The sequence below is a fragment of the Acanthochromis polyacanthus genome, chromosome 5 (genome assembly GCF_021347895.1).
Source record: "Acanthochromis polyacanthus isolate Apoly-LR-REF ecotype Palm Island chromosome 5, KAUST_Apoly_ChrSc, whole genome shotgun sequence".
NCBI classification, from domain to species: Eukaryota; Metazoa; Chordata; class Actinopteri; family Pomacentridae; genus Acanthochromis; species Acanthochromis polyacanthus.
In genome coordinates this window covers 24,894,040-24,966,128 of record NC_067117.1, presented here as the reverse complement: position 1 = coordinate 24,966,128, position 72,089 = coordinate 24,894,040, and the positions used below count along the sequence as shown (strand labels likewise).

The following is a 72,089-nucleotide window of genomic DNA, read 5'->3' as shown; positions in this document are numbered from 1 at the left end:
TCGCCCTCCCTCGCCGGGGCCTCTGCTCACACCACATTGTAATCAACAGATTGTTAGACATGCATTTTCTGGGCCGGTGACAAAGCCTGATCTATGGGGTCGAAGGGAGCGTTTGTAATCCATCCATTGCTGCAATTTATTATCTTATTTTAATTGTATACACAAACATTGAGGTGATTTAGGTGACACGGTGGAAAGATGAAATCCGTTTATATTAAAAGGGTTGCTCACCCCTGGAGCCCACTGCCAGCAACACCTTTCAATGACTGCTTTTAACAACACGGTTATTGTTTTATTGATCAGGGTTTTATTACAGATTTGACACCCATGTTATGTGTTAATCGAACCGCATATAATTTTTTGACACATATTTTACGAGATTATGACTGCAATTAATTTAATAACTATTATTTTTTCGGTGATTTCAGTCTTAACGAGGTTTGTGGGGAGAGTGCTCCATTCGTCTTGGCCGTGTTGTCACTCATGCACTCTCCAGCACGGTGGCGCAGTGCATGACCTTAATGGAAGCCACGGAAATGGCCAATCGAGCCGGCATCCGCACTCCCCAGCTCATTGCGGAGCCACCTTCTTTTGTTCTAGGAAGTGATATCACTATTAAGGAAGCCATTCATAGCCATATAATTCCTCCTTTCTACACTTAAACGCTCCCAGCTTATGGGAAAATTATACAACTCAGCCTTTGCTCAAAAGTACTTTGAGGATGTGTCATTTTTCAGGCAGTGTACATTTAACCTGGGAGGGGAAAAAATAACCATTTTGCACAAAGTGAAGAAGGATTAATATCTTTTCTTAAAACGCAAATTATGCAACATTGGCTTTACACACAGTAAATCAGGAAAACACGGACGGCTCCTGACGGTACGTGGGCAGTTAAAGCGGGATGGGAACATAACAACACGTCAGGCTGAGATAAAGCTCGCACATCCATAAGGACGGGCACAAAAAACGGGGCCACTGTTGGTCAATAGCCTCCATCTACGTCTCGTCTCATCTCTAAGAAGTGCACATCTGCTGAACACGGCACAATTTATCTATCAGAAGAATTATTAATTAATAGTTCATCTCATCCTGTATAATTGAGGACAGATCTGGAACGCCATTAGCAGTGATAATAAAGAGAGCGATACCTCCCGCCCACCTGAGCACACGGGAAAAGCCTCCTCTGCTCGGGCTCTTTGTGGCCTTGTCAGCAAATGTATTCTTTTGCACTGAGCAGTAGTTAACAACTTATAGGTTTGTCAAACCAATTTCATTCTTTTTAAATCTTCATAGCAATTATCTTTTTGCATAATCAGTTTCAAGACCTTGGGGGTCTACTGGGTCTTGTAACGTCTTTAAAATAATTGTTCAGATAGTAATTTGAAGTTTTGCGGAAATTGCTTAATAATCAGATCCCAAAGTCAATATTTGGCTGAGGAACTAAGTTGTAGATGGAAAAGACTTCATGGGGCTCCAACAGAAAAGAGGACCGGCTAAAAATAAAAAGACATCAGAAGTTGGAGCCAGCTCAACATAAAAGCATGCATGTGTGAGTGCTCGGATGTTCCAGGGGTGCATATGAGTGTGCGAGTGTGTGTGCTCAGGCTACAAAGTGTTCACATGCATACACATTATACAGTGGTTCCAGTTTGGCTGTACAGGTGCACTTCCAGGTTTCTGGAGACAATATGCAGATAAAGTAGACCCATTTGAACTCGTATTAATTTTCCATTTTTAATATGCCATCAAAAGAAACACAAAGTCAGGAAGATATCAGCAGGAATAAAGCTACATTATCATGAAATATGAACAGCTGTTGTGGACCTAACACGGTGGTTATCTACTTTGAGCATTTGAAAGATATCCAACTTAAAGGGAGGGGGCACGGATTTTATGTTTGTCCCAATTACCCTTGTAATGAGATGTATCTGAGTCTGTAGTAATGACAGTAATGAGAAAGATAAAATGACAATGTGCAAAAACAGAGCTGGCATATCAATGACTTGCCAGACAGAGCTCTCCGTCTGATGTATGCGAGGACAAAGGAAGCACAAGATCCATGATCCCCAACAGCAAGGACAAATAAAAGAAAATACAGGTCTAACACGGCGCACCCCTTGACTCCTAAAGTATATATGAATCACTACCCTTATTATCACTGTGACACAGCAAGGAGCTTTGCTTTATGAACGCTACTTAAGGAGCATCTCATAACGTGCACTGACCAAGCCCAATCATAATCTGTCTTGCCCAATAACAACAAGACAATGCTTTAGAGAAAACGTCTGATGTCATATCATCATTACACTAATAGCAAACGACCGGGCTTCTCTTAGCCCCACCCAATTAGTCATTTTAAACTGCTTATTGGTGAGAAAGCATCAATGATCAATTCAAGCATTTAGCCCATGGAGCAGGGCTTGAGTCGGTGCCAACATTGATTATCTGAAGGAGCAAATTGGTCCATAATAATGGGCATTCCTCATGATGCCTGTGTAACTCTGCAAAGACGGTTCATTTTATACATATGTAGCACTCTGCACGATTTCAGCACATACGTAAAACTCAGGCTTATCATTATTTATGCCGAATATTGTTCTTGCGACTCAAGTATTCTTTACTTGACAGCGTATCTATTATGGATACACAATATTGGACTTTTGCCAGTATCTAATATTTTCCAACTCATTTTGGCCAATTGTAGATGCAGATGTCGATATATGTATGTAATTTTTACTGCCTAATTGCAAAGAACATCAAGTTTCTCCTATAGTGGAATTGGCATTTTATTATAGTGCTCCTCTTATTGTGAAGGCCCACTGACAGATGCAGGCATACAAACACCCACATTCGCACACATTTTTACATTCTTAAACGTCCACATTCACAGGAAAAAGAAGAAAACCACATCAACTCACATATAAAACAAAAGAACATTTTTAAGCAAAATTGCAAACTTTTAGCCTGATTGGTGTTTTTCTGCAAGTTTGTGATGGGCTGATGCCAGTGTTTAATTTTAAAGTTTTATTGGTTGAAGATAACACCAAAATCATTGTGCATCTCAAGTATATTTAGGATGGCTTTTGAAAGTAATAATTTTCTTCACAGATGTGTTCCTAATTCCTACATTAGACACCCACATTATCCTATCACCCTACTCTGCAGGTAGCTTTAGCATCTTCAAGCTCATTGTTGGGATTTTAAATCCTGTCTCACTGCTCTGACTAGCCTCTTTTGTGCAGCAGACACTTTTCATTGTAAAAAAATAAAAATAAATAAAATAAAAAGGACGTAAATGCGAATAGATGGCATGGTAGCCTGAATAGCAGCTAAACAGCTGATTATTTCCTCTAAGACATTGAAAGAACTAAACGAAGAGCCTCATAAATGGCCAAAAGCACAAATTCAAAATAATGTCAATGTTGATTTGTGTTTGTTGGGTGTATCATGCAGTGGTTTGTGAGCACACACCATAAAAACTTTATTCTGAAATTATGTTTGTTCAAGTTGTTCTGCTTCTCCTTAAATGGCAGAACAATTAAATGACATATGACTGAATATTTATGGTTTGTCTACACACCTAAATCAAAATTTTGACACTTTTAGAACTGTATTGTTATATTTATTACTTGTTAAAAATACATTAGATTGGCCAAACACACTGCAAGTTCACCATTGTTAGAGTCATTGTTGATATCCAGCGTGATGAGAGCCAGACATTAAGCTATGCAAATTAAATACAGAATATTGACTGAGTAAAATGACAAAGATCGCCTGAAACCAGTATGGAAGCTCTGAAATCAGAGCAATACAGCCTAAATGTTAATAGAAAAAAAATCTATTTAGCCTTTTAGTGGGTTGAATAACTTCAAGGCTTTTCACGAACACCCCATGGATCATCAGGAGGTCCCAGGTGGGATTGTTGCCTTAGGAAATGCTCACTTCCTCCACTGTGCAGAGAATCCCCAGTTGGTTTAAGTCATATACTGTTAGACGCCAAAGAATCCAATTTACCCCGTTCCCATACTTCTTTGATTTCCTTTACTTTGTAAGGTCATTTATCTGAAATCTTAATTTGGAAACTGTGATTTCTTCCTTCTGTGACAAGCAGCAGGATCACCCCCATCCCCCCAGCTCCACTGTCATAAAGGTAGGCAGGTGTCCTTAAAGATGTAGAAAAGAATTTGATATAACGGACGTGTTCAATTAGAGCAAAACAATCTTGAAAATGAATTATTGTGCTCTTAATGGGCTGAGCGGAAAACACTCCCCAGAGCACACAAGGTGAGCTCTGCTTTAAGGTACAAGACTTTCAGTGGATCAGAACAAACTGCTTCATAGTAAAAATGTGTGGTGCTTAATGAGGAATGTGAATAACAGCAGAGCAGTCTTGAAGACGCCTCGGAAACGTGTCTCACCGATAGCTTAGCAATTGATCTGTCAGAACGGGATTCCTAGATTTCGGATTTCATCCTTTCTCAAGCATGGCTCAGCTTCTCAGAGGTGATTTTTTTTAGGATTATCACCTAATTATGTAGAGAAAAAACATTGGAGACAAGTATTCCCATCTCTTAACACAGAGGTTTTACAGGAAATTGACGTGAAAACAGATGGAAATTCACAAACCAAATTAGAATGGTGGCCATCTAAAACCAAATCTGGCTTTGTTAAGTCTTAAATACTGCTGTGTGATTAAAAAATGCCACATATCTACACACTTGGGTGATTAATATTAACTCTATGACGCATTTAATATTTTTTTGCAGTCTAGAGCATTTTATATATGTATTAATTTAATCAAAAGCCCACATTGTGTCATCACCTAACATGAACCATCTTCTACTCTTTGTTTTTCACCCGTCACATTTTATATTTCTATCTTTCATCTTTATAAGGACAGTGACATCTGCCTATAGAAGTATTCCCAGCATGCTAGAATTACCCATTTTTAAAATGAGAGAGTGAATATGACATCAAGTGTCGTCTTCCCTTTGTGTTAGCCGGCCTCAAGGTGACATGGGAGTCTGCTCTCATCAGCAGAGCCAACGATGACACTTACTCTCCATGGAACTCATTAAGGGGCAAAGGGGACCTCTGCACCAGCAGCATGTTCAACAAACTAAGACATTTTACTAAAACCAGAAAAAAAAAAAAAAAAAAGAGAGAGAAAAAATCCTGTCTTTCCATTCAGTTCCATGAAACACCTGCCAGGGCCACACACGTGCATGGAGGAAACTTTAAGTTGTCCTTCCAAGGTCAGTCTAAGAAACAGAGGAAAAATACTTTCACTAAGACTATTGCATGATTGAATTATGACTGGATGCTGCATTTAATATAAGATTTAATCTAAGCACCAGTCAGTCAGTGTTCAGGCAGCCAGTATTAGCTAAAGCAGCAGTTCTGAAGCTGGGAAGCATTAGATGGTTGTGGAGGAAATATAAAATAACATATTTTAGATTTGGGAATGGTTTTTACATAGCATTGCCTGTATTGGTTACATAATCTGCATTAGAATAGATTTAACTGAATGTGTTAATGATGTTATGGTTCTGGTTGGATTTTATGAGTCAAGCTTAACCAAGCAGCTATGTCTAGTTTTGGACTGACTATGGATCGATGGTTTCTTCGGAAAAAAAAAAATCCGCTTTTCCAGCCATTTGATTCCAGCAAGGACAACATGAGGTGTCTCAAAGTGAGCCATCTGAAAGTCCAACAGCAGCACCATGAAGGCACCAGTGTTTGTTCCGACAGAGCTCCCAACAAACCATAAAAATATCAGCCTGACTTTCTGTCATATGGATTTAAATGCAACGCCACAAACACTGTGGATTATCCACAATGTGTTGCTTATTTGGAAGGGCTCAGACATCCTACAGCTTAAAAATCTAAGAGATATTTAAAAATGAAACACACCACTCAGAACCTTCCAGTTCTTTAAACTGAAAGAGAGAAAACTTCAGAGTCAAAACCGAGTGTTGAGTAAGAAATGAAGTTTACTTCCTCTAACTTACTTGCTGCCAGTTAGTGTAGGGTCCGTGTATATTTTGGTAACTGGATTTTCCATTCTGAAACTGGTATTAAAAACAAAAAGCCAGCGGTTATTTGATTTTCATTTTAAAATGCAAAAACTAAAATTGAAATACAAGGCGTTTTTCCTTTTCATGATCAAAAGGGATATACGGAACTTTTAAAATGCTTTGATTTTAATTTCATATTTACAATAACAAGAAAATAAAATCAGTAAGAGAGAAATGAAAAAAAGGTCAGTTTTTTTCATTTTCTGACACCGGAAGTGGTCATCAGCAAGTGTGGAGCCAAACAGAGTACCATGCATAAACTGTATATAAATTTTTTTCCTGTTAGTTTTCATAGTCAGAGTGAGAGATCAGGTGACCGATCTTAAAATAAATCAATATTGATTTTTTTATAGAGCGTTAAAGTTTTGCAAAGCCAGGGGGCAGGGCTACTTGATTTACAGTCCGGTCTGGAATGATTGACAGGTCCTATGGAGGAGGCAGCAGAGACTCTGCTCTCCTCCTTTGGATTAGCTCTAATGTAATAACTGTTGGTTTATTTATCAGTGAAGCAGCAGAACATTTTCCACAGACAGTTTTCCTCCTTGTTGGCTTGTCTTAATCAGTTTTCTGCCTTCGGCTGATTCTACCAGGAGACACTAAAAGGACTCTGATAGTTCGGTAAGTGTTTATTTTCGTATCAGTGTCGCTTTTAATGCACTTTATATGCAACTTTAGTGTCTGATATAATATGTGCCATACGCTCCAGATGTTGGTGGAGTTTATTTCTGTGTGTGTTGACCAGAGAAGAGAGTTAACATCCGGTAAATATTAGTTTTAATGTTCGCGATGCTAACTAAGCTAGCTGCTCAGTCGTAGCCTGATTAGAGGTATCCACGGCTTTTAAAGTCACTCTTATCACAGACAAAAACTCCTGAACAGGTACTCTTTTGAGCTAACTGCATGCTCCATTTATTTATTTATTTATTTATTTATTTTCTTACACCCCTTCCTCTCAAGACTTCTCCTACTTCTGTCACACTCGCCCCCGAACTCTTACATGCGCCCCCCCTTACAGTAGAAAATGTCCCCATTTTCTCAGCACACAAACAACATACACAGGGAGGAAAAAGAAGTGCGCATGAAAACACAACACTCTCAGCCAACAGACCATGGTACAATCATTTAACAAACACAAAACTGTAAAACAGAACCCAGGCAACCCATAACAACAGGAGCACATACAAAAAAAAATACACACGCAACCCCCCTCAAACAAGGGAGTCAGAGAACATGAGCACGTATAAACAGTCACTCCATAGCATAGTCCAACAAATGGGTAGGGGGCCGCAAGGACCTACCAACCTGAGAAAACCTTTGTGGGGCAATAGCCTGTTCAGGGAAATCACCAGCACCAGAGCCCGTGCCTAGACCCCTGTCAAAAAGGGACTCGTCCGCAGGACCACCAGGCGTGGCAGCAACCCCTTGCAATGCAGTGGGCCCTCCACGGGAAAAACCGCTGGCAGATTGTAACGTCTCAGCCTGTCATAATGAACGGTCTGGAGAGGGGGATCCTCCCCGAATGGACTACATATCTGATAAGTGACACCCACTTCACCATCCTTGTCCATTCGTCGTTGCACCAAATAGGGCCCCTTCCAGTGTGGAGCCAGTTTACGGCGGCTCTCTGTGGGGTCATTTAACCATACGAGGTCCCCAACTTCGTAAGGGTCATGCCTCAACCTGGTGTCATACTGAGTCTTTTGTTTCTTGCTCGCCACGATGTTGTTGTCCTTCGCCTGACTAAAGGCAATGTCCAAACGCCTGAGGAGAGAACTAGTAAAGTCCTTCGGGGACCCATCCCCTGACCTGCTCTGCACTAGTGGCCCTAACACCACATCCACTGGTGTCCGGACCTCCCTGCCGTGTGTGAGGAAGTAAGGTGTGAACCTGGTGCTAGCATGTACACTGGTGTTATAAGCAAAAGCAACCTGTAACGGGAAAGAGTCCCACTCCCCTTCACATGACAAGAGTGTTTTAGCCAGCCGGTCAATAAGAGTTCTATAAAAGCTCTCTACCATACCATTCGACTTTGGATTGTATGGAGTTGTATGAGTTTTCTTAACACCCAACAACCTGCACAAATGTTTCACCACATCTGACTCAGACTGTCTCCCCATATCTGTGTCCAGAGTTTCCATCACCCCATGATCCAAAATGTAGCTCTGAAAAAGACACTCAGCAACCGTGGTAGCTTTTTGGTCAGCAATGGCATACAAATTGACAAACTTAGTGAAATAGTCCTCCACAACCAAAACATATCGGTTACCTTTAGAGGTAACCGGCAACTCCAGTATGTCAGCTGCGACGCGCTGGAAAGGCCTCTCTGCCTGTGTTGTTCTCATCGGAGCATGATGTTGGGGAACCAGGGACTTTCTCCTCTGGCAGGCATAACACTGATCACACCAAGCTTTAATGTCACTGTACATGGTGGGCCAATAACATACCCCTCTGGCACATGCCAAAACTTGTTCATATGCAAGGTGAGCTGTCAAAGGTGTGCCATGCAGATGTCCAAGGACCTCAGGGACTAAGACAGCAGGGACCACAACCTGTGTGTACGCCCCACATCCGACAGCCACACAACCCTGCACAACAGTCCATCAACGAAAGTCAGCCGTGGAAATTCATGCCACAGCCTCTTTAAACTCCAACCAGCATCCCTCAACCTCCATCTGGGAGGTCGTCGATCCTCCTCCAGCCAAGCCAACACCTGTTTGATGTTAAAGTCAGCCTGTTGAAGCTCCATGACATTAGAGCCATTGTGTGACAGAGTGTAGATCAAGTCCCGATCCACACAAACCTGGGGGTCAGCAGTTAACCGAGGGCTGGAATCGGCGCTGGGGTCTGCTGTAGGGGTGGGGGTGGATATCTCTGCAGCGCACACAGTGCTGGGGCCATCATCCATAACTGTCTGGGAACCCGTGTGCACGAGAACATCCATGGCAACACTGTCAGCCAGCTTTGCATTGGGGTCGGGTCTGCGTGAAAGAGCCTCTGCGTTTGTGTGTTGACTTCCACTCTTGTGCACAATCACCCAGTCATAAGGGTGCAATTTCAGGGCCCAGCGGCTGCGACGCCCCGTTCTGTCATTATCAATGGGAAGTCGTCGAAGACCCAACAATGGACGATGATCTGAAACAATGATGAATGGGTGAAGACCTAAATAGTGTCTGAAATGGCGAACCGCCCACACTATTGCCCACAGCTCTCTGTCGTACGTAGACCATCATCGTTCAGCTGTTGAGAGGGAGTGACTTGCATAGGCCACCACTTTCTCGAGACCGTCAACATCTTGAGCCAACACTGCCCCCACAGACAATTGGGAAGCATCCGTGTAAATAATGAAACGATGGTTGAAGTCTGGGTGACACGTTATAGGTTCAATACAGAGGGCATCCCGCAGGAACTCGAAAGCCTCCTGGTAATCTGCAGTCCACTGAAAGGGGACATCCTTTCCTGTGAGGTGACATAGAGGGGCAGCTCTCTGAGCAAAACTCCTTACAAACCATCTGTAGTAAGAGCAGAGCCCCAGGAAAGCACACACCTCCGTGGCAGACCTCGGCACAGGCCATGACTTCACCTTCTCTGTGTTTTTAGGATCGGGGCGAATCCTCTCAGCAGAGATGACGTGCCCAAGGAACACCACATGGTCCCTGGCTAGGTGACACTTCCTGGCATTGAGTTGTAGCCCAGCTGCTCCAATCCAGGTGAAGACCTCCTCCAGAGCAGAGAGGTGGTCCTCAAATGATCTGCTGTATATCAGTATGTCGTCAAGATATACCATACATATGTGCCACGGCAGCCCCTTTAACACCAGCTCCATAACTCGCTGGAACGTCGCTGGTGCGTTGGTGAGCCCCATGGGCATGGACTTGAACTGGTATAGCCCCTGGCCGGTGGTGAAGGCGGTCTTCTCAGGGTCCTCCTGGGCCACTTCGACCTGCCAGTAGCTGTCCGAAAAGTCCAGGGTGCTGAACCAGGTGGCCCCTGCAAGGGCATCCAGCGTGTCATCGACCCGCGGCAGCGGGTGGGAGTCCCTTATTGTCACAGCATTGAGGCCCCTATTCCTGACAAGAACCACAGGAGAGGACCAAGGGCTACAGCTCTCTTCAGTGATGCCATCCTCCAAAAGACACTGGACCTGTTTGTTTATTTCTCTCCGCTTATCAGGAGAAGTGCGGTAGGCTCGTTGCTTTATTGGAGGGTGATTACCCGTTTGAATGTGGTGTTTAATCATGTTGGGATTGCTTGTTCCACTTTGTACAGGGCTGAACATCCCCTGATGCTTCCCCAGCAGGGCCTACAACTGTTGCCTCTGGTCGTCGGACAGTGGACAATCAGCTATATCAGGCAGGGGAGCATCCACCTGTCGAGAACCGAAAACCTCTGCAAGGGTGAGTATGTCACAGTCATTAACATGGTGAAACACTCCGAGATGAGAAAGGTGGAACAATAACATCAGCAGACATAGAAATGTTACAACATGTGGGAATAAAGTCTGTAGCCTGCAAAAGAGGAATGTTAACATCTCCAATGCTGACAAGCCCACGACCCACATCCATAATTGCATGAGTCTGACGCATAAAATCAAAGCCCAGCAACACAGCCTGTGTAGCCCCCTGTACAACATGTACAGTCACTTCAAAGAACCTGCCCCCCAATTTTATTGGAAGGGCCACTGTGCCTAAAGTATCCAATAACTTTCCATTTACTGCACGTGCATACATGTACTGTGTATTCAACAAACGTTTACGTAAACCTGGAATGGACATCCTGAACTTCTTGGAAATCAAAGAAACATTTGAGCCAGAGTCAGTTAACACAGTCACATCAACACCCTCTACCAGTCCTTTAATGTAGGCTGTAGACTCAAACTCACCCACCGAACAAGAGTCCATCACGGGGTTCAGAGTCGCTGCGGCAGAGTTGTCCTTGTGACCCTGTGGTGGCGACACTGGCATCCGGGTCTCGATACCAGCTACTGGAAGTTTCCCTGCTTCTGGCGGTTGGGAGATGAAGATGGTGGTCGTCGAGCAGGAGACAGGAATCTCACTCCCCATCGCGGCTGACGTCCTTCTGCGTAGTATGACTCCCTCTGGTCCGCGCTGTCCAGTTGTCGCGGCGAGAAGCCAGCAGTAGTGTCTCGGGTTCCCCGGTCTCGTGGAGTCCAGTTCTTGGCTCTGTACTCTCCCTGAGGTCTGCGCTGCGGGGAACGACCTCGTGGGTGGTTGTCCATCTGGAATTCCCTGGAGGTGGATCTGCATCCAAACCCACCACAATCACAGTGACAGGCACGCTGTTGCTCCATGCATGCCCCTGGGCACCGCTCAGACCCACAGGCACGTGCTCTCAAATCTCTCACCTCTGTTTGTAACTTGTCCATCTTTGAGGTAAGTTGTTCCATGGCATGAATGAGCGTCTCTGTGGTGTTAGCATTACAATCCACCATACTTGGTGACGCTGGATTGAAACAAAACAGCAGGATATGGGTTGGAAATGGCCAATCCAGGGGTACTTGCCCTCAGAGCCTGCCTGGCCCGCTCGCAGCGGCATGCAACAGTTAGTGTCTCTTCTATATCTGTCGCCCCCTGTTAGTAGCACTTAGCTTGGAGGGCAGGGTCGAGCCCAGCAAGGAAACGCCTGAAAGTCTCACTGTCTCTTGCAGCTCTGTCATAGTCGGGAAAAGCTTCAGCCACGAGCCTGGAGACGTTGGCTGCATACACCTTCAAACTCTCGTTCTGCTGGCGGGGCCGTGCAGAAATGCACGTCTGAAAGTACAGGAGGAACTGTTTATGTCCAAAAGCTTCTTTTAACTTCTCCTTTATCTATTCATAATCACACTGAACATCCGGTGAAAGACTGTCCCACAGTAAGAAAGCTGCGCCGTCCAGCTGCGTAGGGAGGAGATTCACCAAAGCAGCGGTGTAACTCCCGCTCTTCGCCCCCCTCGTCGGGGCCCGGACCGCAGCTTCAAATTGCTTCACCCATGTAGCAAATGGTTTCTCACCGTCGCCACGAAACGACGGCGGGAGTTCAACTCTGACTCCACTCACGCCACCAGTCCATGTAGTAGAACCTCCGAAATAATCCTCATCCATGTCACAGTTCAAAACTTCGTGCTTTCTTCCTCTGAACATGCTGCTCCACAACACGAGTGCAGCTAGCCTGCGGCTAACCGCACCGACTAGAGAGTTCAGTAATTGTCGAAAGCCAGGACTCACTCTTATCCCACTGCTGCCACCAATGTAGCGTTCCGAGGTATCCACGGCTTTTAAAGTCACTCTTATCGCAGACAAAAACTCATGAACAGGTACTCTTTTGAGCTAACAGGATGCTCCATTTTATTAATTTTTTCCCACTCACTCTTCCTCTCCAGACTCCTCCTACTTCCGTCACACTCGCCCCCCAACTCTTACAATAATATAATATAATATAATATAATATAATATAATATAATTTTGAGCAATGTGTGATTTCTGCGTGGGTTTTGTCACTCTCAAAAAGAATGAAATTGGAAAAGCACTCCAGTACAGCCATTCTAGATGTGTTCACGAGCCAGACCAGCTTTAAACTGTTCTTAATCAGCGACTTCTGGTGTTGCAACAAATTAAAGCAACAGCTGTATTTTGTATTTCGGGTTAAAAAGCAAGAGCAAAAATCCAACACTGTAGTTTTTCCTTTAGTTAAATAATACGTTTCTACATTTAGTTTTTAAAAACCCAATAACAAAAAACAACGTGGTTTATTGGTTTTTAGATTTTATTTTGAAACGGAAAAACTAATGAGCAAACCATACACGGATTAATTCTCCTTGTATTTCAATTTAAATTTTTGTATTTTAAAATGAAAATCAAATAACCACTCGTTTTTTGTTTTTCAATACCCCTTTCAGAACGGAAAATCCAATTGCCAAAATATACACGGACCGCGTAGCCTTAACACTGAGAGAGCAGCTAATTTCCTTGTTTGTGGAAGCGGTTTGTGTTTCTTGTTCAGTTTTTGCAGTTTCTGCCTCAGACACATTTCTGAGGTCACAGAGTGAAGACAGGCAGAGAGAGGAGGCTGCATCAGAACCGAAGTAGCGAATTTAATTGATCAATAATTGGTCAGTGAAAATACCAATACAGAAAAAATGCAGAATCTAGGTGACGATTATCAGCCAGGCCTATCCCCAGTTGAAAGTCAAGGTTATCAGGACCTCACAAACCACATTTTATCCGCTAATTAAGACAAAATATATCCAGATGTCTAATAGCATAAAATAATGAACTGATCAGAGGTCCAAGGTCAGCTTTACTGTGAAGGTATGGCGTTCACTTTCTGGCCATTATTCAACATCATAACTCAGGAACAATGGAAAGATTGTGACCATATTTCACATTTGGTAAGATACTGGAGTGGTGACACAAATCCTGGTTGTCTATTTGAAACTGTGGTTATTGTATAGATTTATTGTGCTGCCAGGTTGAAGGTGTGTGTGACGCATTCACATCTGTAGTCTTGAAGTGAAGACAACATGTTTCTCACTAGAAATATTCACTGAAGTCACACAGGTCAACTTAGTGATGATTTCTTCTTTGTCAAAAACTTCATTTAACCCCATCTAGTCTTCGCTGCATCTATTATACATATGTTGTGACAACTGAGTTGACAGAGGCATAAAATTGTGAGGCACAAATTCTAGTTTTTGTAGCTATGTTTATATTTTCCACTAGAGGAGTTGTGATAGCCAATAGGAAATAAACATTTTTGGTGCTGTTGACAGTCTTTTTTTTAATGAAGTGATATGCAAATCCTTCTAATAAAGTGTGTTAAACTGGTGTCAAATTAGTCTTTACTAAGACTTTAAGATTAAAATTTGTGGCCACACTGCTTTTCATTTTTACTTACATTTTCATTTGGATAGCACGTGCAGAATCACAACACCAACAGAAATCTGACTTAGACATATGCATGCAGACTTAAAAACCTGGATGACCAAGCTAAGCTAATGGAGTTCTCAGACATTGTGTGATTATGATCTAATTGTTATTGTTTGTCATATGAAATCTTCCCTCTTGACAAGCAAGTTCCCCAAAATATAAATTTAGTAGAAGCTGAGGCAGTAAAGCCAGAGTAATGGACTCTTCCTCGGTCCAAAGCAACACATGGACACAGTAAGACCAACACTACAATGAGAAACAGGGCTGGACGTGTGTGAGAACTTGTTTACAACTGTAAATAATGGAGTGGACCTTAAGTGCAGTGGACGGGGTCAGAGAGCTGTCACTTAGACATAGTGTAATTTGTACCTGAACTTGATCTCAGACTGTCACTTTGCTCTGCATTAGGGAAAGCTCTAATGGGGTGGGGTGTCAGCCGCCGTGACTTCTCTGCAGATGCAGGCCGGCACAGCTCATTTCACAGAGAGCACATTTCCATGGGAGCCAAATTAACCACATAACCCACTGAACCTCTCTGACGGCGTGATTGACGCTGTCCAGTGAAACAAAACCTGCTGTGTCAGGAAGAAACAACAGGACCGGAGAGCGGGAATATGGCGTTGTCACATCGTCATTGTAGACCTTTTGAAGAACACCGGAGCCCAATATTGATCAGTCCTTCCTTCATCACATTGTATCATCATCAGAACACAAAGAAAAGACAAGAGGTGGAGGAAGAAACAAAGCACTAGAAAATCTCTTCAGGAGTTATATTTACACTGAGTGCAGCATAGTGGGAGCTCACTAGACAAATACTCTCACATCTTAATTTTTCAATTAGCATGACTCTTGTTCTCTAAACATATGCAAACACAGCGGGGCGTCTATTAAAATGCAACTCTGGTGTTGAGCCTAATTAGAGTAAATTGGTTGGCTCGTATTCGGAGAAATTTGAATGCAGCTCCCTATCCATGTTTCACTGCGTGTTTTGCCCCAACAAACAAAATGGCACTTGCTGCCTCATGCATATGTTCACAGTCTCGAAGGAATGACTGAGATGTCTTGTCTTAACTTCGTATTCTGTGCATGAAAAACACTGATTTGACGCGTTAGGATGTTTCCGATCTTCCATATTATTACCTTAACATTACAAAATCTCTTTAAAGTGTGTCTTGATTGCTTAATAATGCATTTGAACAGGGACTTATAGTTTTTAATGTGACATTTCCTTTCATTATGTGATACTCTGCATTTGCCTTTGGCTTCATTATTACTTCATAGAGGGAGATAAGTCAAACTAATAAAATGTTGCTGACTTTGTCCCAGTGAAGTTTTGATAGGAGCAGATCTCCAGTGTTTTTGCCAACGTCACTGGAACATTGGAGAGGCGTACAGTACAGTAGGCAGCAGGCCAAATGGACCCTGTGCAATGTAGAGGATAATTTCTCCTGGATGCTCTCTGCCTTGCCGAGGTAAACAGCTGCCTCCACAGGCAGGACGGGGAGAAGGCGATGTTGCAGTTCTCTGTGTGAGAACCCGAAACCCCGAGAGCCTGCAAGTGCATGAAGACGGCGAGCTGTGGTAACACTGTGTTAGACATTAAGTCATGTTGGCCTCAGTTGTGTGCAGCCACATATTTCAAGCCTGAGATAATCAGGTTTGTCATACTAAGTGCATTTTTTATTTGTGATGCAATGGACCAGATGGCAGATGAAACGACTCTGAGAGCTGATGTAAAAGACAAAGGGAGAGTAAACACCGCTGAGGAGAGCTCCACATGGGTGAAAGGAGGTAAGTTGATGCAAAAACAAACCTGAAATTCACTACTGAGTCATTACGTTTCTTGTAAATCTCTGTCAGGATAATGTCAAGTAGTCGGTGTCATGCTTCCTGTTTTTGCTTCTGCATGAGTCTGTCTTGTGGTAGATATTTGACTCGATAAAATGTGGAAAGTTGCACAGTTTCAGAACAATTTCCACTACAAATCACACTTTGCAGGAATAAAACCAGTGCATTTTGTCAGCTACTGTCTTGAAAACATTCTTTAAATTGTACAGATGTTTTCTGTTTGATGGTTCTGTTGTGCGGTAAATCTGAGTTTTCATTTTGATTTTAAACATGAAGTAAGATTATCTTCTGAGCCGCCGCTCGGAGTAACTGTGGTGGCTAATGAGTGAGCGTGGTTTGCTGAAACACTGGAACAAAACCTGAAAAATGCATAGTATGCCTGCAGGCCTTATTTCTCTATCAGTTAATGGTCATGGGCATGGAGCAGCTGCACTTCTTACTTAATTCATTAGATAACCCAGGAGTATCACGCTGCTTCTCTGCTCAAACATACATACGCTGATTTTGAAGTTCGTTTTAACTTGTTATACTTCAAATACCAGTGCCCGTCTTCTTCACTTTCATTCAGTCATCCAGACATGACACATGAAAGCATTTTGCCAGCTGACAAAAGGTGATAACATGAGACACTGTTTTGAACTTTGTTATTTCACATGTTTTCTTTTTTCAAAAAAGCTAATAAAATCTTAAAAAATGGCCAATACAGCCCTGAGCAATGTCCATTTGTATCTCTCTTTCAAGAATTTAGGTAAGACAAATACAGTTTACTCGACTTTCAAAGATGAATAAATCATCAGGCATGAAATGTTAAATAACACAGAGAAAGAAGTGGTGAATATTTCATTCCCAAAAGGTGGTGAAAAAATAAACACTCTGCAGCCAGCACAATAATTCATTAATATCTATTTAAATCAGATGTTAACAAACAGATCTACTCCCTAATTCTGGAAATTTTATAGCCTTGCTCCATTGCCTTCTCTAATTTTCTGGAAATAGCTTCAGCACATGCAGACTGGGTTGATTTTATACAATTTCAAAGTGTCAAATGGAAATATCTGACCAACTGTGTCATTTTATCACAACTAGATATTGTTCTTATGAGCACACATACGAGGGCGAGCAGACAGAGGTAGACTTTGTAGGAATAATTTGACTTTAGGTTGCTTTCCATTGCAGGAACTCAGTCACGTAAGCATTTACAGGAACGGACCCAGTTCTGTTTCCATTGTGGTGTAGAATCCGGGAGCACTGATTGTGAAGTTAACTAGTAAAAAAACTGTGAATAGTGGTTATTGGGTGTGATTCTAGTTCTAATAGCATGTGGAACATAGGACAATGGAGGTTAATTGTGCAGGCCTGCAAGCGTACTTCAAAAAGTTCTTGGCCTCACTAAAAAACGTCATTATTTTTCAGCATAGTCTCCTTTAACCTCAATGCACTGGGTTCACCGACATTCAAGCCTCTCTATCCCCTTATACAGGAAGGTCACATCTTGACCCTCCAGATACTCCTCAACAGCATGCATGACCTTCTCATCACTTTTTTAGTGGTTTTCATTTGGGGAACAGATAGAGGTGAGACATTGCAGGTTGAGTGAGTCAGGTGCATGGGGCAACAGGGCAATACCACATTTGGCTGCTTCTGCCACCTGCGCTGTGCTGACGGTAGCATTGTCTTGGAGCAGCAGTACACCAGCTCAAAGCTTTCCTCTCCTATGTCTTTGATTGCTTCAAACATGTGAGCTTTTGTGGATGTGATATAAGATTTTATAGTGTACAGTTATGCCCCAAAATAGGAGTTAAACCCCTTGTTTCCAGTTGAAGGTGAGAACTTTTCGAAGTGCCCTTGTATATGGTGAATTTTAGGTTGAATAGTGGAAGACGGCTACTTAGCAAGCACAGATAGACAGAAACATGGCGCTTATCCATTTCAAATTTAACCAAAACGTTTTGCTTTCTCCAAATTCAACCACTTAACTTCAAGACCAATTTTTAAGGGTCACTCAGAGGTACCTACTCTGGAGTTGGTTACTTTTTACTTTACAGTTACTTCTTAGTGGTCCGGAAAACTACATTGAAAGAGGTTCTACAGAATTGGTCCCTGCATTTGGCACATGCACAAAGGTTAGGGATGCTCAAAAATGTCTCCCAGGTTCCTACAAATTTTGGACAGTGCACTTATTCAATTTGAGAGTTTGATGAATAGATGCTACTGTTGTATGATAAAGGCAATTAACCTAGCGTAAAGATGGGAAATACAGGCTAACAGGTGTCTAAATTAGCCCTCTGCCTCCATTTAAACTTACTTTAAAATGTTACCTTATGTTTTTAATATGCACAAAAACAAGTATGTAAAACAGTGTCAATCAGTAGTTTTTTAAAGACTTATGAACTTTCTTGGCCATGGTAGCAAATTCACAATGATGACAAGCAATAAGAAGGCCTAGTGAGTCTTAGTGGTGTTAGAAAGTTGTTTTTTGTTTCTTTGGTTGATTATTTTTAACAGATCTAAGCTAGCTGTTTGGAACTGGAAGACAAAGCTTCCCTAGTTGTCAAACAGCTAGCCCAGCTAACTCAGGCTAACAAATTCCTGGTTATAACTTTATATTTACTGTACAGACAGAGCAATGTCAATCTTCTTATCAAACTCTTTAGAAGACAGTCAGAATAATAAATATTTATATATTTTTTAAACCATTTGTTTAAATTTACAGATTTAAGTCTCAATAATGTTTCTATAACTTTATCTTTTCACCTAAAAGCTGTGATTAAGTGCATTGCATAGTTATTTTTTTGGGGGGGATATAAATAGAATAAAAAGTACAATGAAATAGTTTTATAAAACGCATCGTGTCATATATGCTATTGCATTGAATTGGATCCGAACTGAGTTGTGTCCTGTTATATTGTGTCAGCCGCTGTTTTGTGGAATGTTTTTGCCTTTATTCATACATTGTAGTGTAGATAGATAGAAAATGTAGAGAAAGACAGCAGAGGAATGGAGGCAAAGGTCTGACAGGCCGGGAGATGAACCGAGGACTCATCTGCTGAGGGCAGTTTAACCCATGTGCTCTGCACTCTAACTACTATTAGCAGGTTTAATGCAAAAATATGTGAAAATCAGTTGAACCAGCGCTCCACAGTGTGTCCGCCTCCAGGTCTCGCTGCTTTTACAGATGCTGGAATTTTGAACTTTACATTCTCTCCAATCTTACTTGTAACATAATCAAAAAAATTCTGTTGCTTGCTGATGTGTCTTTCTACTCTGAACATGTTGTTTTGTGGACAGAAAGAATCCAAAGTGAGGCTCAAGTCAGTGACTGGAGACTCAGTGTCCCTGCAGAAACTGAGCTCGGGGAACCCAGTAAAGCCAGAGACAATAAGCGTCCTAGAGAGTGTGACAGCTCCTCGCCACCTCTTTTCTCTTTGAAAATGTACCTGAGAGGATCTCAAACTGCACCATCTCTGCCTTCTTCTCAGCAGAGCAACAAAGGAGGTTAGTGGCACCAATACTTCACTAAACTAGACTAGTGCTCCCTAACTGCACATACTGTTGGTCTTGTGATGTTGCCAAACCTATCTTGATAAACACACACTGAAATTATTGAAGGGAAAAAAAAACCTTGTGCAGAGTCCTCAGTAAAACTGCTATGAAATTAACTTTTCATCCAAACACAGCTTTTGTACTGATGAAATAAACGATGATTAATATGCAGAATAATAATGCCACAGACCACAGACAGAATAGAAAATTTGACAAATTGCAAGCTTTATGCCTCACCATGCTGTGAGAATGCTTAAATACAGTTCATATAATCAATTATGAAAATGTGTGAATAATTTAGAAAGTGAAACTACAGCAAAAAAGAGAAAGATTAATGCAAAAAAAAAAAAAGGCCACCAAAGTAGACTCACTCGTCTAGATGCAGCAGCATAAGTGATTACACCACACACAGTGTTTATGTGCTCACGCCATTCCGCTAAATGAAATATTAAATAAAATGGTAATTTTGTAATGGCAACCAATTTTAATTAAAGAAATATTGTAGGAAATAAAATAATTAGTTTTTTTTCCAAGAGATGACAAAAGTGATCTCAGTCTTCTGCTTGCAAGTATGGAATCTTTATGCTAAGTGCAGCTAGGATAGATTAGCTTAGCATACACATTTTCTTTTTTGCATTATTTTACACATTTCATGACCCTAAGAATAGTTATACAAGTGAAAGTAGAGTACATAAAATGATCTAACTTTTGAATGCACTGAGCAGTTGCTACAAAATAAAAAGAGCTCCTAAATCTCCACATCACTGATCTCAGAATGTGTTTTCAAGCAGATCACGATCTAGATGCAGAATCAAACTTCTAAATCCTAAAATAACAGATTTAGAGGACTGTGCAGTCTGAGGAGGCACAACCTCTAAATTCTTTGCTTCACAAGTCATAAGGTCGTTCCTGCGACACTTCTTTGGTGAGTAACTGTCTGCTCATGGTCAGTGTCATTTGATGATCTCACGCTTCATTGCACCCATGGGGGAACCATTTGGCAAAGGCTGCTGGGAAGACACATAGCATTGTTTCAGTGCAACCACAACACGCATTGGAAGTGCTCCTGGCAAAGTATACAAGAGAGACTTCTGGTAATTGATTATGTCTCCAAACAGCTTTCTTGCTTGTCTCTCTGTGAGGGAGCGAGGTATGATTTCTTAAATTATGCATGTGAAAAGGAAGGAAAGGGGGCTTTTAAAATGTTGTAAGATGTAAGTGAAGACCAGCAGCTTTTATAGCAGCAGACATGATTTATGTCCCAAGATATGATTTAAAACACTATTCATCATAATTTTTTTCAAAGAGGTCACAGGAAGAGTGTGAAGGGGTGGCAACCCTTATAAAAACAAAAATCCAATATTGATAAAAACAAGAGTGAAGTAAATTAATTGCCTGACTCTTTGTGCCTCCCTCAGTTGACTGTGCAGGGATTGTCCTGAACTGCCTCTTCTGCCGCTTCTATGATGACTCCTGTGAGAGACTCGCCAATCACTGCTGCCCCAGCTACAAACACGTCATCACCACAGAGGAGGCTGAATCCAGTGATGATGAGTCTTACTTAGACTTGGACTGTGGGCTGTTAAGTTCCTGTCAGGATGCAAGTGATTGCCTGGAGCTGGCTATGGAGGTTTCAGAGTTATGCTATCACTAGCAGGAGACCCAAAATAATCATCAATCAGTGAATTCCTAAGGGTTACAAGACATAAATGCAAAAAATAAGTGAAAGCTACAATGTGGAGCATTCGTGATAATATAATACCAATCCAGTATACATTATCCATCATTGTATGCATGTTTAAGTCGCCTGAATGTATGAAAAGACCTTTTCACAAAAGAAAGGCTGTCCACTTTTGTATTTCCTAATTATTACAGTTTATCGTTACAGACTCTTGGCTGCTCTATAATCAAGTATGAAATTAAGTCTCATATTCTAGGAGTTTCTGCTCCAACTTTATTAACTCTATTCAACTTCTTTTGTTTAGATGTAGTGCAGCAGCCTCACAGGATGTATTTATCCATTATCTGGCTGCACTGATGCACTCAAGCAGATGGTGACATGACAAAAAAGTTACCAACAGCAAGGTGGCTAACAGGCTAAACTATGCTGATGCCACTGTTTACATGCACTGATGCATATTTGTATTTCTGTAACAAATGCATACCCTGGCCTTTATTTATTCAGCACAGAAGCAGAATCTGACAGCTAAGTCAAAACAATAATTTATCATGTTTATGAAGAAAAAAAAACAGTAAAGAATGTATATTTAGCAATTCTGTTGAACGTGAGCAGTTAAATTCAAATAAACTTGTTTTTTTTTCTGATCTAATGCATGGTTTGTTTTCTGTATGGTGGATCTGTTCAGGGAGAAAAGAGATGGTTATATTAAGTTGCCAGCTTTTGGATGGAGTGTGTTTGCCTTTCTGATTCAATTCTTGAGCAAATCTAACCGTCCTCTACAGTTGGAGTCGCAGCGAGTGCACCAAGCTTGACAACCTTGTTTCTCGTGTGTAAATAGAAGCCCTTAGTGTCTGCAGCCCCACACAGGTAAAACATCCTCAGGCAATGCTGCTCGGCTCAAATCTCAAAGCAGCCAGTGAGCCAATATGCACAGAAGAGCCAGGATCAGGCAGAACTAAAGCAAGAGAAGCCATAATTCATGTTATGTTATAATAAGCATGTTATTATAGTTGATGAGAAAAGGATTTGTTGACTTTCAGGTGATGTTTTGAGCTATCAAAATTTGTCAAAAAAGCAAATTGCTGTCTGTCAATGTGTGGTCATTGCAGGTTAACTGATTTCATGCAAACAGTAAATGAGCAAAAATGTTGAGACATTGTGTATTTTTTAACATGGTATGTTTTATCTAAAGAATATATTACATTACATGTATTTGGCAGATGTGTTTTGTCCATTCTGAATAGCAATAAGTGCATTCCACCGATGTCTGTATAATGTTACGCTGATCTATTATCATGTTGCCCTTTAAGCAAACATTACCAAGCAGTGCTGTAGCTGGCAAGCAACAGTACACAAAATTCAAGTGTCAGTGAGAATTTCACTTTTTGGGGTCAATGGTTCAGCGCATTTTTAGCAGATAAAACTAAAGAAATACATAATGTCATTCTACCAAACCATCTGAGAAGCAATGTGTGGAAGCATTTTTCATCTAACAGCATAGATGCAAAGCTAAGAGAAAAGCTGCTTTTAATCATGCAACTGCTTTACTAGTAACTTCACCGCAGCAGTAAATCTGAAGAGTCACTGAACTTGTCAGTCCTGCTTCAGCAGAGGTCTCATCAATGAGCTAAATGCGATGATGCAGATTATTTAAAAGGAAAAGTTGCTAGATGTCCACATATGCTAATTACAAGTTGAACTTAAAGGTGAATCTACAATTCTGGAAAACCAATGTTGGCATTTACCCAGTTTGCATGTTGAGATAGTTAGCGTATCCTAGATTGACCATCCCTCTTGCTCCCGATGCCACCCTAACCAGTCCCCCCTCCTGTGCACAAGCGAAAACAAGCACAGATCGTTCTAAGATAGCGTTGTGTGGATCCAAGCCACTTTGTCCTGAATTTGCAGACATAAAACATTGTATGAACACTGGATTTAATTGTTTTCTGCACATACACGTACAATAGACAGCTGACAGATCATGAGGAAATATCCATTGAATTTAATGGAAAGTGTGTTAGATAAGACTTGCATACTCCAACTTTACTGTGCCTACATGTGCAAAGTTTCGCTTCATCATTAGTACTAGTATATTTTTTGAAGAACAAAGAAACTGGAATTAACTCATTCTAGAAAAGTTTTGTTTTTAAAGAAAAGGAAATTAAACTTAAAGTCATGTCTTTATAGGACAATGCAGAGTTGTGATTGGTTAAGTCTACCATAAAAGACAACACTAATGGGATGTCTATTCTATATTGTGGTTTAGGATTAGGCTACAGGGGTTGCGTTGAAATGAATTCAAATTAATTATGGACTACTTGTCATTTGTTCAACCTCCAATTTTTTGTAAAAATGACTCCCCATTTAATCACACAGTGACTTTAAGGCTAATGTTAGCCACCATAAGCTAATGGTCATATGAGACCAAGTGAGCCTTCAGCTGTTAAACAAGAGCACATTTAATGTCGAGCAAGAGTGTGCTTTGTTGCTCATAAATTAAAAATTTTAAGACAAAAAATCGGATAATCAATGAAAAGATACTTACTCTAAAGTTTTAAATATACAGTGTACTGGATGTTCAACTAAAGCAGTCTGCTGTTATGGTTATGCATACAGACATGAATGACCTGGCGGATAAATGAATTTAGGAAAGTGATTGCACTTGAGATTTAAGACTGGTTTAACTGCCTACTTTCCAGCTACTCAGAAATCAATGTTCAGTCAGACCATTTTATATTCTAGCTTTAAGAATGGAAAGGTTTTTTTAATCAATGACCTCCTAATTGGTTGTTATAAAAAATAAATAACATGCTTGTAACAATCACCATCTACTGTATATACTGACTGAGTGACCACTTTAACAGTAGGAGTAATGCAGTGTTTTGAATTTGAATTGTACAGTATCAAATCACTATGCAGCAAGGCAGCAGTGTCATCACAAACAATTCAACGGCCTTGAGGACCACAAATTCCATCGCCGCTCTGTTGACACACACACTGACACACCAACAAGCACTCCAACTTCAACACGATAGTCTTTCTGAAGTATGGAAAAAAAAAAATCTTGAAGCCTGTCCCCTGTTGAGCGTGCCTATTTCAGTTCAAGTGCCACTGGAAACACAGGAGCTGTTGGATATGGCATTTGTAGGACACTTGTCCTTGTCACTCCCCTCGACCTCTGTTCTCAAAGACAGTTCTCTCAAGTGGTAGATCACTGTTTGGATCACTTCAGTCTGAAATATGTCCTTGTCACATAATGGGAAATGGACACAGGAGCAAAGCTGCTATGTCAGTGAGAGAACAGTACACAGGACAACATTGTTCTTGAGCATCATCTGTTTCCCAGAGAGGTCAGTGTGAGAGCAGAGGCGTACAATGCACCGTTACTGGATTATGTTCAATTATTGTACCAAACATTTGTTTTCTGCCATTACATATAAAAACCCATAGACTCACTCTACAAACAAGGAGACCATTATAGTGCACTCCTGTTTTGCCGTTACACTCTGTTATAATGGCACTGTACTGGTACAGTCCTGAGACTTGTTCTCTGACTGCAGATTCACTGTGGTATGTACAGTAGATGCACTATGATTGTCGTACTTGATGTACTCCAGATCTGCAGTTTAGAAATGCTGCTGTAGTGAGTCCAACCTTTATGTATTTTACATAATTACTCACTTTGTCTTCAAACATGTGCATCAGTAAAAAAAAAGGGCAATTTTCCTGAATAAGGTCTTTAATGTGAAAGCACTGACTTTCTGAAATCACATGTTTTTTTTATTTAAGAGCAGAGTATTAAATATATTTGTATACCATTTTTTCTCATTGACAGAAGGCAATACTGTGTAAGTTTTCTTTTGTAGAAGCCCATTTTAACTTAGAATACCTTCATATACACTTAATGCAATCTATGAAATAATGCATAGATTAGGTTTATATGAAGTTATTTTTTGGTTACACTCGTAAATTTACAATCCTGTAGAACCCTTCATTATGACCTTTTGGATAACAGGATTACAGCTGACCTAAACTTTACTAAAAAATACTAAATAATACAGGAGTAAACAAAGTTCATCCCGTTAGCATCATGTGTCACATCATTAACTGTCATGTGCCAGGGAGAATGACAGTCATGATTTTTTGTGTTTTTCATGCAACTTGAAAGGCCACAGATTTCAAAAGAAGTGAAAAACCCCTCTGCATCCTCTCTCTAACTGCATCACTCAAAGGAAAATGGAAAAAATCTTCAGCCGGGGCATCATAATTAGTCCTGAAAATCATAATGAGGCAAGCACAGAAAAACTGAGATGACATGCAGTAATCAGTGCACAAAGCCAACGCAGGAGATAGAAAAATGATTGGTGATAAAAATGACCACAAAAAAAAACAACCTTAAAAGTAATCTAAATTTAGGTTAAATATTACCTCATATACATCTCATCCAGTGTCAGTGGGATGAAATTCCAGCAGCCAATGACCTTTTGCAGAATAAATGGGTGGTTATTGTGAGTATCAAAAACAAGATGGACAAGCATCTTTGACAGCTCCACAATGCCTTTGCTAAACAGATCCACGATAGCATGGGAAAAGAAGGTAACTGTTTTCGATTCTGATGAAAGGTTCTGCCTGCATGACTCACAATTTAGGAAAACACAGAACAGTTATTTTTGAAGGTTAAATGGTGCAGTACATTTCTTCACAATTCTCTCCGTTGTTTCCGAGTCCAAATTGTGGCCATGAATTATAATCTAATTATATAATCTTCTTCCATGAGTTATTGGTCAAAATATTCTACTGGCCTAAGACCCATATTTGTTCATTAAAGCTGATAGATGTTTGACAGGTAACATTAAAACCAGACCAGAGCGGCTACACCCAAATCCTTCATCTTTCAGTTGTAGCACTTTAAACATTTGTATTGAAAGTTGCACTTTAGTCACGCAGCACAAACAGGGATTAGTCTGCATTCATCCGGAAATCATCAGCACTTCTAAGAGGCTGTTTCAGTTTTCCTATTTTATAAAAACCAGACTGAAATATTCTGAAAATGGTCCAGATTCTCTTAGAATTGAATGCTATGAAAGAAAAAGAGGTCTTTTTACACAATGGAATTAGTGGATACTCTTACATTTATATGACACTGTTTGCTACTTTTCATTTCCCCTTGGCAAAAATCTTGCAAAATTAGCTTCATGTAGGTCTGATGTGCTGTTTTATAGGTATTGTATAAAGCTAAATGAAAACTGTTGTATCTGCAAACGTATTTTTAGATCGAATTAGTCCTCTGATATGAATTAGACTCTAAACTGTAACCATGTTTGACCTCCTGAAAGCTGCACAGGGGCTCAGACAGCACTGCACAGACAAATAAAGGTAGAGACTGCACATGCTGTGCAAAATTGTATGTTGCGGGTTACATCTACAGGGAGCACTGCTTGTGACCAATTTTCTCATTACCTGGTGCAGCACAATTACAGAGCTGAGTGCTCTAGCTGATACTGCTCCATAAAACCTATTGGAGGTCCTTTGTGGTTTTTCGAACATAAAGTGTGTCTGCATAAACAGATGCCAGTTTTAAAGCGAAAACATCTGCACATCTTAAACTCGCTGGATCTCTTTCAAATTACCTGATGGCTTTGGGAGTAGCATGGGCTTCAGAAACTGTAATGTTTTTTAATAACATCCAAATGGCCTGTCCTTTACTGGCCAGGTTCAAATGCTGTCCCATCCCGGCCGAGCGGATATGGACAAGGTCAGGTGGTTTTCACTGCTGTGCAACACATGCATGGACACTAATGGCTGCTCGGAGGATAGTGTTAACACATTAGCTTGCATACTGTTCCTCTAGTTCCCAGTTTAATTCAAAACACTTGTGAAGAGGGTCAAAAAGAAACGGCAACACTGAAATGATTAAACGTGAAATGAGTTGTTGCTAACAAAACACTTCAAATGCTCCATGCCGCTCCGCTGTTGTGTTTAGTGACACAAGACTCGCATTAACAAAGTGATCTAATCGCGTGCTGCTTCGCCATGTTTACATGCATCTCTGCTCACTAATCGGATATGAGGTTTCTTCACAGAGTTCAGGCCCTGATCGCTTCATTAGTGTGAAGCTGCTCTTCCTCCTGAGCACACAGCACTAATACCATCTCCCTTCAGACACAGCGCTGCAGCCCAGAGTGGCCTCCCGAGGAAGCAGCACCATTAAATATTAATGCCATGTGTTTAGAGGGTTTTTATTTCAAACTGCGGGTTTGTCAGCATCTTATGTAGTGTTCTTCAAGATTAAGTCCATGAGGAAAATGGGGTCCAGAAGCTTTATGTAGGATGGTGTGCCTTCAGAATAATTTAGGCCTGTTTTTCTAATGGTCTTTCTGTGTTAATATTGCCAACATTTTCTCTGATTGCTTAAGAAGCAAATGGAGCATTTTTAAGTTGATGAGAGTACTGCTTTCTGTACCTTCCAGCGTGCTGTGTAGCTGTCACCAGGTGAAAAATGTTTGGGTGCATTTAAGTTGACGTCACTTCAAATATTTGATGCATGTGTTTTTCATAAGCCCTTTTTTTTCAGTTCTACCCAGGATGCAGAAGGATGTTCGAGCAAAAGGATCCCTCTGCATTAAACATCTCTGAATTATGACATTAGAAGACAGTAAACATTATAAAACAAAGTCCTTGAACATGATTAAGTTCATTACACTTTTTTTTAAATAGATGGACTGCTGTAACACATGTGTAAATGTGGCAGGACATGTCTAAATTTATTAAAAATCTATCAAGAATTTTGTCATCTGTCCTCATTTTTCTGTCATTTCTTCTATTGTCCTAGTTTACATGCCAATTTCACAATTACCCCCTCAAATGAACCTGACCTCACTCGCATATAGGGAGGTGGTGTATGTGAGCATCATCCTCAATTAGGTCAGGGGCATTAATAGTACAGCAGAAAAACGAACACTCCCCACAACATCCTCCAGGAATTGCGCCTGACACTACTGACTGCCTTGAATCTATATTTGGGCCACGCGTGTGGATGTGTGTCACCCAAGACTACCCGCCTAATCTCCGCCGCAGAAAAGTAAAGTGAGTTGTGGGCCCATGGGCGGAGATTGTCAAGGCACAAAGGGATCTCCCAGCAGGCAGCGCCAAAACCAGGCCCTGGGCAGGTTTTTATGATACCTTTCAATCAGCGGATGATTCCCAGCTGAAATGACAGGTGATTTGACTCAGCCTCCAATTAATGACCTCATTTTAACAATTAAGAGTAGAGGAGGAAGGGGAAAGCCCTGCGAAAAAAGACAGTGAATGGGAGCCGCGGGGCGAGTTTTGATGCCTTGATAGTACAAGACGCCGCCGTCTGTGTGTGTCGAACGTGACTGGAGCCTGTCCTCCCGGCTCAGGTGACCTCTCGGTGTCTTAACCAGGTGGCGTCCTGCAGGGAGAGCACACACTGATGAGGAGCTGGCACTGGGGGATGGAGAGTGGAGGCGTGGAGGAAGGAATAAAGGGGGGGGAGGGTGTGGCAGGGATAGGGCGAAGGGGTGACTGGAGGGTGGCAAGGGAATGATGGAGTGCATCAAGCTGTGTTAGCCCCCCCGCCTCCACCCGTCTCTTGCCCCCCACCCCCCACAGCATAGAGGAAATTAAAGAGCTGTGTAGCAGGCGGAGAAAAGAAGAGGAGGGTGGTGATTTAGAGCGTGGCACAGGGGGATGGGGACCCGGCGCATTGGAGTTAATTACTGAATAATGAGGAACAATTTATTGTGTTCTTGTTAGAGACATCAAAATGCTGCTGGATACTGCCTATAGAGAGGAAGCATGGCTCTCTCACTGCTTCGGTTAAAACGTGATGTTTAACTCGGAGTCATTAAAAAGCCCCCGCCTCGCTTTACCTTGCCTTATAAAGTGGGGGTGTTGCGGGTCTCCTGGGGTGAGGAGGGGACTTAACACATCGCCCTAAAATACTCTCACTTTCCTCCAGGCCTTTGGAGTGTATACTAAAACCTAATGACATTACCTCAGGATGGGTCTCTTTTTTTGTCTGTTGTGCTGATGACTTTCTTCTTCATTCTTTCAGTCCATTTACAACACTAATAGATTTACCACTCAAAATTCTGACAAAAAGGTTCAAAACAGGGTTTTTGATTTCTGAGGAAACGAAAAGAAAGCTTTTGATTTGTAGACAGCAATGACAAGAGTCACTAGCAGATTTTATCAGCTACAAAGCAAGCTAATTAAGTTGCAATTACTGCATCTCTATGAGTCGGTTAAAAACTGGATGATCTTGTTTTCAGTGTACTCATTAATATTATACTCTTGGTTACATCTAAATGGCTTCTAGAGAGAGGAATAACTGATGTATTTGGCAAAAGTCACACTATCTCAGGCAATGTTGTCTGCTGTCCCGAAATGCCAAAAAAGACAAAGACAGAGTTGCTAATGTTGCTCTAAACTCTGATTAATTAGCTAGCCCACAATGGAAATACCACACAGCGAATATGCTAACCGTGACAGTCTTTATTGAACCTACAATTCCATAAACTGATGTAGCTGCTAATTCTCGAAAGGCTTGGCTATAGCTATGGTAGCGAGCGAGTTAGACATCCAAACAGCTGCACCTGGTGTAATTTCAGTCTCTTGATTTTTTTATTTTTTTATTTTTTGCAGGCTAGTAAAAAAAAGACCAGCCTTGTGATTCCTTCGATGCCAACTTCAACTTCAATTCAAATTTATTTACCTACTCAAATAACTAAATATACATCTTTGGAACAGGACCCGTTCTCAATAAGATGGGATGTGCCTGGCTTGATAGGGATGGTGCTATATTGAAAAACAATTAAATATTGATGCTTATTAAATATTCTATTTGTTGCTGTTGGTATACTGTACATACTGGTAAGTGATGTCTCCAGTAGAGGAACCTCCTCCTGTATGACCATGTGAACCTGTGCATCTGAACAAACCCTACAAGTCCCATCCACACTCTGATTTGCTTGGCATCTTGGGCAGCAGCAATGTCCATCCACATGTCTCCATTCTTTGTTTTTTTTATATTTTATTTGCAATAATCTTATTTACCTCAATGTACTTGGTTTTCTCCTTTAAGTTGCACCCTATGAGCCAGGATATGACAGCTGCCTTAGACAAACACCATTTCCCATAAGCCCTGGATGTTAGCTCAGACTCGCCTCTAAAAAACATAGGCTGCTGTACATGTAAGATGGACGTAGCCACCTAGATGTTATCCTTTGGTTTGTGGATTTGGAATTAACCCTTTGCCATCTTGGTCTTTTAAAACTGGTTGTGACAAGTGAGGGATGGATCTGACTAAGAACCCCAGAACACTATGTAAACCTGTATGGTAGCCACGTGCCAATTACAAGGTAGCCACGCTCAAAAACATATTCTTCTTTATCTGCTGTTTTACCCTGAATGCTACCACAATTTACCAAACATCATGCTGTATTGACGAAAACTTGGAGGGGTTTAACGATTGGTCAATTTTTTCTTTGTTATCTTTTCAGTTGTACAGTCCCTAAACACTGTAGGCCAGTGTTACACTTTTCACTTCCATAAGTATTTCAACAAGTCCGCATTGGTCTGTCTGCACATGTGCAGTCCAAAACAAGTGTGAGTGTGATTATGCTACAATAGCATGGTGTGCATGCTTGTCAGTAGTGTTTGTGCTGTATACTGCACTTTACTGTACATAAATACAACCTTTTGGACATGTGTATGGGCTAGAAAAGTACAATAAGGGCGCGCAAGATCTGGTTTAAGACTAAGGCCAGTATTAATTGCATAAGGTTCTGTCTGACAAGGACTCCTCTTGAAAAATCCACATGCAGCCTGAAAATTGCTTCTATGCAGCAACAATGCTACAAAGGCAACAGTGAGCATGCTTAGCAGTAGCATGCATGGGCTAGATAGGTACGCTACCGTTCAAAAGTTTGGGGTTACCCAGACAGTTTCATGTTTTCCATGAAAACTCACACTTTTATTCATGTGTTAACATTATTGCACAAGGGTTTTCTAATCATCAATTAGCCTTTCAGCACCATTAGCTAACACAATGTAGCATTAGAACACAGGAGTGATGGTTGCTGGAAATGTTCCTCTGTACCCCTATGGAGATATTCCATTAAAATCAGCTGTTTCCAGCTAGAATAGTCATTTACCACACAAACAATGTCTGGACTGTATTTCTGATTAATGTCATTTCATGAAAAAAAAAAGCTTTTCTTTCAAAAATAAGGACCTTTCTATGTGACCCCAAACTTTTGAACGGTAGTATAAATGTGACTTGCTAAATTCCAAGCAGACTTCAGCAGACATAAGCATTATAACAGCAACAACTACATGTCTATCCATGTCCACATCTGAAAGTGAGCATAATCAAGGCTAGTAAATAATAATCAAGTCCCTCTACTGTTGCCGGGCTCATAGCCGGTAACTAGCCTTTATTGTTCAGATCAACTCTACAGTGATCAGGAGAGCCAGTGAGACACCATCGTAATGTTGCATCAACCAGGCCTTTATTTCCTTTTCTGGGGCAGCGAACACGGTTTGCTTTATGGCTGATCACAGTAACTTAATCACTTCTGCTGGCATGCCCTTTCCAGACTGCGGCTACGTGCTGGTAATGTTATTTTTTTCACACTTGCAACAGAAGAGAGTCACTCATTTCCCATAACAAAGGCCCAATGGAGCTACGGCACATCCAGGTTACCCACAAGGCCAAGTTTCTAAAGGGGAAAGCTCAGATGGTTACACCTTCATTTCTGTCCCTCTGTTGCAACTCACCAAGATGCAAAGTCATCCTTACCATATGGATGCTTCAGCAGTTATGAAATCCAGATTTCATCCAGATTACTCATGCAAGGGACATTTTTTACATATCCTTTCATTTTGCAGATATTTTCTGCCAATAATTCTTTGATTATCACAGTAAACATGACATTTCGCACCTCTAAGATGTTTGCTGTATTCGTTATAAAAGACTGTCCGAGTATAACTTCATTTATCTGGCAGGAAAGAGAAAAAAGGAACACAGAATGCAACTTGACTTTATTCTCCACCAGAGAGAGACCAACGCTCTCCTCTCTTAACAGCAAAGTGTCAGACTTGCTATCAGTCCTTAGCAGAGTGTGAAGTATCCCAACTCTTTGATGTGTTAAATATGAAATATGACCATAGAACAAAGCAGCTGTCAGCAACCAGCACGTGTCAAAAGCAATCCACGCCAATTATTATTGAGTTTCTGTCTTGCATGCATCTGCTGTGCAGACACTGAGGTGTGTTACCGTATCGCAGTGCTAACAAAGACTTCAGACGGTCTTCAAAAATAAACATCACAAGCTTCAGTTGTCTTCATCAAAAGGCTGCTGATGATCGTCTGCAAATACAACCAAGATGCACCTTTTGTCCAGGCTGCTGTGAGAAAGAGGTTAAATGATTTGCTGCAACGCTGTCAGAATTGTTAGTCCCAACACAGCACTGTGACCTAGAGAATATGGCTTTAACTTTGTCAAAGGTTCTCCACGTTAACAGCAACACAATCACTGGATCACAAATCACACACTGTAAGTTATGAGAGTTACATGCTGTGTCTCTCGTGACATTGAGGGAGAAAGCGAGAAGGTGCTTGCTGAGTGTGTAGCCATGCTGTGTTGCCCAAATAGATAGGTTCCATCTGAGAGTGATGCAGCCTTTGGAATGATCCCGCTAGACAGATGAGTGCTACTTGAATGTTAATGAGGGCTCCTTTAGACACGCATAAATTAAATGATTAGATGTCTGCAATCATGCAAGGTCCTTAGGTGTCCCCTATTTATGGCATTTGAAATGTAGCTGCCTTTATTTACGACATGTCTCCCCTGCACAGGCTTCGCCACCTGAGCAGCCTAACGCTTTCAAAAGACGAGTTTTTTAATGACCTGCAAATGAATCACTCTGGCAGAATCGTAAGAGAAGCGGAGCCCTCCCCCTTTTTTGAAAACAAAAAGGGAAATTGTGCCATCCACTGAAAAAGCTTGCAGATGTCTGGAGTAAAAGCCGTGCTACAGGAAGGGAAGAATGCAGGAAAACATATTTGTTTCAGAGAAGCTGCTTACTGAAAGATACACTGTCGAGCCTTAGAGAGGGCCCTCAGAGGACGAAGCAGTCTCTGAACGCAGTCACCTAACAATGAATCTTCTTCCCACTCGGTTCACACGCTTTTCATTGTCGTTTTCTAGTTGCAACAACAGCTATTTTCATCTTCATGATTGCATTAATTACAGCATAACTCACGTCTCTTGGCTCCAGTGGTGTTTTCCCCATAGAAAACAGCATGTCAAGGCTTCAACAAAGGAAGGGAACAGTACATATACTCAGTTGGCACTTCATTAATCAACATAAGAAATCAGCATGGCTTGACACTAGCTGAGTCTGCCGTTGAAGTTGCATTGTGTTCTCTTTAAATGATTCCAATTCCATTCACACAACGGTGTTTCTGAAGGTTTTAATGAGATTTAGCCTGCATTCTCATTAATGTAATACTCAAAGAGATGCAGCCACATAGATCCAAACAGCTCAGTATGTAGACATAAAGCCTCGTGATGGACAGGCAGTAAGTGACTGCTTTTCTATTGAATCATCAGGCACATTTTAAAGACTTCTCAGGGTCCCAAGAAGACCCTTAGGTGCACAAGCAGCCATAATAAGAAGCACCTGAGTTACAGTCATCTGCTCTCCAGCCAAAGCCAGGGTTTTTTGTGTGTTTTTGTGGTAAGAGGGAGTGAGAGAGAGAGAGAGGGAGAGAGAAATTTCTCTTAAGATTCTTGCTTTTTTCCCCTCTATTTATTAGGATAATGAATTTCCGACTGCAGTGCCAGTTCCACTGAGCCTGCTTCTCGGCCTAATTCTCTGTAACATTTCCTCATTGCCGCTGGGGAACATTATATGAAGGCAGGGCTTACAATACCATCAATATGCCCAAGACGACAATCGGACGTCTCATAGATATTAATGGAAGTGCAAATTAAATCAAAGTTGGAGTGCAGCTATCGGGGCTATGATCAATGCCTTTTGCACAGTCAGATTTAATATGGGGTTTGTAATTTGAGTATCCAAACAAAATGTGCATCTTAATGGGAAAGATGAAAGTAATCCCACATGGGGAGGAAATAATACATTAGCTGCATTGTAATTAGAGAACTCGGAGTGCAATGTTTCCCCAGCTCAGTATTAATGGTGAATAAAAGCCTGATATATTTACGATGTGGAGATAGGATGTGGACATTTGAATTGTTTTAGACACCTCTTGAGATGCCATAGGAGGCATCTTTTTTTTTAAAAAAAGCCCCATAATCATGTTGGGTAATTGTGTTAGTATCAAACTGAATACAAACAGTAAGATATTACAAAAAACACAATGAAAGCCAGTTTTGTTTTTGTTAAAGCAGCAGGAACAGATCAGTGTTACTTCACTCATGGCAAATAATAAGTGAAAAACACGTCAGGTATGTTTTGATTTAATTATGAAATATTTGATTTGATAATGACGCATTCCATTTTATGACCAGCAGCCTAAAAGTGAACACAACAGAAGTATGTGAAACCTGATTTTGGTAAAAGGTTCTTAATAAATTCTGATTGTGCATGGCACCTCACGAGCATTCAAATGGAACACGATATAATACCTCACACTTTTATTTATTGGCAATCCTTTTGAGTACACACAGCAGCCAGTTAAAGTGACCCCATGTGAAGTCGGCAGGTAGCACGCAGAGAGCAAACAGCAAAACAGCTTTTCAATGAATAACACATGAGCTAACAAACGCTGGTAGACAAATGATCCAGTGCCTTCAGCGAGTCAAGTGCAACACACACACATACAATCACATGAGAACACAAAGAGCTAATCAAACTTGATCCAACCCCTCGTGATCAAAATGAAACGGCAGTTAATAGTCGCCGCCGACGCTTTTGTCAAAGAAAGTTAACTTAATTTAAAAAATGTGACCTTTGAATTCATTAGTTTTTTTCTTCATTTTTTAAATCTTATTTTATCTTGAATAGAAAGACTTTTACTAGTTTGAGAAATATACTCACCTCCTTGCTGACACTTACATGAGAAGGTAATCAATACTTTTATGTCTGTATTCTAAACAGGAAGCTAGCTCAAACAGCTGTTTAGCTTAGCTTTACATAAAGGGTTGAAACAGGCTAAAACAGCAGGTACATATCTATGTTCCCAGAGTCCTGTTTATCTTAGTTCAATGCTCTATTAACATATATTAACTCTCCCATTGTGCTTGGGTCAAACTTTGACCCATTTCAAGTTAAAAACAGTTTTGCAAATAACTATTAGACCACAGTGACCACTGTTTACTGTCTCTTCCTTTGCAGTTGTTGGTGGAACCATACAGTGTTTTCTTCTTAAAGTTGTGAAGTCAGCTGTTTGGTGATTCGAAGACACTTTGCGATGGCTTCTTTGCTGTATTTCTCTTCGTTAAACTTACAGATGACCATCTTCTCGTCATTTCTCAGTTCTCTTCGTTTAGACATTGTTGAATGTTCTATTAATTTGGATTATCTGTTGGCATTACATATATGGTTTGTGCACAATATAATGGTAACTCAAAAAAACATCATATTTTTAAACTATTAAATTATTATAAGACATGTCTTTTAAAAGATGCAGAAATTATTTGGCCAGAATGATAAAATTCAAACAAAATTATCAATGTTAAAGGCCTGTTGTGTAGAATTTATAAAGAATGCAGCAGGTGAGCTTATAATTATTTCCCAAGCTGTGTTTTCATTAACTTTTCTCTTTTTTTGCAATGAGATTTGTAAACTGCTATCCACACACACACACAAGAAAACTAGTGTGTATCATTTTAACCCTAACTCTAAGGAAGCATTAAGTTATGACCTGTGGGGATCTCATGACTCCAACAACTTGAGATGTTCCCTTAAGTGTAGAATTCTTAGACTGAGAGCCTTTCCCCAAGGCTGGAAAACAGAAAACTTACTGTGGCAATTCACACACACACACACACACACACACACACACACACACACACACACACACACACACACACACACACACACACACACACACACACACACACACACACACACACACACACACACACATGTTTGTACTTCTATCTTAGTGAGGACATCCATAGGCGTAATGCATTTCCTAGAGCCTTACCCTAACCTTAACCATCACAACTGATTCCCTAAACTTAATCCTTACTCTAACCTTAACCAAACCTCAATTCATACCTGTTCTCTAAAAACAAGTCTTCACCCTCAAACATGGCTGTTTCAAAGTGAGGACCGACCAAAATGTCCTCACTTTGTAAAAATGTCCTCACTTTGATAGTTAAATGCAGAAAATGGTACTCACCATGTAGCAAGTACAAGAACACACACACACACACACACACACACACACACACACACACACACACACACACACACACACACACACACACACACACACACACACACACACAGCTCTGTGTTCACAACAATGAATACATCTGAGGAACATAGAATCTTGGGAACGTGGGAGCTCATATGTATAACTAAGGAGCTTAGGATCCTTTCGGGAATGTAGATTCCAAGGAACATCTCCAGAACCAGTTAGCTCAGCTCTCTGTGGACCTGAAATGTGCATTAGCAATTCTAAAACTGTGTCATGTGTTATATCTTTGTTAAATCTGTGGTAAAGAATAAATGTGAAAATGACAAGATGTGGTTTTACACGATCTGAAGCATCTACAGCATATTAAGATAAATTACGAAAACATTTGTTGAAAAAAGAACAGAAGACATTTTCTTAAAATAATGGAGCTTTTAGAACCATACCTGACATTGCAAAGTTACGGTTAAACATGTATTTTGCAGAAAAATGACTTCATGTTTTGGCTGCGACGAGCATCAGATCTTCCATCGTGTAATTAGTCAAATTAAAATGTCTTGGGTCGTTAAGTTTGAAGTTCACGCAGCACTTCTAGCCTCTATTAGAAGATAAATGTTGACATTTTCTTTTTGCTGTTTCACAGTCCCACCTCTGTTGATAGCATCAGGGGGCTCAGCTCAATTTATAAGGGGTAACATTTCATCTGTGAACACTTCACTGAGTGGGGTATGTAACGGGACGCTATAATCCATCAATAAAAGTGTATTGATATTGTCAAATGTTAATATGTCATCCATAAACCCCTGGGTCCTCTTGTCACCAGGACACAGCCTGCTCAGCAACACATACTGCCTCGTCGTGTTGTTCAGCATCGACCCGGGTCTCCCTCTGAATGGCTGCCGCTGTAAAATGTTGCATGCCGTGACAGAGCGGAGCATTAATCAAAGTTGATTTGAAGTGTGAGGGCGCAAGTGCCTTTTTCTGCTGGAGAACTGTTTAGCACAACAGCGCCATGTACAACGGGGTCCCACTCTTCAGTGTAATGGTACCAAAAGGAGGTCATGAATAATGGATTCAAGATCACTTACACCTCATGAAGCAGGCCATGGCATTCAAGGGATCATGTTTTTGCTGCACAAATTATGGATTTGGCTCCTTTGGCTGCAATTGTAAAGGAAAACAAGATCTCTCCAAGAGGGCTTTGAAAGAGTTTAATATGGCGCAAAACATGGCGGTAACAACAACAGTTTAGACTGTGACACTAAATGATGACAGTGAAAGGTTGGAAAAAGAAGAACTGAGGGTAAAAAATTTAACTTTGTAAAGGCCATTTTGCCTTCTAGTGGTATGAAACTGACACTTTAATAGCATTAAGTGTCAGCCACTAACTGTAGTGCGTCCCAGATTCAACTTTACTGAACTTGGAAAAACATACATGAAAAACACTGAGGTTTTAAAATGAAATCATTCTTGTTGAAAGTAAAGATTTGGTCTGCAGATGCAAATGGATGTTGCACTTTTCCATCATTTGTTTTATCATATTTCCCTGAACTTTTAGCAATTATTCAAATCTCCCCTCAACAACTGGACATAATTACAATTTTAATGCATTTGAAATGTAACTGTCCACTATCAAACCACATTTAATTGAAAATATATTAGTATTTACTCAGCTTTCCTTGGCCTCTCATGTTGAGCTGTTTGCATACTAGAATTGGAGAGGTGTTCTTATATTACAATTATCTCTCCCATACATGTAACAGTTCACTGTTATTACCTTTAGATGACAGCAAATAATGTGATAGCCTCTTGTTGTAACGTTGTGTCCTTGTGCCAGTGCTGTAGCTGCCTGTCTTTATACTGCCCCTCAGTGGCAACACGGTGAAACAGCCTACAAAAAGGCAAAGTTTCCCACTTGTGAACAAACACCGCAAAGTCTCACATCCGCACACTGTGCCAAAGTTTGATATTTCACCATAAAACACGAGGATAAGAATCCCAATAATTTCCAATGTGCCAATGCAGCTGGAGATAAATAGCGCAGAGCAGAGGAGATGATCAGATCTCACTCCATATCTTAATGGGATCCTCTCACACGCCATTCCCATTAATGACCAATCCCCCAATTATGTAAATCAGAGAACGGTCACTAACAGTGAGAACTTGAAGTTGCTCACATAAACACCAACAGTGTCACATTGCAGAGAGCGCTAATTGGCCACTACTTTTCATATAATTGCAGCGACTGGGGTCACATCCTCGGCTAACCTCTCCTTTAAGTATTGTTTTTCAGCACACAAACAGTTAATGGAGCAATTAAGATGGCGCTCACAAGCACCACTTGTGGGGACCATTTGGCAAGAAAGAGCCGGAGAGAGGCACACTGGGATGTTGTAACCCTTCATACTGTACACGAGTCTTGGGCCAGAGGGAGTGTTCAGTCGAGGCGCAAACACTGCACAAAACTCTCATATTGTAATCTAATGGTCAACGCTGGACTAAACATCCTGTATTAGACACTTTTATGATTTCAAAACACTTAAACCCAACAAAGTTTTTCTTTTGGTGCCGACATACACTGAAACAAAACACACACAGCCATTCACTTTGCATGTATTTTGTTATCAAAATACAAAATGGAGATTCCTTTAATTTCAGTTCTCTACATTTCAAAGCATTTCGCTGTCTTTGCACTTTTCATTGTTCAGTAAAAAAAAAAAAAAAGATCAGTTTCTTTCAGCCGCACTCAGTTACACTTACTATCATAAACAGAACTGCTGAAACAGCATTCAAAGTGTAAAATAATGCAACAAAAACATGCATCAGATATGGTGACAACATTTTATGCAGCTCTTCATCCAATAAAAAGTTCACTGTGCCACAGTTGTAACACGCCGAGCCTCTACAAGACAAAAACTCTACCATTCGTCTCATGGCACTGTAAATTATATCAGCTGGCAAAAAATTAAACACACAGGAACATTTAATACGGCTGTGAATGTGTCAAACAGACATAATGTGAATGCCACCTATTTCTGAGACTAATCCCTGGAGAGTGAAGAGCAAAAAAAGTTTTCATCTCTTCATCTACCCCCTTCTACCACAGACTTTGCCCACCCTCTATGACTAAGTTATGCCCTGTCATGTAGTCGGAGGCGTCAGATGCCAAGTAGACCACTGCAGCTTGCAGGTCTGTCACTTGAGCCAGTCTACCAGCAGGGATATCTGACAGCCAGCGTTGCACCAGAGGCCTCAGACTCTCCGAGTGGATGAGAGGGGTGTCAACAATCCCCCTGAAAAGGGAGGCAGACAAAGTGAGAGAGAAAGGAGGGGAGAGAAGAAAAAAAACCCAGAATGAAATCAGAAGGCATCACAGTTCAGAGCCAGGAGTGACAGCGTTGTTTCAGAGCCACCACTTTGGTGACAAAAATAAACCCAATTATCCTTTGAAGAAAGGGCATGGCATGGCATCTCTGATGATATTTACTGTGGGACTGGTGGCACTTAAATGACTGGCACGTCTCAGGAAGAGCCCATGGGTATGAGGGGACGTCTGGCATAATTTGCTCATAGCCTTTGGTTAACTACTTATTATATGCTGCTCCCTCATATTGCTGCTCCGATTCCTGACTGAAAAGTGCTTGTACTACTTTGATGCTGAGCGAGTGTTTAGGTAGAATTTATCAAGGAAAAAAGGTGCACCTCGTTTCATTTCGTGGCTGCACTTTTTGGCTAATAGCTTTGTGTCACAACAAATGTCGCTCTTTCCAGCTCCTGCAGTAAATATCACAGAGCTTACATTTGAATAAATATGTCAACATGCCCGCCTGTGCCTAATATGAGACGGCTTACGACTTTCTGCACAATTGGTGTGACAGTGACTAAAAGCCATAAGGCCCGAATCATTGTTCAATGCATCCTGGTGCCTTGATATGGAATTCCAACATTTGGCTAAATTAGCACTTCCAAGGAGCGTGTGACACCTTGGTTAACATATTCCACCTCAATTATATTTCTCTTCAGCTGCCCTGTTATCTGGAACCTTTCCTGGCAATCAGAGGTACTGTTTTCCCTCAGCCAATTTTCTAGATAATGCAGCTTATCACCGCTGCGGCTAAAGTTGCCAATGGAATCAGGCTCCAGTCAACCTCGTGAGCGCTAATTGTGTCCCTTTTTTATGCATATTTACCGACTGTCACTTCAAAGAAATCAGCGGCCCATTGAGACACCCAGTTAGCGAAGGGAGAGAGAATTGCTTCTTTGCAAATTAAAATTAGCAAACAAGCTGCCGATAAATAAAGCTGAGCGCGGTGCGTGTGTGAGGGCTTTGTTCTGGGGCTGTGACTGGGCCTGGCTCGCCCGGCGCCACCGGACGGATTTGCTGAGGGATGGCTGGGGCTCAGGGATGCTCCACTTAACACTCCCCCCACACGCAGCCCTTCCTGTGTTCTCCTCTTTTCTTCCTACCGCTCAGCTTCACAGACAAATAGATACAAACAAGGCGCCATTGTTGCGCCGACACTTGGAGTGAGGTTGCAAATTTGATTCCCTAATTGAACAGAACAATTAGAGCAAGTGTTTGGTTGATTCATCCCTCAAGACGTCATCTAATTAAGCACTGATGCATTGTTTGAGGACTTAAATTAGTGCATCATTCTCAAATGGGGCTCCTCGTATGAAAGCAAACACACTAATCACCGTGTCCTTTTGAAGCTCAACCTCCTACAACAATCAAAAGGTGGGCCAGCCGCGATTTAGCATGAAAACAGACGAAGGCCAGGAATAGACGGCACTTACGGTGAGATGCAGTTGACACGGACTCCTCTGTCAATCCATTCGGTGCCCAAAGTCTGAGTCAGTTTGACCACTCCAGCCTTGGATGTGTTGTAGGAAAGCTGCTTCTGGGGATGGGGGACTGCAGGATAGGAGGGTGGAAAGAAAAATCAGCTCTCTAAATGGACAACACAGTGCTTTATGAAGGTGACATTTAATGCACCATTAACAATAGTATGTGTTTTTGAAATTCTCTTTTTATAAATCTGTTTTATTCTTCTACCTATAAAAAAGAGAAAAGCTAAATAGCTCCTTTCTTTAAAAAAAAAAAAAAAGAAAAGGCCTAACAGCTCCGGGTACTACTAGTGGATGCTAGATAAAAGCTCTTCCATTAGCTGCTGGGGACTCTGCGGATGAAGCCATGTAAAATTAATTGCTTATAATGTCCAGTTATGCTCTGTCCTCAGCAACAAAGGCAGGGAGCCATTTGTTTGCCTTGACCATCACAGATGCTGCACACTGCATGGGATGCCGGGACAGGGGCTCATTTTCTGCTGGTTGATTAATCATCACAAGGAAGGCTCCAAGTTACATACAACTTTAGTAGTTAACCTCATCACCCGCCGATCTGACTGCCAAATGGCTTCAGTGTGAGACCGGGATGATAAATACCGGCCAGATGCAGAGAGGCAGAGACCAGTCCTGGGGAGAAAAGGCTGGAGCATCCCGCATGCACCGCTCGGATAAAGAAAAAAGAAGGAGAAAAATGTGCAGGATAAGAGGCAAAAGTTGGAAAGTGATGAAGAAATAATATGTAAAGGGTGGGACAACAGATTGGTAGCTGAGAGCGGGGTTGAGTGGGATTGTGTAGGTGTGGCGAGATAACGGAGGGAAGGTAAGGCTGGGTTGGGCTGGGCTGGATAAGGGTAGGCTAGGACCTCAGAGGAGCAGGCGAGGAGGAGCAGAGCCCAGGGCTTACACGCAGATTGAAGGTGAAATCCGACTTATCAGGACAGGAAACACAGCTCAAAATGCCTAACAGCACTAATCCTTGCTCAAGACCTGATGATACGGGCCCAAAATACCATTCAGAAAATGCCTTCATCCTTTAAATAAACCTGCATTGATGTTTTCGCCGTCTTAAAGAGCAGTAATCCCCAGAGAAGGGAAAAAGAAGTAGAAGGAGAGCATTCTCCAAAGCCCTCTTTAACATTCACCCTGCTACTTATTGCCCATTTCAAGTGGGAGAAAACACGCTCTTTATCAGACACGCCTTTACATTTTGAATTCTGCTGAGCAGATAAGGAGTTCAAATGATGCACTCTTTTCCCAGACTGCTGCTGCTGTTGTAATGTACATTACTATGCAGCGGAGATGTGCAGGTAAGAATGTGAGAGTCACAAATCCCTCAGTAAGGTCAGCGTGCAGCCACAAAGCCCATATCAAGTTAGATGTTTCCTGTCTAGGTGTCTTTGAGCTGCTGGCCATCATTGAGAAAAAAAATAGTTGTTGATGGTCTGGAGTGTGTGCATGTGTGTGGAGGGGTGTTAGCGGGCACTCGCGCACTTTCTATTCAGCAGATGGACAAAAAGCTGTCATTGTGCATTTTAATTGGACATTTACGGCTGCTTTTTGGGCTTCCACTTGGCTAGAACAGGTCCCATCTGATTACACATTATGACAATATTATAACAGATGTCCAGACCAATAAAGTAAATTCCTGAAGGACTGAACGTAATGTGAGTAATTGATCATTTTCTTTATGCCGGCCTCTATTTACCAGCATGCTCCTGTTTTACAGATTGCCCCTGCAGTCGGGACTGGGGCCCATATGGCACAGCACTTTACAGGCGATTTGACTATACTGCTGATGAAGTGTTGCTGTTCCTCTGGAGGAACCTGTTGGAGGAGGAACATTACACCGGTGCTGCGAATTACAAGGCTTTTACTAAGCTCTCACTAAACTCCAAAAGTGTCTTCCGCTGTTCAAACAAGGCCGCTGGCACAGGCTGGGGTTTTGCCGTTGCACAGGAACCCTCCCTCCCATGTTGGACCTCAGGTTGCCTTCCACATCCTCCAGACGGCTCCGCAGAGAGGGGATGTTTATTATGATGCAAAACTGCCTCGGCGAGACGCAATCACAACACTTTGTATTTTCTGCTATGCTTACTGTATGCAGGGGTGGAAGCGTCAGCACAGAGCAGTTTAACTGGGGTAAAAGTTGCAAAGGAGAAAAGCTGCCTAATCTGGTTTTAAATGCCCAGGTTCACCTTAAGTTTCCACAAACAGGAAAACTGCAAGAAATACTTTCTGTCCGATGATAAAACTATTTAATGTGATGTGTACTCCCCCACATAGCTGTATGGCGCAAATGTATTTAACTCCCCCCCCTCTTCCCAGCTCTCCACGCCAAATGGAGAGATTAAAAGCAGACATGGAGGGGCTCCAGAGAGAAAGTGGGGGAATAGAATCATCACTCACCTATTAGACTGGCCATGGAGGCTGTGTTGATAATCTTGCCGTATCCTTGCTTCAACATCACTCGACCTGCTGCCTAAGGCAAGGATTCGGGGGTGAAAGAGACACATTAGACACCTTATTATTGAAGCACCGATACGCCATAAGTACCAGCTTGAGTGCAGATCAACACAAAAACATGTAGTTTATCATCAGAGGCCCAACAACATTTTTTGGTGGATTTGAAAGCTGCACAAAAGGGGGCTGTCGGATGTGCAGAGCATATATAGACGTCTGACAGCAACTAGATAATTTAGAACTAAATTTAGTTACTACAGAGGAGCTGGAGCTGGTTGGACCATCACTAATTAGGTCATACTCTAACTAGTTCTGACAGAAATAGACCACTAAAGGAATCCGTGATCAAGAATCTATTCAGTACTTTTAGCATATTTTCACTCAGATTTTACTGATGAAAGAAACCTTTTTTATATTATAAATTTGATCATAGCAGACATTAACAAAGATTGTGATACAAGGAGTAAAACTCTGTGGATCTGCAACATTTGTACCTGCTGTAGGTACATAGTTATACCTGCGATTACGCACGTACTTTCACATTTTTCTTTTGAATATATCAGGTAGCATATTGATTATATGTTCCTCTGTGGGTTTTGAAAATTCTCTTGCTTCTAAAGCTGCAAAATCTTAATTTAAAAAAAAAAAGATTTATCTAAAAATGACCTGTCACAAAGCTGGAAGTTTTTAGTATTTTTATTAGCTCCTGACTCTTTTTGGAAACACATGATTTTTTCTCAAGACAGAATCAATTAATTTGATTATTTTGGTGCTAAAGCAGCACCTCTGTTTATAATCTGTTGCAAAGAATGTGATAATTTAAACATATTCCAATCACAAAAGTTGCTGTGATCTGTAAAAAGCAGATGCTTAATTTTAACCTAGTAGATTCTCTGTTTTATGTAGTTTTTAAAAATATATTTAACAAATGAAATTTCCCGTATGTTTATGAAACCGGTGCAGAATGTCAGAAAACCTCCATTCTCAGTGGTGTATTCTAATGTTCTTTGTCTTTCTTACTGACTTCTGGGTCCAGTGGAAAAATGTAATTCTTCCTACAGATTGTTCTTTAAAGCAACAGTGAAATCTCACAGGATCAACTGAATGGGCTATGAAGCTCATTTTAATAAAGTCCATTGCTATAAATCACATTTAAAATATCTACTGTTAAAAGTCCTCTTCTTTTTGGCCTGAAAATTGCACATCGCACTACTGCAGTTTGGTGGAGCGAGTAAAAGGTCTCTGTGGCTGCCACTGTCACACAGTTCTGGCTCAGACAGCCGGTGAAACACACCTGACAGCACATGAAAGTCCCCCTCAGGTTCACGTTGAAGGTTTGGTCCCACTCCTCCAGACTGGTGTCTTCGCTGGCTGAGTTCATGTTGATGCCAGCGTGGTTGCAGGCGATGTGGAGCGCTCCCCATTTGGAGACGATGGTGTCGATCATCCTCTGGACGTCCTCTGATTTGCTAATGTCAGCTCTGATTGAAATGGAATTTATACCTGTTTTTTTTTTGTTTTTTTTTAAAGAAAGTAAAAAAGAAACACAGGAATGTCTGTCAGAAAACGTAATGCAAGCAACTTCTGTTGCTGCACATTTCAGAAGTTTGGTTTGGAGGAGATGCACATAAATAGCAAACACATAAACACAAAAAGCCTGAAAAACAATAAATCACACAATAAACTGAAGAATATTTTGAAAATGGTATTTTGTTTTTCTTTTTTCTTTTTTTTTTAGTGTGGGATATTTCATTCTCTAAAAGGAAGAGAGGAAATCACACAGACAGATTTAGAAGATCATGTTGACCAGATATTTTTTCCTTTAGTTTGCTGCCATCTGCTGGTCACAAACCATAACCTGATCACACTCAAAGATGACACCCCAATTGTAACTCTGTTTCAATGTGTTCACACAAGATTAGCATGTTGTTTTTCCAAATAATGCCTGAGTGTTGAGAGAACTTTTCATCAGCGTGTCATTTCAAGCATCTGTCAATGCAGAGTTGCTAGTTTAAAGCCAGTCTTACTAGTTTTAGCCCAACGGAATGCCAGTGGTGGAAAATTACAGACACTCAAGTACTTCAATCGGTACAATCCCTGAAGTACTTTTACTTTGAGTATTTCCATGTACTTCACATTTTCATCACACAACATTTCAGAGTGCAATCACGTCTTTTCTGCTCCTCTACATTTATTTTACAGCTTTAGTAACTAAGATTAGGTGTTTACACAGTGGATAATTTCACAACATGCCATTACAATTAAAAACACTGTTAAAGATTAAACAGCTTCCAACCTCTTTGACCTCTGACAGCTTACGAAAAGCAGTTCAGAGTCTGGGTCATGTTACAGATGTGCGAGTTGTTTTTAGCTCATTAAATAGTGATTTTTCCCTCCAAACTTCTCACATGGTTTTGGTTCAATAATATTTAAAGGATTCAAAGCATCCCAAAAATCACTGACTAGAGGCAAAAGTCCAAACACTAAAAGCTGAATGTGTATATAATCAATGTGTAGAAAACTGTATAGAAAGTTCATACCAGCTCCACTTGCAGCAGCACTAATTATATCATATATAATAATATATCAGTCAGAGGGACCAAACCAGCAGTTTGACTTCAACACTTTAACTGTATGCTTTCACGAAAGTAGGATTTTTCAGGACTTATGCTTGTAATGGAGTATTTTTAGTAAAAGACCGGACTACTTCCTCCAACACTCCCCAATACTTTCACTTTTTCTGGTTCTCACAGGCGCCGTCTCACTGTAGTTGCTGACATTCATCTGTTTCTCTGCTTCACATTAAGAGCAATCTAAAGGACGCTGCGATATTCCAGCTATGTCACCAAACAACAGCAGAAAGAATTAATTGTCAAATCGCTGTCTTTGTGTGGGGAATGCTCCAAATTAAATTTATTTTGCTTTATCGACTGTGAAATTGTATCCGCCTGTTTAGTTGCATCCACAGCAAATGAACTAGTGAGTAAAGAAAGGAAAGTAATAAGCAAATATTTTCATCGTCTATTAACTGTTTGAGCAATTTTCCAAGCAAAAAACGCAAACTATGTTGTGCTTCCAGCATTTTAAATGTGTGAATTAAAGGGTTTTACTTTTCTCGACATTACCATACAGTGAATATCTTTGAGTTCTGAGTCGGTGGAGACTGTCATGTTCATCGTTTTTGTGTTTTCTGATGTTTGAAGTTAAAGAGCTTCAGACAAAACCTCAAATTCAGAAATATATCTCTAGCCACATTTAAATTATTACCACTATAAAACAGCAAACAGGAGAAGTGATACAATTTTAATGTTTTGGAAATGGACATCAGGGTGGCATTAATGTTTCTATATTAAGTCTGACCAACCATTCTGCACACAATGTGGCAGTTAGGTTCAAACCTATTTAAAAAAGGGTTTAGAGCAGGATGGGCACAATCAGCTCATGCCTAAGTCTATACATGTAGCATTACCTTTAAGAAAGAGCTCCTTAGCAACCGCCTCAGCTTTATTTTGATCCATATCGACCACCGCCACCTTCGCTCCAGCCTCACCCAGCGCATGAGCGAATGCCCGGCCTATGCCCTGTCCAGCGCCCGTCACGTAGGCCACCTTCCCATCAAGACGCAGCCGATCCAGGATGGAGCGCCCTTTGACCCCGTGGAAAACCTCATCATCTGTTATTTCACACTGATAAATAACAAGCAGACACGATCAATGAGGACGGTGCTGCTACTAAACGAAGACACGATAACAGCCGCCATCGATTGAGGTCAACATTACCTGGGTTCGTGAGCTCTCAGTGGCCGCAGACACCCGACGGATGATACTGATGCCATCTCTGAGAGGAACGATGACCTTTCAAACAAGAAGGGCACCGTTAGAATGAAAGAGGAGTAAGAATTAGCTGTAGCACTTAAAGGCTTTGAAATTTACCTGCTCAACTCGCGGGTCATTAGAGATAAAATGGTTGAACTCTCGAAGCGCCAGTCCGTTCCTATCTGTGGTGTCTTTAAGATAAACTTCTGCTTTGAACAGCGAGTTATCTACACATATGACCCCTTGTATTCTCAGCAAGTTGTTGTCCAGGATGAAGTTGTAGTAGTTGATGTAATTATCCTTGTCGGCATCGATGAAGACCATGTCAAACTGCTCACCTGCAGCTGCTAACTCCTGTAAGGAACAGAATGTAATTACAAAATGAACCATGTGCCCCACAGTTACTTAACTTGTTCAATTCAAAGCAACTGACACCATGCAAAGTGTAAAGACGTGAAGAAGAGCTGTTAATTAACTGCATTCCTGGTAGACAGTGTACTCCATCTTCTAAAGGATTTTTCTAAGGTTTCTAACTCTTCTCTGACAGCTAAGTCATTCTTTCTCACCTTCAGGGTGTCCATGGCAGATCCAGTCTTGACAGTGATCTTCTTGCCATGTGGAGACTTGTCAAAAATGGGCTGAGCAAACTCCTTAAGGTATGGCTCTAACTCACAGGCCACTAAGCAGCCATCCTCGGGGAGCCCTTCAGCCATGGACAGAGCTCCGTAGCCGGTGAACATCCCGATCTCTAGCACCCTCTTGGCTTGGCTCATGTGGATCAACATCTTCAGGGTCTGACCTGCCAGAAAGAAAGCAGAAAACAGGTGAAGCCATGGATATACTGGACATTAACAGCACACATGTTAATGTCCCACCTTCAACGTGTCCAGTGATGCACTCTTTGGGAAGCCGGAACATCGTCTTTCCCTCCTTGTGCACCTGATCCCAGTCATGGGTGACAGTTTTTCTGCAGTTAAGTATGAATGAGAACATGAACTTCACAAAGTTAGCTTTTTAAACTCTGAACAATCATGTGTAGGAAGTGAGACGTACTTATAAAGCTCTGCTAGAGGTTCACTCTCCTGGGTGGTCATCTTCTCCAGGTAGTCATTCAGGCCGCTGGCGATGTCCAGAGCCTTCTGCAGGTAACTCGTCAACTCCTCGGGAACATCACCGCGTGCTGCAGCTACGTTCTTGGCTTTTGATAGTAGATCCACAATGATCTCCACTGGGGTGTCGGGAACTGGGAGAATGACATATGTGATAATCATTTGCTCTCTCTGCTGCTCAGTCCTGCCCTGGACCAAATGATGCCGGGCTACAACTGGAAAATTATGTTCATTATCCAATCATCTGCAATATATTCGTTTAATTACTTGATTGGCCAATAAAAACGTCAAAAAAGTGGAGTGAATGCCTGATATACTCATGTATTTTCACTGAGTGAGAATTAACAAAGAAAGTTCAGCATATTCTATCAAAATTATTTAAAGAGACTTTAAACATAATAAAAGTGCATTTTAAGATACAATTCTTGTAGTTGCATTCATCCATTCTATCAAATTTTATCTCAGAGGGAAATAATATTGTAGTTATTATTCCACGATGGGGTATTAAACAGATATACTGTGAAGAATAAAAAAATATATACAAATTAAATATCTTATTGCTCTAGAAAATTGTCAGAAATAGTAAATGCCTGTTACATCAATGTATTATCACATTACACATCAAAAAGCTGGGAGAAAAATGACAGATTTTTAAAGGTATTCATGAAAAACAACAAAGATTATTAATCAGTTATCAAAAAATAATCCATTGGGTGTGAATTAACAAGAATATTTTTAAGTTACTTACAGAGGGAAATATTGTAGCTATTACTCCACTACATATATTAAACAGTCATACTGTGAAGATTAAAAATGTACAAATCAATTATTAGATCGGTATTAAAAAGGTGTCAGAAAATAGTGCAAATGTTTGATAGAAAAGGTGGGAGAAAAAGGCATATTTTGTCAATTCTGCATGAAAAATATTGTCATGTCATATATATATATATATATTTTTTTTTTTTTTCTCAAAGATTTCCACTAAGTGTGACACAACAAAAATTGTTTTATTACTAAATTATTTGATTGGTCTATAAAGATGTCAGAAAATATCCATGTATTATCACACTGGACACTGTAAAGCTAGGAGAAAAAGGAAACCTTTCTAAAATTTGTGTTCAAAATGAGAGACAAATTTAGAATCAATCATCAAAAAATGTGCAGAATAATTTCCACTTGCTGTGAATTAAGAAAGAAAGTCAAATATATTGTGCATAAACTATTCATATATACTTTTAACATAATAAAAGGTGAATTTTTAAGGTGCTTTTGTTGCACTTAAGTTAATCCAATTGTATTCCAGAAGGAAACAATGTAGTCATTACTCCACTTCATATATTAGACACACTATGAAGATTAAAAATGCACAAAGTAATTATTTGATCTGATATAATTTATATTTCCATGTATTATCACACTGGACATCAAAAAGCTGGGAGAAGAAAAGCATTTTTTTTAAGTTTTGCATGAAAAATGGCAGACATTATTAATCAATCATCAAAAGTATTTGCAGAATAATTTCCACAAAGTGTGAATTACCAAAGAAAGCTCAAAACATTTTAAATAAACTATAGAAACAAGACTCACAATATCAGACAGACACATTGTGAAGATTAAAAATGTACAAATTAGATCAATGCATACATTTGATCTGACATGATTTATTCATCCATATATTATCGCAATGGACACCTAAAAGCTGTGAGGAAAAAAAGCAAATTTTCAAAATTTTGCATGAAAAAATGACAGGCATAAATACTCACACCCCAACAGTCAGATCTCATTATATTTGCAGAATAATTATATTTGCAGAATAATTTTCATTAGGATAATTTACCAAAGAAAGTTCAAAACATTTATATAAGCTAGTCAAAAGAGACTTTTCACATAATAAAAGTGCATTTTTAGGTTCCTTTGTTGAAGTTATTACTCCACTACTCATATTATACAGACAGAAGATTAGAGCTGCATCGATTGTGCAGTTATCGATTAAGTGGACCCTGATGCATGGCTACTCCTCTCCCAGCAGCAACATGTTTATTCTGAGAAACACACTCTGAATAAACACTACTCTGCTGAAGTCATGACACGTGTTGAACCTTCGTGCCACTGACATCCTGACATTGAGATTATCTGACCAGCTCACTGCGCAAAAATGTGGCAACAGCCTTACCTTTATCGCTTGACATGCTTCGTGTGGATGGGAGGAACAGTTTTGGCAAACTGGCAGCGTTGGTGTGTACCTGTCGAGGTGGTCCTGCCGTTTCGGTTATATCACAACTATGCAAATTGTTGAGTGAGGGGAGTGACGGACGACTTCCCACGACACGTGAACACGCTCGTTATCCAATAGTGTGGGCCACGTGAGCGCGCGCAGTCTCCGATCGTGAGTTTTCGTAATTTCCACGAAGAACTGCGAGTTGACTTTTGCTATCGAACCTGTTCTTCAGGTCAACGTGGAGCCCCGGGGAGGCTTAAGGTCACGTGTTGTGGTTTTAGGGCTTCATGTCAGCTGATGTGGTTGGTGGGAGTGACTGAAGTGGCCACGAGGAAGGGGACACAGTTTAAACATCACTTCATCAAAAATGTACTTACATATGCGTTTGGCCTAGATTGTTAAAATATTGTGCACATATGTTTTCTTGCATCTATTTTTAAGGCGTTATTGGCTGCATTCCCTCCAGGTGTGGTTAACCTCCCTCCTGAGCACTGAAATGATTTAAATGGAATAAAGCCATGATCAATTTATGCAACACCCACCTGATGTTCTGCAGTGAAAAAAAAGTCTGCTCAAACTGCACATCATTGAAATATTAGACAATTCATTGTTAATCTGATCTGAAAAACATTTTTATGGATGAAATAGGACAATTAACTTGTGCAGGGTGCAATATGTAACCTGTGTTGAATAGTAACTGGCAATATCTATCTATCTATCTATCTATCTATCTATCTATCTATCTATCTATCTATCTATCTATCTTCTAAGCCATGTATACTGCTGCAGTGTCTGAAATCATCTACTCTTGTCACACTCCCCTGACTGACATTTTCATGACAAATTCATACAATACCAAACTAATTTAGTCTATTTTTGTTCTTTGTTTGTGTTGTGATGCTTCCATTAAACATCCATCCATCCATTCTCTATAAACCACTTTATCCTCATTAGGGTCACGGGGGGCTGGAGTGTATCCCAGCTGATTTAGGGTGAAGGCAGGGGACACCCTGGACAGGTCATCAGTCTATTACAGGGCTACATATACAAACAGTCACTCTCACATTCACACCTACGGGCAATTTAGAGTAATCAATTAACCTCAGCATATTTTTGGACTATGGGAGGAAGCTGGAGTACCCCGAGAAAACTCACACATGCACAGGGAGAACATGCAAACTCCATGCAGAAAGATCCCGGGAAGGCAGGGATGCAAACCGGGGATCTTCTAACTGTAAATCGAAAATGCTAACCACTACGCCACTGTGCAGCCCTCCATTAAACATCCATCCATCCTCTATACACCGCTTTATCCTCACTAGGGTCACGGGGGGTGCTGGAGCCTATCCCAGCTGACTCTGGCGAAGGCAGGGGACACCCTGGACAGGTCGCCAGTCTATTACAGGGCTACATATACAGACAAACAATCACTCTCACATTCACAGCTATGGGCAATTTAGAGTAACCAATTAACCTCAGCATATTTTTGGACTATGGGAGGAAGCTGGAGTACCCGGAGAAAACCCACGCATGCTCCGGGAGAACATGCAAACTCCATGCAGAAAGATCCCATCATTATATTTAATTTTTATATTTTCATACTTAACGCATGGATTTATCACATGCCTACAAATATAGAAAAGACATATCCAATAGAAAATACAGCTTAGCACTATAAAATATGTATTAAAATAGCTGTCCTTTGACACAGTGCATGATGGTATATGTTGCTCGGTTAGTGGCTATTGGCTATACATTACTTTTAATGGTGAATTGTGAGATATTCTGCCTGTACTATACAGGGTATAACAATTGTTGCTTGTCATTGGGACAGTACTAGAACACGGTGAACACACTACACAATACAAAGTACAAAGTACAGCCTGATTGCAGTCAAAGCTATGGTCAAGACGACCTGATGAAGTTCAAACCAAGCATCAGAATGGGGAAGAAATGTGACTTAGATGACTTTAAACATGACATAATATTTGGTATCAGATGGGTCGATCTGACTTTTAGAAACTGATGATCTGCTGGAATTTTCACGCACAGCCATCTCCAGACTTTGCAGAGAATGGACCAAAAAAGAGCAAGTGTCCAGCAGTTAAGCAGCACTTCTCTGGGTGAAAATGCCTTGTTGATGTGAGAGATCAGAGGTCAGATTAGTTTCAAGATGATAGAAAGGCAACAGTAACTCAGAAACCACTCATTACAATCAAGGTATGCAGGAAGCCATCTCTGAACGCACCACATGTCAAATCTTGAAGCAAATGAGCTACAGCTGTAGAAAACCACACCAGGTGTCCCTTCTGTCAGCTCAGAACAGGAAACTGAGGCCACAATTTACACAGATTCACCACAAAATTAGACAATGGACGTTTGGAAAAGTGTTGCATGGCCAGATGAGCCTCGATTTATGCTGATGTTAGAATTGGAGTTAACAACGTGAAAACATGGATCCATCCTGTCTTGTATCAATGGTTTGGACCCCTTAGTACCAACTCAGCATCATTTAAATGCAACAGCCTCCCTGAGTGATGTCGCTGACCATGTCCATGCCTTTGGCTGCATCCAGCAGGATAACCATGTCACAGAGCTCAAATCATCCATCCATTCTCTATACACCGCTTTATCCTCACCAGGGTCGTGGGGGGTGCTGGAGCCTATCCCAGCTGACTCGGGCGAAGGCAGGGGACACCCTGGACAGGTCGCCAGTCTGTCACAGGGCTACATATACAGACAGACAATCACACTCACATTCACAGCTACGGGCAATTTAGAGTAACCAATTAACCTCAGCATGTTTTTAGACTGTGGGGGAAGCCGGAGTACCCGGAGAAAACCCACGCATGCACAGGGAGAACATGCAAACTCCATGCAGAAAGATCCCAGGCCCACCCCGGGATTTGAACCGGGGATCTTCTTGCTGCAAGGCAAAAGTGCTAACTACTACACCACTGTGCAGCCTGAGCTCAAATCATCTCAAATTAATTTTTTGAACATAACAATGAGTTCACTCTACTCCAGTGGCCTCCAACAGTCACCAGATCTCAGTCCAACAGAGCACCTATGGAATATGGTGGGACGGGTTACTCACAGCATGGATGCGAAATCAACAAACCTGCAGTAATTGTGTGATGCTGTCATATAAATATGGAAAATCTCTAGGGAATGTTTCCAGCATCTTGTTATTATCTTTATACATAGAGTCATTGTAGTATCTGACCTGAGACATGTCATCCTCGAGGTCGAAGAGAAACCACGACATCATAAAATACAAATATCTTAGAATCTGCACTGATGAAATACTTATTGAAGCAATTAGTCTTTAAACCTTCATACATGCATCATCTATGACTCTTCAGCCCTACGATGCTGTATGTCACCCAAATTTATCACTGGTAATAACTGTAACCAAGGTAAGATGTGTGCTAAAGTTAGATGTCTTTTTAATTTCTGTAGTGCTGTCTTTTAATCTTTGCTCTCACCATACATCCTACAATGATTAGATGTGTTGCTGGTGCAGGCAGAAAATCTAGTTTTACACACTGTAGGCCTGCAGCGTTAAATAACATGTAGAATAATGTGAAGCTTGACTCATTTTTATCCTTGAGGCAACTGAGGTTTTTAAATTTTAGATTTAGATTAATTTAATTCCAGCTGTCAGTTTTTTAGCTGATTTATATGTTTTAATTTTCAGATCCTATATTTATTACTAAGGGCTTCAAGCAATTCAATTACCCTTGACTTTTTAATGGTTTTATCATCACTGTTGTCCAAGTATCTTATTTGTGTGCCAGCATCATGTCTGTATTTCTCACTTGGCTAAATTGTAAATGATTTGTAAACGATGATTTGTAGATTGTTTTGTCACACAAAAACAATCATGCCTTTTAGTTCTTTTATACATTTATTAAAGATCTTCTGGAAATTTGACAAAATCTGCTGGGTTAAAAATACACATACAACAATGCTACGATTTGGTTTAATGTTTTTGGCCAACTAGGGACTTTCATTAGCCACCAACAGCATTCTGGTTGTATCTTTGAACACTCCTCTTGACAGAGTTGTTGCAGTTCAACTACATTTGTTGACTTTCTGACACAAACTTGCTTCTTTATCACAGTTCACGGGTTCTTGATGTGGTTAAAGGCAGGACTTTGGAGAGATAAGTCTAAAACCTTAATTTGACCTGATTTCTTTGACACTTTTGATGTATGTTTGAGGTCATTGTCTTGTTGGAACAACCAAATGCCTCCAAGACCCGTTTAGGCTAATGATTATAGGATTTCCTGAAGAATGTGGAGTTAATCCTTCTTCTTCATTATTCCATTTACTTTGTGTAAAGCATCAGTTCTACTGGCACCAAACAGAGCATAATACTACCACCACCATGCTTGGTGGTTTGCTTTCTGTTCTTGGGGTTAAATACCACCTTCTCTACTAACAACATGATTCTAGTAACTGTGGCCAAATAGCTCAACTTTCCTCCAGAAAGCCTTTTCTTTGTCCATGTGATTAGCAGCAAACTTCAATAGAGCATTAAGATGGTGTTTCTAAAAAGAGAGCTTCCTTTTTGCACAGCAGCTTTTGAGTTCATGGCTGTAAAACACATTTCACTGTAGACTCTAACAGATGTGTTCCAGCAGCTTCGAATTCATTGCTGACCTACTTTTCCATGGTTCTTGGTTGACTCTTGACCATTGTGATCAATTGTTACTCAGAAACAGGTGATAGTTTGTGTTTTCTTTCTGATTGTGGCATTGACACAACTGCACCATGAACTTTATGCTTACAAAAAATTGTTTGCACAAATGATTTTGGTATCTGTAGCTGCTTTGAAGTGATTCCAATTGACCTTCTTGGCTTGTTTAAGTCAACAATTTGTTTTTCAGGTCTTGTGTCTAATGAGTGTATCAAATGGGCCCTATTTAAATTGACTCTGAGTGGTCACCAGCTGTAGTCAATTGTAATCACTCTCCAGAAGTTAAAGCTGCTGTCCAGAGTTTGAATCGCAGCGTCTCCCAAAACGCTGTTGGTCCCACCCTCCCTCTGATTTCGCACCTTTATTTGTGCACGCGCGCAGTACATGAGAGGAGTGCCCGGAGTGCTGCAGTATCTTGCCTGTTTTGCTGTTTTCCCCTCTTCTACATTTAGTACATTTAGTAAATAATAAAGGAATTACGTTAGAATGCTGTATTGAGTCTAACTTGTCCTAATACCAAAATAACATGAATCTGCTAGGACGAACGAGTAAAGTTTCAATATGTGATTACACTCGTGTATCCCTCTCGATGACGTTATTTATCAAACTTAGTGCATTTACGCGTGTATATGTGTTACATTGTTTATTTATTTCTATCTAGAGTTCAGAATTGCATGACTCCTCTGATGAAGAGTATGTCCCAGACGCCCCAACATCTTCCTCCAGAGGTCGGGCATCGAAACGAAGCCGTCAGGCGGGCTATGGAGGCCGTGGTCGGCGAGCGACGCGAGCACCCCGAGCCAAAAAACGTCCTGCAGTCTCTTGGCCTGACAAGCCGTGGGATTGGTAACTTTTCTGGAAGTTGCTGATCCCTGATGCTCTCTCCTCCACAAGCAAAACAAATGTGCGCGCGGTTGCATAGTGCGGAGCTCTCCCACAGCTCTGCATGGGCTTGCTTGCTGTGCGTGTAACCGTTGATTGACAGCATGACAAAGCTGGAGCTCGAACTTGATTGGTCGGCAGCAACCGGCACTTTTTGGAATAACATGGGGGTCTATGAGAGGAAGGCGGAGCTCAGGAATAAATTTTCATATCGCGTTATACTAACTTTATATTATAGTATCGAACTAGACTAACACATTTAAGCTTTGTTAAAAAATGATACATAAATTGAAAACAAACGGAAACTCCGGACAGCAGCTTTAAGAGGTCATATCACTGAGAAAATTTTAGCTTTTCTTGTCACCAAAACTGATAATTCAAGTTGCTGTATGTATATTTTTGAGGCACCAGGTTTTGTCATATTTCCCGAAGACCTATAATAAATCCATGAAAGTAACGACGTAACCAGCAAATAGGGTTTTTAGAGCTGTTGTATAAAGGCTGAACTGTTATGCTAAATATTCACACAGCTGTTATTTGGTCATAGGCATGAGGCCTCAGGCCAGTGCAACACCAACACCACTCCCTCTCGTGTGATTTTCCACAAATGTCAGCTCCAACAAGGTGTCTGTGTGTGTCTGTGTGTGTGTCTGTGCACACGCGTGCACGCATTGGCCAGGTGTGATGTGTGGTGAGAAAAAAACAGAGAAGACTAAAACATGAGAAGATAAAGCCCAAGTGTAAAGCTGTGTAGACAAGATGTATAAGTGTATGTGCGTGGGTTGTATGTAAAGGAAGGAGGAGGGGAAATTTGCTACAATTATCATCATTATTATTATTATTATTAGTAGTAGTAGTAGTAGTATGAATTACAATTTGGTCAAATTTGGCCCAAAACACCACTTTTATTAGACATGTTGAAAAAAGAAAACAATAAAAACATGTTCTATTGTATTCACTAGGCTGTTGTTGAGGATGTGATGAAGTTTTCTTTTGATGAGAAAACACTGAACCCATGTTTTTCCACATGTTAAGTTGAAAACTTTGAAAACATTTTTCTTTTTGGTGCTAACAGTGTGATAGCAAACCAACCATGTCCAAAATGATAAGTGCTGCAGTTGGATGATAATTTGTCTGATCTGTCACCAGAGCGACACCTTTCACATTTCACCTCTAGTGATGATTAGTGATGCTAATTTTGATTTGAATCACAAGACATGATACAACATTTCTTACAACAAGAGGATGAGGACAGAGCACTGGTACATCAGCTGAGTCCAGTTAAAACTGTGTAAAGTGATGTTTATCCATCCATCCATTCTCTATACACCGCTTTATCCTCACTAGGGTTGTGGGGGTGCTGGAGCCTATCCCAGCTGACTCGGGGAAGTGCTATCCACTGTGCAGCCCCAAAGTGATGTTTAGACTCTTCAAAATTATTACAATAGTCATCTTTTGTCATTCATATATGTAAATAGTCCTTTTATTCTGCTGATTTTCAATTTTAGTAAAGACTCTTCAAGTAATGTAGGAAGTTGAGAATGTAGCTTTTATATGCACAAAAGTTATTTCTTTCCAAAAAAAACTAACATTAGATCTCCAAACAATGCAAATAATGTACAAAACCCACTGTTAAATTCATTTTTGATATTAAATCTTACATTTTCTTCTGAAATGATCTGGCTTGACCACTTTTTGAATGTGCTTTCAAAATATTAGCAAAGGTTGTCAACATACCAGAGAAACAAATACTACAGCCGCGGTAATACCAGTTAGTGTAATCAACTGAGCATGGGTGTGTTTCACTTCTAAGACTTCAACTTTCTTCTCTGTGAAGAACGTGTCGACCAACAGAAAATACATTAAGCTGAACCACAGTTAAGGTGGTTTTGATGTGATGATGTATGGTCAGCTCCACACAAGTGAAAAAATGTTGTGTAACACTGAACATGTGTCGTTCTTTGAAATTAGTAATTAGGAAAGAATATTAGATTTACTCCACTTGAGCAACTCTGTCACTTCATACAAAATATATGTGTATTTTGCTTTAAATACATTTGTGGATGTACAATAGTACATGCAGTATATATAAGCAGGATGCATAAGCAGAGCTTGCATGAAAGGCAGAAATTGGTTTTGCAACAGATCCATGATTTATTAGCTGTGACTTTTAGCCTCAGGTAACTCTGATGCTGCTGCATTAGTTCATAGCTCATTTCAAAGACCTGTCCTCGGTTTGTCAAATTTACAACAACACTCTTCTTGGAAACAAAACTGAATTCAGGCAGTTGTGACACTTTGGAAAAACTCTTTTACGGTCTCATTATTTTGATCAACTTCAGACTGGTTTAATTAGATTGTAGACAGTAAAAGAATAAAACTTTTAGAAATGAATAAAATAATAATTTGTTGAAATGAGTCCATACACTCAAATCATTTATCTTCTGGAGTTATTGGCCATATGAGGCAGATCTCTTGTTTTATTTGTATGCCCTGCAAAGAGGTTTTAGGTTTTATATTATTTCTACAGCTGTAAAAAAAAAAAAATGTAGCAAAAACCCCAGCAAAGGTGAGACAAGAGAGGACTTGCAAAAGCAGAAAGCATGCATGTAATATAAACAATGCAGGGTTCAAAACTTGACAAAAATCCATTATGCAAGTCTGTTCTGAGGAAGGAAATGTGTTCAGCATGTCTGTAAGACTTCAAGGATCTGCAGTCTTCTATTTGATGATGATTACTTGTTTACAAAAACCTTATCTGGGTGATTTGTTGGAGAAATCTGGATAAGCTCTGATAAAAGCAATTAAGGGCAATAACATTTGTCTTGCAAACATTACAGTCTCAGCTTTGTCATGAAGATAACAGACACTCTTCAGTCGAGGAATCTGCTTAATATAGTGCAGTCAGCACCAGAGTAGGGCGAAGTTATATAGTTATATGGATATGGTATTTATGTGATAAATTGAGGTCAGCAGGTTTAAAATAAACCCCAATGACAATTCCTTTCAGCAAATGGATTTGTGTTGAGTGAATCAGGGAACAACATGTGGTGATATTAAGTTGCATTTAGAAAGCAAACGTGGTTTTCTGCGTCATCATTTCAAAATGTCTCCATCTCTGCCTATCCAAACTGAAGTGTTTTTAAATTGATAATGGGATCGACAGTGCCTCCAAAAATCAAAATATGTAAATTTAGCAGAAATTATACGATTTAAAATGATAGCATATTACTATGGATGTTAACTTTAGACTTTACTGAAGTTCAGCTTGGAGAACAAGTCTGGTGATGACTGTAAATCTCACTGTGGTAGTTAAGGAGTCCCGTTTCACGCCTTGGTGGATATTTTGTCAAGGGGGAAACTCCAGTCCAGTCAAACCTGTTTTGAAAAATGCTCAGTTTTTTAAAATGGTGACAAGAGGGGCTGTTTCTCAAAAGTTGACATTTAGTCTGAGAGCCCAGATGGCCTACCATGCACCCCCTCTACAACAAAATGCCACTCGATTTTTTTTTAACCTTTAAGATATTAGAAATGGGACTTTTAGTGGTAACAGTAAAATAACTCATTCCCAGTGTAAGTTTTTACATTACGTTTACTTTACACAGATATTTTCCACTAATTATTCAGTTCCGTTTCACATAGTTATTGTAGCTATTTCACTCATGGCATGTTCACCATCACAAAAGAATCTCTAGTTGACAATTATAATCACATTGTTCTTGTATTTTCATTACAATTTCATTACAATAGAAATAACATATGATACAATGATAGCATGTCTCAGAGTTAACCTATTTGTGGGATATAGAAAACATCCAGTGCATGTTTTCTTTTTCCCTACATTTTTTTTCAAGTTTAAAAAGATTCCCTTTATCACAATGCAAGCTCAGAGGTCTTTTACACACACACACACACACACACACACACACACACACACACACACACACACACACACACACACACACACACACACACACACACATATATATATGTGTGTGTGTGTGTGTGTGTGTGTGTGTATATATATATATATATATATATATATATATATGTCAACTTTTGTTTTGATATATAGTATATTCCTGACAGAATGCATTCTATATTGCATATCTGCACTATTGTCATGTATTGCAATGTTTGGTTGCTTACAAGTATTGACTTACTGTATTATCTTTGGATTCATTTTTGATCACTTTTCATTCCTTTCGTTGTTCTTGTTGTTTTAAGCCATGTTCTGACTGAGTTAAGGATGTTTCAAAGTCTTTTCAGTAATTTATGAGAGTCCATCATGGGTGGAACCAACACATTTCACTAATTTTCAGATTTTAGCCCTGGAGTGGCAGACACAATGTAAATTCTTGTTTGAGCATTAAAATTTTTTTGACCTTATCAAATTAAGTTATATTTCAACTTTCAATTTTCAATTTTCAGTTTTAATTAGAAAGAAAAATAGAGACCATCTGCAACACCTGTAAATACATGATTTCAAGTTTACTCGTTGGTCTGATTTCACCCTTCTTCAAGGTCAGCCTTCATTTTAATCTCAGCTACAGACCTGTAAAGTTGCTTGTCTGCATTTTGGACAGTTGTGATGCTGTTGTGTTGACAGAATCTGTAAGACAAACATAGAAAACTAATGTTAAAGAACAGCAGGTATCCCAGAACCGCTCATGCACACAAACATAAATGTAAATGTGTAAATGTATTGCACCACTATGGCAATTTCCACTATATGAACCTTTTATACATCATGTTGGCAAATTTAAAAAGCAGGCGTGAGTATGCTTTGTCCAAATCAAATTATATATCCTTGTTCCACCATGAATATGTAATTTTCAGACTTGATGTTTCAGTCCCCTGAGCATAGCCCCACCTGTCCTCATTCAATGGTTACACAAGGTGAGGAATGAGTACAAGAAATTATAAAAGGTGTTACTCAAAAATTGTATAAGGATATAACACATGTCATGACATGTGAACCATACGAAAAGAAAATGCTCCTCCCTTGTCTCATGGGCCTCCTCTAAATACTATACTGTATTTAAAGACTCTTCAGACAGGGTTCTCATTCAAAACTTTCACCAGCTCTGTTCTCACCTGTAGCTCACAGTCATTACTGCAAGAATGGGGAAAGCGCAACAGGAGGATCATAAAACCAAACAAAAGACCAGTGAGTTTAGTTTAGTTCGGGTCAAAAGTACATGGAAGCGCAAACTGGGAAAGAAGATTAACAAGGACACAGCTTGTTGTGTCTCACCAGCAAAGATGTGAGTACTATATTCTTTATTCAATAGACTAAATTATTGAATTTCCTGATAAGAATGATGCATGTGACACAAATCTTGGATGGCACTTGGTGTTTGTCTTTGTTTGTTTGCAGATTTGTTTTGTTTGTTGATGCAAAAGATAAATTTTATTCTGTCTCTGACTCTTTTCTCAGAGGATTTCACAAGGTAATTATAGAAAAATTATGCTGTTGCTTAATTGCCCTGATGGTAGCACTGCAGCACACATGAACCCATGATCTGATGTTTGAAATGTCTGAACAGCATTTAGAATTCATTCAGTAACTTAGCATTTTTGCATGGAAAAATATAACCAGTCAGGGTTTAACAAGACAGTAGCATTTACTGGGTGTGATTGAAAAAAGCAGAGCGAATAGCAGAAAATGTTCAGTTTTTAATACAATCTGTTTTACGCAGTGTGAAGGCAGGATTAAGATTAAGGGAACTGCTGCACAAAAGCCAAACATTTCCATAAACACATATGCAAACATTAGCCTGACTGCTGAAGTATGAAACATCAGAAATTTAGACTCTGGTTTTTGGTATTTTAATTGCATGAATTGTCACGGGGCTCAAGTTTGGATTGAAAAATATCCAAAAATGAACTGTGGCATAAAATTAAAGTCTTTTTACTTTACTTTTTTCCTTAATGGCAGTTTTCTTTTCAGTGATTTTTCACTGATTTTCTTACACTTTTCCATTTCATTTGCAGTCCTCTCTTTTGACAGTGCTGCGTAGAGGACCGACAAAGAAGCAGTAATAAAATCTGAGAAAACCTGGTCAATGAAAGATCACCATCATGATTAGAAGAAACTAATGTTAACTTTCACATGCTTTGTAATCCCAGCCGTCTGATCTGATCTTAATTCTAAACAGGATCTTCCGTGTTTGCACCTTGTAAACAGTGAGTCCTTTTACAGGATGCATTTCAGCAAACACTACACACTGTCCTTTTCTTTCACAAGAAATCACTTTGCATTTCACTAAAATTGCTCAGCTAAAACTTAATCACAACTCTGCTGATTTGTAACCTTATTTGAGCGAAATAGGTGTCTATACTACACTACATTATTTAGATTTGGGACCTTTATAGCACCTATGTGGCTAAGGTTCATGGGTAATATTGTTTAATGCTAATCATATAGGCATTAAGAAAGATCTGATTAAGGAAAATGGTCAAGAAAAGCTGTTTCTCAGGGACAACACTTAATTAGAGTTACTAACAGCTGAATGTGTCTCAGGTATTTCACACGTTAGAATTTAGCCTGAAGTTATTCATGTTTTGGCTGCTTTAAAGGCGCTGGTCTGCTGGGGAAATAGATAACATGCAGGAATTCATAACCTTCTTGAGCTACAGTATTTAACTACAATACATTGGATGTGTAGGAATTTGAAGTGGACTTTTTTTCATCTTGAAATGATCAGGATGTGATGTGTTGTGCATTGAAATTATTTGATTAAAGATGCCCAGAAGGAAATTATTTTTTTTTTAAATCTTGTTAACATATGAAGAGTTCATTTGCAAAAACAGGTAACTCCGTTTTCAGAAAACTCATTTTTTATTGTTTACTTGAGATAACAATAATAATAATAATAACACTAATAATTTATTTTTTCTCTATTTTGTCATGTATTTTTCTACTGAGTCAAATCCACTCAACTTCAGTTTGATTGATATTATCTCAAGTAAACAATAAAAAAAGTTTTCTTAAAATGTATCAAAACGGAGTTTTGATACATTTCTTGCAAATGAAATGTAGAGTTCTTGCAAATGAAGAGTTCTTGCAAATGAACTCTTCATGTTCTTATATAAACATATGGAAGATATATTATTAGCGGATTATTTCTACCTTGAAAAAGCAATGCACCAATGAGTTACTCCAATATAACAGTTTGTGTGGCACATAGTAGTTTTACAGTGTTTGTAGGTGAGCTGGTGTCCTTAAGCGGGTGTAGAATGAGAAGGATGGCTTTATCATTCTAGACATTCTAAATGAGGCAACTATATGAAGTCACATCTAAACCAAGGTATTTAAACTTAAACTTAAGGCATTAAGGGATTACTTAAACATACATTTTTGATAAACAGAGATGAGTTTGTAGGTTCTTAGTCAGAGACCAGAGGGACACTTTAATAGCTTGTCTGTGAAAAATCTGAAAAGAGGTGCTTTGTCCTCAGACATGTGGCAGTTTGAAAAACAAGCTCTATTCCTTTAGAAAATAGAGCCACATTTCATTTATCATTTCATGGCAGAAGCCTTAGCCTTAAGAAATACCACATTTGACATTTTGGATGATATTTCTGGATCATAATTTAGCAATTTACCCTGTTTGTGTGGTAAGATCAAAACATTTCTGCTTGGAAAAAAGAAAGATTTTCACTATATTCGAGCAAACCGAGGTCCTTGAGACTCAGACGGGGAAAGATAGAGGAACCATTCTTCTTTGCAACGTTTTGAGGTTGGAGAATATCAGTAATCAACTTGAACATTTCTGCTAAATTCAACTGCAATTTAGTAGATGCAGTTTAAGAGCAAGTTTTACATTCAGTCTTTGGTTCATATTTGGAGTTCTTTACTCAGGTTTGAATGTAACCCTAGTGTTCTGTTCACCTGCACTATGAACATGATGTGTGTCCTTTTCACAAAACATGTATTTGTATACTCTCTAATTACACAAGACTATAACATATGTACAAATATATTATGTTTCTTTTGTGGCAGTTATGAGAGCACCACAGAACAGGGCACAACTTGGACAGTGGTCAGCCCCATCACCTTCACTTACACGGTAACTGAGACTCAGGGCTTGCTGGACCCTAGCAACGACACCCTCCTCCTGGGCCACATCACCGACCCACGGCAGCTGGAAGACATAAAAAAGTCAAACAAACCAATCAGACGCTTCGTGGTCACTGACCAGGAAGTCTACAAAATCTACAGTACCAAGATAACTGAATACCTAGAGGCCAACAACGTTGTGTACAAGATCTTGGCTCTTCCCACCACTGAGGAGAACAAATCAATGGAAATGGCCCTGAAGATCCTAGAAGAGGTCAACAACTTTTCCCTGGACCGCCGTACAGAGCCCATCATTGCAATCGGTGGAGGAGTGTGCCTGGACATCGTGGGCCTGGCCGCCTCACTCTACAGGAGGCGCACCCCTTACATCAGGGTCCCAACCACACTGCTGTCCTACATCGATGCCAGCGTAGGCGCAAAGACAGGGGTTAACTTTGCAAACTGCAAGAACAAGCTGGGAGCCTACATTCCACCTACTGCCACCTTCCTCGATCTGTCATTCATACAAAGCGTTCCTCGACGACACATCTCCAACGGGCTGGCAGAAATGTTAAAGGTACTGTAAGGTCACTTTGTGTTGACAATAGTTATAAAAAGACACACACGTGCTACTCTTCGACAATCTTGGATAACTTGGTGGCAAAGATCAGGCACTGCGGTTGCACATGTCATTTACAGCATAGAAATTGGTCGAAGAGTCTCCACTGATTAAAGCAATAATGCCATGTAATTTTTAATGTCACCTTTTATGTCCATTGAGGTTTTCAGTGTGTCTTTTGCCGTTTCTTTGCAGATGGCCTTGATGAAGCACAAGGGCCTCTTTGAGCTTCTTGAGAACCACGGCTGCATGCTGTTGGACACTAAATTCCAGGCTGACAACAGTGTATATGGCTGCAGCAGTTTTAAGGCTGCATCGCAGGCAACTCGTATAGCCATCACCACCATGCTGGAGGAACTCGCCCCAAACCTTTGGGAGGACGACCTAAACAGACTTGTGGACTTTGGCCACCTTATCAGTCCAGCATTAGAGATGGTAATTGACTCCTCATTGCAGAAAAACACTTTAGTCCTTTGTTAAAATGTGTTATTATACATGTACCAAAAAGATACAGCAGGGATTCAATTTTAATATAGATCATTAATCATCAGTTAGGTTTTAATTTTTTTCTCTGTTCCATCCAGAAAGTTCTCCCATCTCTTCTGCATGGTGAAGCAGTGAACATCGATATGTCGTACATGGTTTATGTGTCTCAAGAGAGTGGCCTGTTGACTGAAGAAGAGAAGCAAAGGATTATCAGCTGCATGGTGGGCCTGGAGCTTCCTGTCTGGCACGAGGCGTGTACCATGGAGCTCATACAGAAATCTTTGCAGGACAGGCTGAAACACTCTGGTGGTCTGGTCAGAATGCCTCTACCTGTTGGACTTGGGCAAGCAGGTAAGACTCAAAGGACTCAACAGAAAAGACAATTCATTGAACTGATGCTTGGTTGAAAACAGTTAGTTCAAATCATTGTTTATCTCTGCAAAATCCTCGGCACTGGAAGCTTGTTTTATGCTGTTGAAATTACTGTATGAGTTATCTCCTGTGTAATATACAATAGAATTAAAGCATGTTTCTTTGCTCTTTCTTTTTCCTGCAGAGATTTTTAACAACACATCATACGAGATCCTGCACAAAGCTTACAAAAAGTGGCGTGACGAGCTGAGCGTCAGCAGCGGTGACCATTAAAGCTGCTCATGCTACAACTGCGTCATTCCTGTTTTTAAGAGAATATGTTTTTCTGGTAGGGACGTATGTTTAGTAATATTTGCTCCATTTGCATTGTTTGTACTGATAGATATTTTTTATTGCATGCACCTACTGTTGTTTTTTTTTTTTTTTTACAATAACAGCAAAGGCCAAATGTGGGGTAGCCATTTTCACACTGGAATAGGCTACTTCTTCAGTAAACTTATAGAAATAGCCTGATGCTAACAGAGTTCTGTCTGGTATGTGTTCTTACAATCCTTACTCTGCAAACTGTAAGAGAAAATTGTGCAAGTGCTGCCTGTACTGTCTTCGAAGGGTTGTAAAAGAGATATTAGAAAATGAAAATATATGTTTATATTTCCACTCTTGCTGAGCTTGTTTTTAACTACCATATAAGTGAGCACCAGCAAGCAAGTAATGTAACAGACACTTTGCTAGTTGTGCTTGTTGCATGTTATGACGGTCAAATATACCAAATATGCTCAAGTAAAGATTTTTTAAACATATATGTGTGTGTTTTAACATGCTTACAAATTTGCACATCAGAACCTATTTGGTGTTACTCATTTTCTTTCTAGTGACACAACTCATGAATGAAAACTGATTCAACTCTGAGATAAATCAACAGAAACACTGTGCATATGTTTGATTACATTAGATTTGATAAAGACAAAACAACAGGAACACTGCTCATCTGACACATTCTTCATTCACTGGTATTTTAGTGTATTATAATGATTGCAATACTTTTTCTTTTTTTTTTGCTCTAATACTCCAGTAGCTGAGCGTAGCACAAATACTGGAAACATGCAAAGAGCTATCAATATCTGTGAAGAGTTTATAAGAAAATTTGTCTAAAACATCTTTACAACTCAATAATTACCAGTTAATTTGTGTTGTCTAGCAATGCACACTTCCTCCAAACACTGTTTTGCTGGACAGGCACTGATTGATGAATTTAGTTTTTTTTAAAGGAGTTATAACTTCCAGATTAGCCCACAAAAAGGCTGGTGTGTGGAGCTACAAAATGTCTGTTAGCACTGAATGTTTACAAACCAGCTTTAAGCATGTATAAAAGTATGCAATGTCGGTAAAAAATTACACACAAATATAAATGTTGTGGAGCTAATGTGACAGTAAACATTTGCTTTTCTATCACGAACAGATTATGAGACAATGGACCACTGAGCACTGACAGATCTGCGCGGACAGTGTTTCATAGACAGGCCACGACTTTGAAGTTGTTTTATGTGTCTTATCTTGGAATTTTTTAAAATTCATTACCCAGGCCCAGCAGTGAACAGAATAAACATTTAGCAGTAAAACAGCTAAGATAAACCTGTGATAGATACTTAAATAACCCAAACCCTAAACAGAACACCAAGTTAAAAAAAAAACAAAACAACAAGCAAGAAGTTTATAAATTATTAGTGTATCAATAACTGCATGCCGATGCAGCAGTGCAGAGTGCAGACGCTCCTCAGGCTCACAGCTTTTGAAGAGAAGCTGCTCTTTAAACTCGTTGTCCTGCTTTGAGGCTGAGGAGCTTCAGCCTGAGGGGTGGAGGGCGACCGGTTCATGTTCTGAGTGGGAGTGTTCATTCATGATATATGACGCTCCGCTTCTGCACCTGTTGACAGAAATGTCCTCAAAGAAATGCAGGGTGCTTCTGCGACATTTCAGGACAATATGATGAAAACCCATAATGGTCAGGCTGCTTCCACCATCCCCTAAAATGGGGTGGCGGCCACTAAATAAGCTGTTTAACAAGAGCTGATTGGATCTAAAATGGTTATTGGAAATACTATAACAAATGACAACATAGAGAAAATCTGACGTGTGGTAAAACGGTTTCAACTGTAATGTTTATTGCAAATTTGACAATTCTGTGTTGTATTTCAGTGTTAAAGTCTGGTGCAGTTATGACTTCCTCATGCAGTTGTTACAGCTTTCACAGCTGGTTTCTTGAGGCACTTCTAATCACGTGTCAAGTGCGATTCTTTGCCAAAGTCACAATTCTCCATCATCCATCCATCTGAAAGGGAGAAATCTGTCAGCAGACTGACTGTGGGTTATTTACATGTTTACTTCAAACTAATTCCACTTTGTGTGGCTCTTTTATTGTGATTTTTATTCCTCATTTGTTTACATTGCATGTTAAAGTTTGAACACATTTTGTTGTGTTATTTATCAGATTCATATTTGCTCACAATAAATTTGAAATAAAAATACTAATAGCAATAGTGTGGGGTAGAAGCATAGGCTGTAGAATAGTGAGAAACAGAACTTGCCATGTTACGGAGTTTTAAGAAAATTAGATTAAGCTAACTAACAGACTATTTGGCTGGAAGTTAAGAGCTGTTGCAGCATAAAACACCAGCTGTCTGTCGTAATCACGTCTCAGTTGACATACTGTGTACAACAGCATGCAGGAACATTAGGGAAGTATTAGGGGAAACACATGAAATCTAAAGTTACAAGCCTTTCTATTTCAACTGTACACCTCCTTATATTTGGCTAAGTAGTGTGTGATATTTATTTTTCTCCTTCCTGTAAAAACATCGAAATTAATCAATAGTTTTTTAATGCCATTACAAAGATTTGGATGTGATGTCAGAAAAAAGAAGAGCTTGATCCACTAAGTATGAAACATGAATATTGATACAGTGACATGTTGGGAAGCCATGAAAGAACAAAGTCTTTCATCTATGTTGCAGAAGAATAAAAGGATAAAGAAGTTAATGAATAAAAGTGCACGCCAAAGGGAATGTTAAGTTTGCCTCCCTGTGGTGGTCCAAGTCTAAGACATCGTCACACCCGAGAAGAAATTCTCCAATACATGAATATACTAGATTCACCTCTGTACATCCTGAGCTCAGAGTCATTAAACAGAAAGATGAAATCAGTAATTGATGCCGTTGGAGAAAGCAGCTCATACATTTGGGAGAAAGTATGTTGTTAGCATATAAATCACATTTATTTGTTTTTATTTTACATTATTATTATAAACAAAGCATGATGATGCATCACATCAGGACCTGCTTAGGGTTTTACAAACAAGGCCCAGTGGACCGGGTGTGATGTGCATATTTCTTTTATCACCTGTGGACATAAAACCAAACAAATTCTCAAGAGCAGAAGAAAAAAATAAAAAAAATAAATTATAGTAATAATATAATACTTATAGAATAATAACAATAATAATACTGCTAAATTTGTTCAATGTTTGATTTGCTAGTTATTCAGAATACAGTACGAGCATGGGGTAAAAAATAATAAGAATTTTAAAATGTTTACAAACTAGCTAATAATATGCATAATATTTAAATACAAATTCATATTTTGTGCTTTTTTTTTGCAATGGAACCACCATACTAACCGAGTCTGTGATCTAACATCCTCTCTGCAACCTTCTGCATTTTGCTGCCGTCATATTTTCAGATATCATGTAAAGCACTTTGGATAAAAGCGCTATATAAATACAACCATTTACCATTTACCATATGTATATTATCTGTCATGCACAGTTCCATACACAGGATATTCAGAATAGTTATTAACACTTTAAAATATAACAAAGATAAAAAGGCTAAAAATTTTACAGGTTTAAAAGTTGATCAGTCTAATAACAGTCTAAATGACAGCAGATTGGAGTCAATATTTCTCAGTCTCTGTGTAAATTACATGTTTGTCAAGTACCTCTGAACTGTTTGTGTGCATGGCTTCAAGATTACATTAGACTACAAGAACACTGTGTACAATCAACAGTAGCAAGATTTGTTCAGCAACAAGTGGGCAAAAAGTCAGAAAAAACATGTAGTCAAGATAAAAATAACCTCTGAGTTCCTTTATTCACTTGGTCTCATGGAAGTCTTCTGTGCCTCATTGCTGTGATGCTACAGCTAAAAGTGTCAGTGTGGCTCATGGCGTTCTGCTAACAGCCATGTTCTTTCTCATCCATGCTTGAGCTGGAACTGTGGTGGCTGCCGACGCTGTTGGAGATACATGGGGACATCTTGGACAGCAGGGGATCGCTTGGGGAAACCGGTCCGAGGCCGTTATCCCTCACCAACTCCTTCATTTTACAGGTCCGGGAGTTTCCATAGGGGCTTGGGTCCCCAGCTTCTGCAGGGATGTGGTCGAAGCTGATAGTGCCGTTATTGAGATCCAGCGTGGTTGGAGGAGACATGTCAGGGGCCAAGCTATGCTGGTAGAGCTCGGAGGGGCAGTCGCCCAAAACGGGTTCCTGTTTAATGGCTCGGGCCATCAGCTCCGATGTGCAGACTGATGAGGACGACATCACTGTCAGACCATGAGCACGGGCCTGCATCTCCAGCTCCTACAAGAAAGCAGAACGGGATGTACTATTATCACAAAGGAGTAAAAGAACACAGTTACACCCATCTTCTTAGCTTAAAGTATAAAATGGTGTTTGAATGACTTCTGCTGCCAGGAACACTTCGATACATTGCAAACAGCTTAGCTAATAGCTTAGCATAGCACAAAGACATGCAAAGAGCTGTCCAAATCTGTCAAGAGATTGTAGCAAAATCCACCAAAAAACACCTTTAAAACTCAGCAATTACTGCGTTGTATCGTGTTAGTTTAAGCAGTAAGTGTAAAAATGTGAATACTGCATGAAAAGAGGAAAATGTGGGTCTAAGCAAAACTACAAACACTGATTTTGTGAACAAGTGTTAGTAGGTGGAATTTGCTTTGTAGGACAGAGCTAGCAAATATTTCTCATGTAGTAAAACAATCATTTGTCAGTTTTGTTTTTATGCAAAATTTGTCCTCTACTAGATGCATAACACCCTAAAATAATCATTTGTAGATTTTTGTTTTTGGAATATGGTGTCTCTCTAGGATCAAATAAATACAGAAAGCTTACTTCACCAAGTTATCGGTTAGCTTTACTTTCTCCCAATACTTCAACATTCGACAAAACTCCTTTAAAAACGTCAGACTGGCCTACCTGTATACGAAGCATCAGATGGCGGTTTGCATGCTCCAGCTTCCTCTGTCTGCACTCCAGCTCCTTGGCTCTCTGCTGCTCCCGCTGTAACTTCCTGATATAGTCCACTGAGGCTTTCAGAATGGTGCCCTTATTCCAGCGCATGTCTCTGGGGTATACAGGAGACAAAGGTCTACAGTCAGCGTCAGCTGACCGGCTGACCAGAACAGCAAAGGATTCCATAGAGCCCCTCGGAGCAAAACGTTGCTGCACTTTAGTGACATTTTGACATTAGAGGAGGAAGATGTTCAAACAAAGTTAATGACAGAGTTAGTAAACAGACAGACTAAAAGGATGGCTGAGCACATGCATGCAAAAGTACTTACGGATCGTTTGATTTGGGTATTAAGGTTCCAAGCTCTTTAATGCGATCGTTGATGTTGAACCTCCGTCGTCGTTCAACTAAAAAATGGCAAATAAAATTCACGATAAGCACCACAGCCTGGTTAAGAAGTCTTACAGTTCATAAGGTGAATGAAAACAACATGTCATTTAACATACATACATTTTAGTTTTCCAGTTTTTGAAAAAGTAATTAATAAAGCACACAACACGGTCAAAAAGAAGAAAAAATTCAATGTTCAATTCTACTTTGATTAACTCACTTAAGTTGTGGTTGTCCTTCTTCTGTCTCTCTTTAGCCAAAGCACGAACTTCAGCCTCTGTGAAGCAAACAGAAAGTCAAATTGCATCACTTTGAAAAAACA

At 40.2% G+C, this 72,089-nt stretch overlaps 3 protein-coding genes across 3 annotated transcripts in view; 1 reads left to right on the top strand and 2 right to left on the bottom strand.

Annotated features, from left to right (window-relative positions):
* Positions 1–39,096: 39,096 nt before the first annotated feature.
* zgc:113054 (uncharacterized protein LOC541322 homolog) lies at positions 39,097–51,218 on the bottom strand. Its single transcript, XM_022187104.2, has 11 exons — positions 50,901–51,218; positions 48,672–48,861; positions 48,494–48,585; positions 48,185–48,417; positions 47,736–47,972; positions 47,583–47,657; positions 47,273–47,489; positions 45,098–45,306; positions 43,750–43,822; positions 41,293–41,410; positions 39,097–39,788 (listed from the first exon to the last, which is right to left on the bottom strand). The coding sequence occupies exons 1-11, from the start codon at positions 50,914–50,916 to the stop codon at positions 39,593–39,595; spliced, it is 1,656 nt and encodes a 551-aa protein (XP_022042796.2). The 5' UTR covers positions 50,917–51,218; the 3' UTR covers positions 39,097–39,592.
* A 10,438-nt stretch (positions 51,219–61,656) lies between these two features.
* On the top strand, positions 61,657–66,347 carry eevs (2-epi-5-epi-valiolone synthase). The gene is made up of 5 exons (XM_022189488.2): positions 61,657–61,799; positions 64,541–65,174; positions 65,412–65,651; positions 65,801–66,053; positions 66,259–66,347. Exons 1-5 carry the CDS (start codon positions 61,657–61,659, stop codon positions 66,345–66,347), a joined length of 1,359 nt encoding a protein of 452 aa, XP_022045180.2.
* A 2,974-nt stretch (positions 66,348–69,321) lies between these two features.
* Positions 69,322–72,089, bottom strand: part of mitfa (melanocyte inducing transcription factor a) — a 4,907-nt gene continuing 2,139 nt past the window's right edge. Inside the window, 4 exon segments of the mRNA XM_051948753.1 lie at positions 69,322–70,707; positions 71,344–71,491; positions 71,709–71,784; positions 71,988–72,044. Of these exon segments, the coding sequence (XP_051804713.1) occupies positions 70,303–70,707; positions 71,344–71,491; positions 71,709–71,784; positions 71,988–72,044 (686 nt within the window). The 3' untranslated portion in view covers positions 69,322–70,302.

What these genes read in the sequence shown, in the direction of transcription:
- eevs (XM_022189488.2), top strand. Translation starts at nt 61,657, where the DNA reads ATGGGGAAAGCGCAACAGGAGGATCATAAAACCAAACAAAAGACCAGT. An exon ending in TGTGTCTCACCAGCAAAGAT is followed by an intron (nt 61,800 to 64,540) that starts GTGAGTACTATA and finishes CTTTTGTGGCAG; the next exon opens with TTATGAGAGCACCACAGAAC. An exon ending in TGTTGGACTTGGGCAAGCAG is followed by an intron (nt 66,054 to 66,258) that starts GTAAGACTCAAA and finishes TTTTTCCTGCAG; the next exon opens with AGATTTTTAACAACACATCA.
- zgc:113054 (XM_022187104.2), bottom strand. An exon ending in CCTCTAGCAGAGCTTTATAA is followed by an intron (nt 48,586 to 48,671) that starts GTACGTCTCACT and finishes ACTTAACTGCAG; the next exon opens with AAAAACTGTCACCCATGACT. An exon ending in TAAGGAGCTCTTTCTTAAAG is followed by an intron (nt 45,307 to 47,272) that starts GTAATGCTACAT and finishes AAAAAAAAACAG; the next exon opens with GTATAAATTCCATTTCAATC.